The sequence below is a fragment of the Girardinichthys multiradiatus genome, chromosome 3 (genome assembly GCF_021462225.1).
Source record: "Girardinichthys multiradiatus isolate DD_20200921_A chromosome 3, DD_fGirMul_XY1, whole genome shotgun sequence".
NCBI classification, from domain to species: domain Eukaryota; kingdom Metazoa; phylum Chordata; class Actinopteri; order Cyprinodontiformes; family Goodeidae; genus Girardinichthys; species Girardinichthys multiradiatus.
The window spans coordinates 27,865,223-27,926,170 of NC_061796.1; the positions used below are offsets into that span (position 1 = coordinate 27,865,223).

Genomic DNA, 60,948 nt, shown 5'->3' on the forward strand with positions numbered 1-60,948 from the left:
GCAGTCAGATGATACCATTATGACCTGTCTTTCCCACCATGAAATAACTCATGTGATTTATTTTATTTTAATAAACTGCTAAGTACAGTTAATGTTAAACATACATGCAGATGGACACATTTGAAGAATGAGATCATTATTAAAGCAATTCCTCAAATATTACAGTAGATGTAGTGTTTAAAAGCACACATGGGCTAAATACAGCTCGCAGGGAAGAAGAGGTCCTGTGATCATCTCTATCCAGAGCTCACTGCCCTTGAGGAAAAAATAAATAAAATAAAAGTGAAAATAAAAGGCATTGTTGTATCAGTGAAGTTAAATATGTTGTAAATAAAAATTCTTAAATATCTGTTTTAAAGCATTTTGGCTTAGAAGTTTAATTTGCCATTTTCTTAAGGAGCAGAACCCTATTCCAAACTACACACTTGAGAAATATTCAATTATTTGAACATGGGTTTACATCTGCATATTCAGTCAGCTCACAAACATCAATTCAATTCAATTCAATTTTATTTCTACAGCACCATTTCACAACACATGTCGTCTCAAGGCACTTCACAAAGGGTTTGGAATGGTGCGGGGTTGTTGGGGAGGATAGATTAAACTACTGAGTGTTAGAGTTTGGCCATTTTAGAATAGGCTATGTGAAGGGGTACTAAGTAAAATAATAAACTGATAACGTTTGTCCATCTACAGCCCACTGGTGGCCATTGTTATACTAAAAACCACAAGGATTAGGGGTAGCTCTCTCTGTCAGACTGATTATAACCATTGGAAAAGAAAAGGGACAAAATACATCTTAATCTAAGCAGGTCCAACAAGGCTGAAAAAAACATTTAAATACATCATTACATCTCAGCAGTACGTCAGTTTGTTACTGCTTCTCTCCTACCTTGACAAAGTTGGCGAGCTCTGATTTGAGCAGTTTTTGAAACTCATTCCTGCTCAGCGTGTCAAAGGAACCATTTCTACCAGTGGTTATGGGCATAAAGTCAAACAGATGGATCTGTATTTTGGGAAATTATTTGAAAAAAGAAGGGAAATGCTCTCAGTGGTAATAAAAAAACATTTTGAAAACTAACAAAAGATACTCTGCAGAGTATTTTTTGTTAAGTTAGGTTAAAGATGAATGTTTGTATCTATAAAACAGAAACGTACCTCCCCAGGTGTGTGTTTGAGTTTAGGTGTGTTGCAACAAAGCTACTCCGTATTTTTAAATCCAAACTCTCCTTGTAAAGTTAAGTCATTGCCTTATAACCTTTTTTCCATCGATAATTCATTTCCCGTACTGTACAACTAAAATGTGGAACTACTCTTCGTTTCTTGGAGTTCTTAATTATGTGTTGTGTTATGAACCCTCAGAAACATGATGTTTTGCACACAGTCCACAGTTTGACCAAGAGTTCTGCTGAAAGTTTTCATTGTGACAGATTATGTTCCTGAGATTGTTAAACCATGTCCAAATGCAAGGTTTATGATGCTGAAGCTGTTATGATGAATTGTTCATTTAGATACATGCTTGTACAAGTTAAATAATGCTTTTTGACATAATGATTTTATTCTGCTAGTTGTGAACTCAGCAGCCTTTTGAAACGATTCTTACCTAATTCATCATCAACCTTTAAATAGAGATTATAAACTTTGAATCTGCACTTGTCTGTTTATTTTAGAATGATGCAATTGTTCTAAAAAAAGATCCTCCAGCCATGAGGATATCATCTAGTGTTTTGAATCTGTATCTTCCTGAAAGCTTCAACAATAAGATTTGACAACATAGTGGAATTTATTTCAGCCTATATTGTGTAACATCCCTCCAACTCACACAAGGGCCGTGTTTGTGGCCTCAAAGACCCTATTAGTGTGATTATTCTGATTCTGATTATTATAAGCATGTTATAAGCCCACGTTCAGCACTGAAAACTCTTTTGGGTGAGAAGTAAATTTCTTCAAGGAACAAGAGAAGAAGTCCAGGACTTTGAGCCCTGGATAACTGAGAATCTACACCAACTTATGGCCTAGAGGAATGCTTTCAGAATAATTATTTACACCTATATGTGAAATATTTATTCTATGATGGAACTGACATTTTGCAATACAGACTAACTTGTTTTTTGATAAAGTTGCAGTATTATTCATTATTAAATTAGGGTTAAAATTATTAAATTATGGGTTAAATAAACAAAAATGTGTGCAAATAAATAGCAAAGTTTTTAAAGAAATTTTGCTCAGGTAAACAAGTTTTTTTTTATATCCACAAAACTGAGCAGAATGCAACAAAAGAAACCAAAGTGGTTTTTCACTCCTGAACATATAATTTGTGCCACAGAAACTGTTGAGAAGGAGACTCTTGGGTTTCGCCTGAGAAAAGAGGATGTGCACAAATGGCATATTAGAGAAGTACTTAGTCCTAACAAGCACATTGGTTTTATCATCCACATATCCTTAAACACTGCTTTCAAGTCTCAGGGGCATGGCTGCTACACAAACATGTAGATCTATATCACTTTTTACCTAAAATAGCAGTGTACATCCCTACTTGCATTCCCAGAACGGCTGTAGAGGAAGAGGAGAGCGGCAGCTAACAAAACTAAATGGTTCATCAACATATTTCCACTGGGAAAAGATAAGAGCTGCTTTGTAGTTAAAATTTTCCAGCTGGACCTGAATCTGACTTTAGAGAATTCTTTGAAAATTTTAACTGCATAACTTTGCAGGGCTGCACGGTGGCACAGTTGGTAGCACTGTTGCCTTGCAGCAAGAAGGTCCTGGGTTCAATTCCCGGCCTGGGGTCTTTCTGCATGGAGTTTGCATGTTCTCCCCGTGCATGCGTGGGTTCTCACCGGGTACTCCAGCTTCCTCCCACAGTCCAAAGACATGCCTGTTAGGTTAATTGGTAACTCTAAATTGCCCTTAGGTGCATGAATGAGTGTGTGCATGGTTGTGTGTTGCCCTGCGATGGACTGGCGACCTGTCCAGGGTGTACCCTGCCTCTCGCCCATAGACTGCTGGAGACAGGCACCAGCTCCCCCGTGACCCACTATGGAATAAGCGGTAGAAACTGACTGACTGACTTTGCAAAGATATTCATGTTCTTTAAATTTTTCCCCCTCAAGTTTCTGTGAAGGCGTCAGAAGCTTTTTAGAGAACTTTGGAAAACAAACAGCATAGTGAATACAAAGGAAAACATCAGGCAGGTCAGGGAGAAAGCTGTGAAGACATTTGAACCAGGAAAAGGGTATAAAACAATATCCCAAGCTTTAACCATCCCACAGAGTTCTGTTCAATCTATCATCTGAAAATCGAAAGAGCACTGCACAACTGCAAACCTACCAGCTATTGGTCATGGACTCCATAGATCCAGCCTTTATGGAAGAGTGTAAAGAACACCTAATGTTTTAAGAGATACACAGGAAGACCTGTTGTTACTTTTTGACCAACATGCAAAATCGAACACTGTACATCAATATGAACACACCATCCCTCACTTTGAAACATGACGGTAGCGGCATTATGCTGTGTGGATGTTCTTTTTTTCAAGAGGGAAAAGGAAATTGGTGAGAATTGATAGGAAGATGGGTGGAGCTAAATACATGCAATCCTGGAAGAAAACCTTTTGGAGATGGCAAAAGATTGAGACTGAACTTGGGCTACTTTGCAAAAAAATGGGTAAACAAATCTGTTTATGCACAAATGTTTGTGCAAAGAGAAACATACCATTGCTCTAAAAGGGTGTTCTATATTAACTCAAGCTCAAGAACAGCATACAAATGCACTCTGCTCAAGTTTGTAAGGAAAAAAAAAAGAAAATCATATATCATTTTCCTTTTACTTTACAGTTACACGTGACTTTGTGTTGCTCCTGCACATACATTACCTCTAAAACACATGGTTGTAATATAAACAAAATGGGGAAAAAGTACAAGGGGGGTGCATACTTTTGCAAAGCACTAAAAAGTCCTAATGGGACATGGGTGGGCTCATTCACACACAATGGGAAATCAATAGTTAACCTGACACGTGCTGCTGATATGAGTGGAAACCAGAGTAACTGGAGCAGAACACAAAAAGTCCACAGCTGATGTTAGAAAATCTGTGATGCAACACTGTCCACTATCCCACTATTGGTGTGATTAGAAACAACTAATATCTTCATGAATTATGGTGAAACCTCAACATTTACCAGAGGAAACATTTCACATAATCCCGACAGTACAATAATCAACAGGCCAAACATTTCCTCTAACTGAATAACATGCAGTCTGGTTTCTTCTTCCTTCTTTCACAATATTTTTTAAATCCCTGCAACCATCCACCAGAGTATTTTCTCACGCGTCTTAACACACCTAAGTTGAAAAACCCAGCTGGCTAGCGGGAACCCTCACTAAATATTTCCTCCAGCAGACCTGTAAAATCATCTGATGACTTTTAAACCTACATTTCTGTGGAGAAACGCCTCAATTCTGAAACACAGAAATGTCCCTTCTCTAAACTGCTCACTTCAGGTCTGTTCGGATTAAAGCCTCACCTTGGCCAATGTTAACGAGTCCTCCATTATCAGAACACAACAAGGGTGTACTTGGCAGGCCAGCAAGGATGCAGTCTTCTGTGTATAGCAAATACGCTGAGTCAGGAATTGTTGAACGGTCACAGAGGCGAGAAGGAAAGGTCACACAATTGATGAATTTAAATGAATGATTTATTTTGGGAAAATTCAAACCTTATGCTATGGGGGTCACATGGGAAGTCAATGACATCAGCAGGTTACTCTTACAGACCAAAACTAAAGAGCAAAGTTCTGAAAAGTAACAATGAGCATTTTCATTTACTGGGACCAAAAGGTTCAAACACAAATTCAGATGACTGTATTTGTTGTTCTTTGGAGAAAGGGTTTTAAATAGAATTAAAATAAAAGATAATCAAGCTATTTCACCAAAAAAAAAAAAGACTATACCTGCTTATTTGTTTTTGATGTTAAAGCAAAAACAAACATCCTAAGTCAAATGTTTGACAAAAGAACCACAATCAGCCAGCATGTAAACATACAAATGATTTTAATTAAATTAACCTATTCAACGGAAAGATATAAAACAAGCATACTTGCTGAACATGCCAGCATCTTATGTGCCCCACATTTATTTCTATACAATGCCTGCCGTTTTAAACACAATTAAATACTTCTTTACTTAAACAAAACATGCTGGATGCAATATTTACAAATGATAAGAAAGGTCAATGCCAAATTCTCACACAACACATAAATTATCCATCAAATTTCTTTAATGACCCACATTAAACCCAGATTTAATAGAAATGGTTTATTAAGCCATTAAACATAAGTAAGATCCAGTGATAAATAAATATAACAACCTGTTTGCCCAGTGAGTGAACATTTAGTAAACATTAACAGTGACGTATGAACATGAAGTGTTTAAATAAAATAAAATGTATTCAATTCTAGAAACGAAGTTCAAAACATCCAAACCGTACCGAAAGGTATAAACTCACAATAACTAAATATTTTAACACCAGTGGATGTTTCCATAGGCTCTAGTAGCTCAACACAAAAATCAGAACCCAACTTTTGATGTTAAAAGCTTTATACTGCAAGAAGAAAGCCATTTCTGAAAGTAAGCCTTAAGAGGTTCAATGTGCAGATTACAGGAAGCCATGGAGAAGAACATAGCAAACATGTTGAAGAAGGTGCTCTGGTGAGATGAGACCAAAACGTAACCTTTTGACCTACATATGTGTGGTGGAAGGCCATGAACACACAGTGGTGGCGGGATCATGTTGTGGGGATGGCTTCTTCAGCAGGGAGAGAGAAGCTGGTCGGAGATGATGGGGAGAAGAATGTTTATTTAGCAGAAGACTTGAGACTTAGATGGAGTCTCACCTTCCAGCAGGACGACCCTTCAATCATACAGTCAGAGCTGCAAGGAAGGATTTCGATCAAAGCATACTCATGGCTCAGACAAACTGCACATTTAAATTTAACTGAGAATCTGTTTTGAAAATTGATGTTAACAGATGTTCCCCATCCAATCTGACTGAGCTGGAGGTATTTTGCAAAGCTGAATGGGCAAAAATCTTGTTCTCCAGATGTTAAAATCATTAACACTTAGCAGCTTTCCCATCAGCCTGTTCAATACGGTGAAGGTATGAGGGAGAATAAAGTTTAGCAACATGGATTAACAGGTAGTAGTGAAACAAAAAGGGATGACTGCCTCATGGACACATTGAAGCAACTGTGGTCAAAAAGTCCTCCAGCCTATCAAATCATAATCAGCCATGTTCCTGTCTGTTCTCCTTCCTCCATTCTCCTTTAATCCTCTTCTTCTCCTTCTCCCCACCTCCTGGCAGTGAAAACCTTTTCAGGACTTCTTTTTCAAACCCTTCCATTTCATCCTCCAGGTCGCTATCTTCCTCTCCACCATCCTCCACCATATCTTCCAAAATATCTGCCAGATTATCAACAAAGTCCTGGAAGCTCCTTTGGTCGTGCAGAAACATGCCATCCTTGAAGGACTCCAAGGCGAGTTTTCTGAGCTCCACTGTTTTGGTTCCATCCACCCCGGCCTCCTCCGCCTTGGTTAGATACATCTGCAGTACGGATTCGAACTCTGATAATGGGACAGGGATGAGCCCCTCCGCCTGGGCGCAGGTTTCCACCGTGTTACACTGCTGTGGGGGTCTGGGGTCGTGTTGGAGGCGTTCCTTTTGTTGGAGCCAGTACTCCGGTTGACCCACGGAGGGTTTGCGGTGGGTGTGGTCGTGTTTTTGGTCTCCATACAGGTGCTCCTCCTGGTGGCCATGGCTACCTCGAGATTTGTGTTTGTTTGTTTTTTTCAGGGAGTATGACTGTTCTTTTTCACCATCTACATTGTGCTTTTTCTCTTTCAGTTTCATCTCTTTGATTTTAAACTGCTCTGAGGTCTCGTCCTTCCTCCTCAATTCCTTTTCTTGTTTTCCATTTTTGCTCTTCCTCTCATACTCATTCCACAGCTTCCTCTCATCCTTCCCTGTCCTCTCTTTACCCTGACTTTTGCTATTGTCCCACTGCTTCCTCTCACCCTTTCCCTTCCTTTCCTTACCATGATCCTTGCCAATTTTATCCTTCCGCTCAGGATCTTTATCTCCTTTCTCTCTCCAATCTTTTCTCTCCTTGGCTTCATGTTTCCCTTTTTTCCACCCCATCTCTCCCTTCCATTCCTCCCTTCCCTTTTGCTTCTGATCTTGATGCTTCCCTCCTCGCCATTCCTCTTTCTCCATCTTACCTGACCATTCTTTACCTTCATGTACTTTCTCAAAGATTCCCTTTTTCCAATTGCTCTCTTCCTTAAACTCTTTCCTACCGTCCTTATCCTTCCAGGGCCTTCCATCATCTCCTCTTCCACCTTTATCTTTCTTCAACTCTTTCTCCTTCCACTGTTTCTTCTCATCACTTTGCCTCTTTTGCTTTCCTGGCTTGTCTTTGTCCTTCTCAAGCTTCCCATGCTCATGTTTTTCCTTCTTCCATTCCATTTTATCTCCTTTTTTAAGGTCCATTTCATTTCCTTCCTTCCTAAGTGACTTATCTCTCTCCTTCATTTCATATGTATCCCTTTTTAGATCTTTCTTCTGCCTCTGGTCTTCCCAAGTCTTCCTGGGCTGATTTTCTGTGGGTCCAGCTGCATCCTGCCTGCCATTTATTGTTTGTCCACTAGGTGGGGATGTAGAGGGTTTCACGCTTGCTTGGTCTGCATGACTGGCTGCTGAAAGACAACAGTTAATAAAGTTGACAAAGTCTGCAATAAAAAAAAAAGTAGCTAAAGTCGCTCTGCTTTCCCTTCCTGTTTTAGTAACTAATTCCCTTCACCTCCTCAATCTGTGCCTTTGTACCTGGGGAGAGTTTTAGGTTTGTCACAGTGGATCTCAGCGTTTCCAGCTCTTTCTGTAGGGTTGGGAAAGACTCCAACTCTTTCTTCATCCTGTCGTTCTCCTTCTGAAGGACAGGGAGAGATGCAATCTCTGTCTTCAACCTACTGTTTTCCTTCTCCACCTCCTCCCAGAGCAGCTGCTCCCTCACTCCCTCCTCTGCCTGCTCCTTGGCTACTTTTAGCTCCTCTTTCTGTGCCTGGTTGGAGGAGGGAAAAAAGAGAGGTAAAGAAGCTCCCATGAGCATGTTACGCACTTGCTGACACATATACGCAAAGACACACATTTGTTTACACATGTGTATATCACAAATGCACTAAGGAGAAATGAAGTAGTAGACAGAATGGAGTCACACCTGAAGCTGAGCTTGTAGTGCAGAAATCTGTTGGTTCCCTTCAAATAACTTATTCAGGAGTTCAGAGCTGTTGGGATCTAAGCGTGGAGGCACTTCGGGATTAAGCCACTCCTGTCAACACATTGCACACGGAGGAAAAACAGTTTGAATTGAAAAGGACTTTGCATATCTACCTACACCAGACTGGCTAGAGATAAAAACAAACTAACAATTTCTAAGGAAAGAGCAGCCGTTTGTGGTGAACAGCTGTGATGCACTGCTGCCCACGCTGGTGTAACAAGCCCAGCACAGTAAATTGGGCATTTAAAAATGTCATTGTGCTAGAACTGCTAATACTGAATATTTTTGCAATCAAACACTTTTCAAATAGTCATTAGTATTGCTTTGCAAATGTAGTTGGGTCTTTTATATTCTGTCATGTTATAACCACAAAGGTTATTGTGCTTTACTGGGATATAAGTGACAAACCAATACAAAGTAGTGCATAATTGTGAAGTGGAGGGAAAAGCAAACATAGGTTTAAATAAAAAAAAATAAAATGAAAAATAAATTTGTTTTCCATCCCACTGACTCAATACTGTGTGGAACCACCTCTCTCTGTAGTTACAGCTGTATGTCTTTAAGTACAGGATTTGCACATCTACAGATAAGCTTTGCTATTTTTTCACAAAATAGCTCAGTTAGATGGAGAGCCTGTGATCAAGTTTTGCTAAAGAGTTTTTATCCAGAATATTTTTGTTCGGTTGGACGGATGCTCACAGTAGTAGATGTCCACAACCAATTCTGATGAGAGTAGAAAGGAGACTTGTGGAAATATTGGGAAAGAAAACATGGTGAGACAAAGGTGGTTTAATCCCAGCTACTCAGGCATGGGTTGAGGCCTGACATTCTTAGTTTAATATGCTTAATCAAAAGTACAGTGGTTTCATGGCGCTAATAAAAAACTAAAAAAACTAAATGTATAACAAGGTTAAATTGCTTTTTGTTTAAAACAGCTTTGCCAACCAGTCCATGGCTTGCCATCTGTAGTTTTAAAACAGCATCACTGTTTTTTTCAAAATTGGAAATATTTACAAAAAAGCCAAATTGGTCTTTCCTGCAAATATAAGAAAAAACAGAGGGGCCTTCTTTCAGCTAGCTGACCAGCAGTCCACAGCAACCGGTGTGGGAGGGGCAGAGCTGCATGAGTCTATGCTCCATACAGCCAGAGAAATCGCCAGTGACGCGGTGACTTTCTCTGGCTCTTAATTAAAAAGGACTTCAGTACGTCAAGAACGGTTATCAGCCCACACCCGATCGCTATGCTTCTAGTGATTGGCCAAATTTGTCTCACGATTACAAGTTTCCCCAACCTGTTGCAGCCATGTTTCATTGCATAAAACAATGATCTGTCAGGGAGTGAGATGTCACCATAGAAGATAAACTAACTTTAATCTCCGATGTTGGGCTGGCTGAGTGAAACAGCGTGTCTTTTCATGATCCAAAGCTTTTCGTCTGTATTTTTCTGATTATATTTAGTTTACAGTCAAGTTTTAAAGGCAGCCAAACATGTCCTCATGAGTGAAGGGGACATCGTTCTTTTCAAATCTAAGATGCCAAAGAGAGGCACGGAGCGACTGGACTGTTCTGATGTATGAAATGCTCCCTGCTTTAACAGTTTTTAAATGATCTAATCCAGTTTGAGCATGATGATTCAGGGTCCTACTCATTACCCTTCCTGCAAAGATCATGACTGAATGCGGTTTCCATCAGAAACACATCCATCTTGTGTTTGTAAAAAGTTGTTTCTGACAGATAAGCCAACTGTTTTTTTTTTTTGTAGAACAGTGTTTTATTTAGTCTGGGGAAACATGGTGACCAGTACACAATCGCATTGATTAAAGAAGGCATTAAATCAAATAATCTGCTCTGAGAAATTTTCGTAACATCGGCAATCGAGTTACTTCAGCCCCACACATGAAAAATGTCATGTTTATTGGATAAACTTGATGCCAATAAAACAGAAGAGAAGGAGAGCATCAGACTGACCTGTTTTTCTGGTGCTTCTGTATCCTTCGGTTCCCTTGTATGCTCACTCTCTGCAAGTCATTATGGACAGAGTAAAGTCAGTGTGGACGACTGTCCTTTCAAATCAGTGTCATGTGTTTAGCTTATAAGCCAAAACTGCACAAATAATAAACACGCCACCCAAACAAAGAAAATGTCCATTCTGCAACTTAAAAGACAAAGGGCATTCGTACACCAATGAAACATCAATTTTTCTACAAAGCAAAAAGAAGGCAATTTCCAAACCTCAAGATGAAAATGTACAAATCTTGCTGTTGAGTTTGCAAGGTTATGACACCAATTTGTTACCCCAAACTGTAAAAGTTTTTTTTATTTTTTTATTCTTTCACTGATGGCAATAAGCATGATGCTCAGACCACTGCATGCTTCAAAATTCAGTCTGGTTAAATTATTTGTGGTTTTAATATTCATGTCAGGACAAAAATGTCCCTCTTCCAACACAAAGCAAAAGGACACGGGACTTTAAAAAGCATTCCATGCAAAGTCCTTTAAGTCTGCGTGCTGTGGCCAAGAAAAGCTGAATTATTTTTCATACATGCACACACAATAGGACTAAAACAACCTACCCCCATCGAAGTCCATGAAGACACCTGCAGGCATAATACACCTCAATCTCTGAGCCACCTTTAGTCTCGTTTGTTATTACATCCAACATCTCAACATGTTTAAAGTCTAAAATAACATCACAGGTTCAGAGGTGGTGCTCACCAGAGAAAAAGATGGTGCCGAGACCCAACAGAATGAGAGCAGCCACGATGCACTTGTTGAGAGAGAACACACCGTCGTTCTCTCGCTGTGGCACCTGAAATTCTTCTTCTTCTTCTTCCTCTTCCTCTTCCCTTCTTCCAATCTGCTCCAGAAGAGACTTTTTCCTCCTCTCCTCTGGCTCGGCCTTCTCCTCTTTCTTCTCTGACCTTTCTTCACCGACTCCTGAACACACAGCAGAGATCCTTAAGAAAGCTGCATTTAGATATTAAATAAACCTTCTACACTTTACTGCCAATAAGTAAACACTTTGATGTTGAAACTCAACTATGACATACATATGTGATATAAATGTTATAGACCAGACATATTGTTAGCTACACCTTGATAGGAATGGGTAGTTCCTGCTTTTGTCTTTAGTCCTGCGGTAATTTTTTGTGGCAACGGTTCAACAAGATTTTGAAAACGCACCTCAGAATATGTTTGGTCAGATTTGACATGATGGCATCACACTGTTGCTACAGATTTGTCAGCTGAATGTTGATGATGTGAAGCTCCTGTGGAAGTCTCCCACAGCACATATCACAGACTTGTAAATGGTTGGCACTGAATATCTGTATAGGTGTCTCATAATGTTCATCTAACCTCGTTTCTGTTAAAAACAAAATGACATCAAGATTATCCTCAGTAATGAAGATCTACTGTTTAATAGAGCCAGTTTAAGTGATTTAATGGCTGGTAATATTTCTGTGGCAAGTTGCCCTTGGCAAGGACTGGATTTTAAGTTCATTTCTTATCTTGTTAGATTTCTTTTTTCCTCTTATGTATTAGCACAGAGATATTGTAGCATTCTCCTATTGGGGGCCCAAGCTTTTCCTGGATATAATCACTGCGGGTAATCTTATTGCCTGGACATTGTACTTCTCAGTTTGTTTCTTGAACGTCCTGAACACAAACAGGCTTGTCAACCTTGATATGTGAAAAAGACCAGTTATGTATTGGAGGTGGGGGACTTGGCGACTTTTGCTAGAAGCTGGACGATTTGGGTGTGAAGTAAGCTGTGTTCCGATCTTGACAAGGTTTTTCTATGTCAGTGGAACCCAGGAGAGGGCAGTCTGCGCTCGACATAGGGGAGAGGTGGGTGGGGTCCGCTTGTCCTGTTGGAGTCTGGGGTTATTCCACTTGTTGTAGTGATGAATAGGCCATTTTTTCTTCATGGTTGATCCTCGTCTCAGCCGGCTGCAGTTGTCCTTCAGAACGCTGTTCTATGAGTTGCTTTGTTCTCTGGTCTCCTGTTTCGGGACGAGGCAACTGGTGTCTGATTCATGGAATAAAAAAATGGTGGAAGTGAAGTGTTGTACTCCATATTTAAGATAAAATCCATCTTTCTAGAAAGGATGTCTTCTTTCTGTGAAAATATTATTGTCGATAAAGTTCACAGATTTTGCAGCCCATGATTTCTTAAGCCATTTCTTGTGTGTCGGCAGTCTACTGAATCTCTCATGACCATGGCGGACTGTCAATAAAAGGTCCACTGAAAAATATCTTGATATTGAGACCTTGAACTTTGTTCAGCAAAATAATAAAATCCTCTTTCAAGATTTCTGATTTTTGCTTTACAACATCAAGTGCTCCTGTGTGAATGATGAGGTTTCTCACTGTCGGATGGTCATCCATAATCATCAGTATTTTCACTGAGTTATCAGACACCATATGATTGACAAAACTAAATACTTTGGAGTTTCTCTTGCTGCAAAAGTGATTAATTTTATTCACAGCTCCGTCACCCATTATTACGGTTTGTGGCCTGGTGGCTGGCCCTTTTTGAAGCCGTTTAATCTGCTCTACTACCTCTTGCTGGAGTGTGAAGCTGAGCCTTCCTTCGGGGAGTCAGAGTCTTGCAGATGTGGTGAAAACCTGTGTTTTCACTTTCTTTGCTCCCATCAATGGTTGTGAGAACAGTCCACTGCTGTTTTTCTCTTGGCGCTGAGGTTGAAGAGACGTTTCTCAGTATTGGCAGCCAAGTCATTTTATCTGAAGGAACGGATTTATCCTTTGGCTTTGCGCCAAGAGAGTTTCAGCGAGGACTGTTAGTTGGTTTATTCACATTTACATCAGCATTCTGTTTCTTGGTGGTGCTAGTTAGATGTCAGTCTTATCACTGTTTAAAAATCATTAATAGGGATGTTTCATTTGCATACCAAGCATTTACCTCCATGTTCATTTCAAGCCGAAGAATTTTCACTGCCATCACTACTATTTTCTGGAGAAGTTTGTTCCAGTCATCTGTAGAAAAGGGAGGCATCTTGTACCTATCAGCTCGTGTTGCCATGAAAAATGCAGCTGCTCCTAATGTCGTCTGGTCCTTCCCTCAAAAAAAAAAAAAATTCTAAATCCTTAAAAGAGATCCTCTTAAACATCCTTGTGTCACTGGTTTTTCAGTAGTTTTTGACAGAGAGATAAGAGGTTAAAAGTAAAAGAACATTACACCACCAGCATGAACCAGCATTAATGTTGCAGGTGAAATCAAGATCCATTAGACCAGGGACAAAGAGTGGGATCCTCTGGTCATGACGTTTCTGACCATTAGATGCCGTCTAAACCCCAGATGATTGTTTGAATGGGATGGTAGGATACAGAAGGATTGTTTTCCCAGGACAGATATGTTTAAAAGCAGTCATTGTCCACTGTCAGGTATGGTGGAGGATCTGTGATGCTATGGGTCTGTTTTTCTTTCAAAGGCTCCTAGAACCTTGTTAGTAGTTCATGGCATTTTGAACCCCTTAAAAAACTGGTAGTTTGTGTGGTGCTTTTAATTCGTGTTGGATGTCAGAGCTAGAAATGAATCACCTGAGTTGGAAGCATTCTAGTTGCAGGTTTAAAAAACTACACAGAGTTGCTAACTGCTGTGGTGGCTAATAGCTATTAGCAATACAAGACAATAATGATGTATTTTTCTTAACTTTATTGGTTAAAATACGAATGGACCATTTTCAGACATATTTTCTATATGTCCTACTTGTTTAAAGAGATACGTACCTTCTCAACTGGTAATAAACAGTTTATATTGGCCACCTTCTCTACATTTTATATGCATGCTGCCGTGTTGGATGACAATCATGGGACACCGCCCCGAGTTTCGACTTCCCAGTCAGAATTCCGACTGACACGAGTATTCTTGTCGCGAATCCGACTTCCAAGTACAAAGACAACACACCATCTGATCTTTCAGCAGGATAATAATCCAAAATATGTGGCCCGGACAACACAGAAAACATTTTAATGAAAAAAATAAATCGAATGTCTGTTTTATGGCAGAAGAGTAAGAGTTTTCCTACAAGGGGGGGTTAACAAAATAACTTGGGATGCCAATAATTGTGCTGGTGCTTTGGCTAAAAACTATTTTTTTTTAACATTGATTTTTTTCCTAAACTGAATAAATGTACTGAAATTAAAGGTTGGATCTGTTTAAAGAGATTGGGACTTTTTCAGATAATCCTACTGCAATAAAAGATGAATTTACTTTCAGGCTTTTTACACATTTACGAAGGATGTCAATAAATGTGGCCGGCACTGTATGTATTAATAAATCAACGACCTGACCGAGATGTTGCAGTTGTTCACACCTCCATCAGTTATCTGTGGAGACTCACCTGACTCCTCCACCTCTAGATGAGGCTCGTCCCTATTTTGCAAATAAAGCGTTTCTTCTTGTGGAAGCTCCTCTTCTGCCTGTGAAAACTCTGCACCTCCTAGAGTCTCTGTGCTGAGCAGTGAGACTGGGGGCCCATCAGAGGAAGGCGTCAGGAGGGTGTAGGAGTCGGAGGATGAATCCGGGTCAAGGCAAGACTTTGACAGTCCCTCAGTTCTGCTTTTGACATTACCATGGTCCAAGGTGCCAGAGACATCCGCAGATAGAGGAACAGACGGGCGCTGATCGGAGTTTGAGTCAGCATTTTGATCTGCTGTTTTTTCTTCAGATACCTAAAAGGAGTGAATGAGTTTTGGCAAAGGTTCAAAACTCTTGAGTTTGTGTACAGAGAAAAACAAAGAAAGATTCTCGAGTAAAAATAAATGATCCTTGAAATAAGAATATGAATAGCAAAAAGAAGAAGATGATAATTGACTCATCATAAATGCATGAAAATAAAGCTAGACGAGAAATCCCAAAAAGTAATGCTGGCCAATATAGTGTCATGAGTTTTGCCGTCTTACTAGGCAATTGTCCTCAGGGAGTATTTCTTCTGCAGACTCGGGACTATTCGCAGGCTGATTTTTCTCTCCAGGTCCTGGTTCATCAAGAAAACACAGGAAAGGAAGCATTTAAAACAGCAGTTCAAAAATGTTTAACCACCACTTCTTGTAAGGGAACCATTCAGACTTTTGTAAAACTTTGGCACTACAAGCACCTGTGACCTTCATGGCAGTGGCTATGGCTTTCATTTTATTTTTCATCAAAAAAAAAAAACTAACAGAGGAAATTGATGTTCAAGTAAAATAAAGTTTGAAAACAGCTGCTCATCATCATAGTTAAAGAGAGGGAAATTTATTTAAACAAAGAAAAGACTGAGCCAATAAAATAAAATACAGCTCTCAAACAGTTTGCACAACGTTTTATTAGCAAAAACCTGAGTGGTCTTCCTCTGTATCGCCTCATTAGTCTCATATTATTATCAGGAACAAGGTTTTAACTGTGGCAGGTCTCAACAGCGCTGAGATCTGGATTGGGCTATAGTAATCGTTTTTAAAGAAGTCTTTATCAATAGTTCTCCAGAGCTCTTTTTTTTATAAATTCTTTTTTTAAATTACAAGAAAGCCTGATTTCTTGGAAGTAAAGAAAGTGTTATACAAGCTTTCAGAAGTGACAGCTTTTCTTTTGCATTTAAGTTCATCTCAGTTAAAAAGGCAGACTGCTGCATTAAAAGGAAACAATGCTGTATCCAACACCTTATCTTGGGTTTGTCAAATGTAAATCTTACATCTGTTCATACAAACAGAAAAAAAACACACACACACACACACACAAATTTAACAACATATACAGTCAACTGATAAAATAACAACAACTTTAATAGAACTGTTTAAAAGAAAAATAAATGAACAATAACAAAAGATGCTACTTGACATTTTCAGCAAAGTGGAGTAAACTCAAAACTGCTGCCAACATTAACCTTAAAAGCTCATCATATCTTGGACAGATGAGTTTCGAGTTGAAATGTGTGAACAAGAACAAAGAACATGCTTCACAGGAAACAAATATATGATCCAGGGAAAAAAAACTCCCATGAGCTGTGAAGCATATAGCTGAAACTGTCATGGTTTGAGGATGCTTTGCTTCAGCAGAACCGGACCAGCTCATCATAGAATCCACTATGAATTCACATGTTTAATAATATTGAAACCGAGGTAGAACTGGACTCTGCAACATGACGGTGAACCAGTACCTACCAGTAAATTCACCTGCTGAGAATGAAGAGAAAACACAAAGTCCTGGGCGGATTAAAAACCCAGATCTTAATGTCATTAAGATGCTGCAAGGTGACTAAAACAGGCTGAAAATGCAAGAAAACCCTCAAACATCTCACAGCTAGAGGTTCAGGGTGGGCAAACTTTCCTGAGACCGATGTCAGAAACTGGTTGGTGGAAGCTAGAAGCATAAAAGACAAAGGTAGAAACAAAAGCTTTTATGGGGTAGGGTGTCCAAACTTCCTTAGGTAGAAACATGCCTTTTTTGGCTCTCTAATGACAGAAATAAGAGCAAATCTTTAATCCAGGTTAATCAGATTCTCTAACAGCAAATGTGAGCTGAAGCAAGCTGAGTGTGGAAAAATAGAGTGGTGTTAGTGTGCAACTCTGCCTGCTTTTTCATTTTTTCCTATTTTATCCAAAGATATTTTGGGTTTTCTTAATTTGTTCATCACAAAAACCTGGCATTTCACCAGCATGTTGTACACCTCTGAAATGTATTAGTAATGTTTTCATGTGGCACAAAAAAAAAAAAAAAATCACATAAATTAAATAAATGTAACCAGACCTGCAGCAGATGCATGGCTTTCTTCATGCTGCTCTGTTCCCTCTGCAAAGGGCCTCAGGGTTTCAGCAACCGTCTCCTAGGATGACCAGAAAGTCAGTTGGAAGACAGAGACATCTCCGTTTCAGAAAAAAATCTTTAATATATGCAATACAGAAACAGTTTCATCGACTGATCATTCTGAATGTCCCTCTTTTTACAACTTCACATCAAAAATAAAAAATAATTTTTATAAAATCTGTGACACAAACCTAATTCATATTCAGGTGACCTGAAAGGGAAATTAACTGGGACAAAGCTTTCTTTATTGGAGGACATGTTTAAATCGGGTCATTGCATGACTACTTAACATTTGAACAAAGTGATCATACCTCAGATGTGAGGATGGTCCAACTGTTGTTGGCAGCACCACCCCCAGACATGGCCCCCCCAAAGGCTTTGCCCGACTCCTGCAACACAAAACCAGCATCGAAAACAAGTCTCGTGATTAGTAATAGTTCCACGCAATGAGAGTGAGGACGGCCCTATGCTCTTCTGTTTCTCTATACCGTCTGTGTCAGGAGTTCAACCTTTCTCTACCCACTAGTAGGTACAAGAAGCTACCCCCCTCTCTTTACTGACAAACCCATGAGAAGATGAACACAGGTTTCCTACATGTCATAAATGTCATATTTTCTGGAAATAAAAATGGTTGTTTTTTTTCTATACTTAATTTTCTTCTTTCATCCTTATTTGGATCTGGAAATTGTCTAAATCAAATTTTCAAGACTCCACAGAGGCCCTAACATAAAGAATAGCGCTTCTGGTTTTACTGAAGACCCTTTCATTACAGCATGATGGTAACGCGATTGCATTCCTCTGGTTAGGAGGTATATGGCAGCTGTGACAATTTCTCCATTTTACTTTTACAGCAGTGATGAAGAAAAATAACCTAGAACTGAATGTTTGGCCAGTCCGGGCACAAATGTGTGGCCTTGGAAAACGAGACAGTATGAAGGCTGAGAGAGTTCATCTCCACAGAGGCAGCATTTCCATATCCGAGGCTGATAATGTAGAGGTCTATCTCCTCTGATTCTTTTGATAAATATGAATCACATTCATTAAAATAAGAGGTCATTTCTTTCTAAATTAAGTCCCATGCTACAGCGGAGTCAGCGGGGGTGTTTTCGTACCACTGGATCGTTACAGCTGCTGTGAAAATGATTGCACCTTCCTGTTTGACCTCTTCCCTCACTCTGTACTCCAGTTTGAAGATGAAGAGCAACTCTGTTCTCTTTGCAACAGAACATGTTCATTTTATTTTATGACAAAACAGGTGCTGTGGTGAACTGTACGAGGCTGTTTTCAGCTCGAAAGGCCACCAAGTTATTTTCATCCAAGCAAGTCACTGTAGTTAATCACACAAACATCTGATTCAGTCTCTAAACGCTACGTTGCTAAGGGACTTACTGATGTACAACTTTCATTTCACAGCTTGGTTAGTAGATATAAAACAACAATTAGATTTTATCTGAACATCAATGACTAAGTATTTCCACCTCCACAATGTCTAGAAAAAGGCAGCGAACGTGTGTTTCGCTAACAGTCCCTTTCCAAAAACTAATAATAACCTGCTTGATATTTTATTTGTTATAGCTGGGGATGTATTTTGGTTTAGATAAAATCTGCATTTAGAGATGCATCTTTAATAAAATCATCATCACACCAAGATTAGATGAGTAAATCAATCAAAAAATGCAAGTCATTACATAGACTCATTACACATGGTGTGATATGTGTTTAAGTGTTTATTTTTTTGATTTAATGAAAAACAAAATTCAGTTTCTCAGAAACTCCAATTTTACATAAGACAAATTTAACAAAAAGACAAGAAGTATGGATGCACGATATTAGGAAAACAAGTAATACGCAATAATATTGGTAAACGTTGTAATGACAGCATGGGATAAATAAATAAATACTTAACTAAACAATGTTAATGTCTGTTTGCTTTGGGTTCTTTATAAAAAAAATAGAGCCAAAACAGTGAGCAGTGTATCCAGCTACTGGAAAAAAAATTATGTTTCTGTCACAAAAACAAGGTTTTATTTTTTAAAAGTTGCATATGACTCCATGGCCCCCAAAATAATTTTCTAATGCACCGGTGATTACTGCATAAAATGGATTACAAAAAACATCAATATTTTCCAGGAATTTCTTTGGGATATTGAAATTACGTACAGTTATACTGGTGTAATAATACATCTGGGATACATTGTGCACAGAGCCCTTCATTCAGGCATATTAATGGAATGTTCAGTGGAAGGAAGAAGTAGGACAAAAAATGTAAAAGCAATATGGACAACTGCAGCCTTGAGAGGGCTGTGAAGAACGCTTATTCAAGAGGTTGGGGGAGACTCACCAAGCGTGGACTGTAGCTGGACTCGGTGTTTCCAGGAGCTACGACACACAAGCATATTCAGGACTAGGGCTGCAACTAACGATCAATCTGTTGCCTAGTTTCGATTAATAATCGGATAGCAAAAAGGTGCTTCATAGGAGATGTTTTTTAAACAATTTGAAGCAGGTGAAGCTAAAACTATGCCGCTTGAGTGCTGGATAGAGCACATTTACAAAAAGGTTTTTCATCTTAAATGCATAAATATTAATCAATAATCAATCAATTCGATTGTTTCAAACATATTCAGTAACGTTCCAGTGTTAAACTGATCCTTAACCAGAATGTCAGAGGCATTTTACCTGAGCTTATGGTCCAAGGTCCTTCTTTCATTTGAAATGTATTATTTCATTTTGAAATCAAAGCCACAGATACAGAACAAGTGGAAAGGCACTGAACCCAAATTCCTTGAGGTCCAATGTGAAGTTTGCACAGTCAGTGAGGTCATCGGCTGATGTTGGTCCGCTGTGTTTTATCAAGTCTAAAATCAGCACAGCCATTTCCCCAGGAAATGTTAGAGCAGCTCAGGCTTCCCTCCGCTGACGAGCCTTATGGAGAAGCTGACTTTTATTTTCTAGCAGGAGTTGACCCGCCTAAAGTAAAAACACCTGCTTTAATGACTGTGCTTGACTGGCCAGAAAAAGGGCTTTACGAAAACCATAGAATACATGTGGTAGACAGAGAATCTATGAGGTATTGTTAAGAGGAAGATGAGAGATACCAGACCTAAAACAATGAAGATGAACTGAAGTCCGCTATCAAAGGGCTTCTATTACAACTCAGCAGAACCAAAGGCTGATCGCCTCCATGCTACGCCACATTGACGACTGTACAGTACGACTGTATGCAAGCGATAAAAGCAATTATTAAAAGACAGTTTATCACACATAAAGAGAGCAGAAAGACTGTTTAAAGATGCCGTGTGCGATTTTTACTTAGCTTCTTATAGTCTAAAGGAGATTTCTCTTAAAACATGTGACTGTTCCAGAGCTTCCAACGATAAGGTTAAAAGAGTGCAGAGAAAATATATTCAGAAACATTTGCTGAAGAGCTACAAAATAAAAATGATCAACAAATAGGACAATCCCTGTGTGTCCTTTAAGACATTTACATCTGTTTACACATGCAGACGATTTGGATTGTAGCCTGTGCCATTCAGCCGCACCCATTCTACCAACATAGGGTCTACTGTAAAGTGTTACAAACATTTAGTGAAAATGGTCCGTGTGTGTGTGTGTGTGTGTGTGTGTGTGTGTGTGTGTGTGTGTGTGTGTGTGTGTGTGTGTAAAGGGTGTCCTGTAGCTTTGGGAGCATTCAGTTCTTCATTAGTAGTTTGTGAGCACAGGAGTCCTTGTGGGCACCCTGGCTTTTGACTAGAAGACAAATGTTTTGGCACGGACTCGAGTAACTAAGGCCTGTGACGCCCTGAAGATAAAGGCAAAAGAAGTCTTTCATTTCAAAATTATTGGTCTGTTCAATGGATGTCTACAGGGTGGCACATTTTAACTGTCTACTGTATTTCTGAGAACAAAAAAATAATTGGATTTCAACAGAAATATGCAACTTTTAGACCAGGTTCTCCAAAAGTAAAAGAATGATAATTGCACTTTTATACTGTCATTTTTTTTTAAACACACGTCATCAGACTATGATCTATAAATGCAAAGACATCTCACTTATGCCCACAATGTAAGGATAATGACACACTTCACTCCCTAAATTCAATTTTCTCCCAGCGCCACAATCTAGGTCTCCTAATCCAGTTCCTCCCGAGAGAAGTCTGCAGGATCTAGCCTCGGGCCCCACAAGGAGCATTGTGGAGCATATAGTGGAATGGTTTAAATAGATGGTGGCTAATTTTAGCTGCTGTGAGATTGACTAGAGACAGAAAGGACGGGGGAGCATAGAGAAGATGTCCACAGGGAATGCAACAGAGGCAGCAGTGTGGTCTAAGGATAGTTTTAAAAGGATTACCTGACACGCACCATAAAGCTTTATGTTTTCAGAAAAAAATGCATTCTTATTCTACAGTTTTAAGAGTTTAAACCTAAATGTATTTGCTTTGCAAAAGCAGAGCCTTCCCTTTGCTCATTTGCAGATACTCCACACTCTGATGTCCCTTTACTTCCTGAAATAAACATAACTCTTTGTTTTTCCTTGGATGCAGTGTATGCAAACGTGCACAGATGACAACAAATGTATTTTCTCCTTTGACGAACATGCAAAGGAGCACACCCACTGTCCCAGCACTAGATCTTATCCGGCTTCTCCTAGGAGGAAAAAAAAAAAAAGACCAAAAAAGGTCAAGGGATTAAACTGCACAACATGATGTCTTTAAGGGTTTAAGCAACTTGTGCACAGAGGCTCAGATGCAAAGCAGCCATGATGTGCGTTTATTATACGCAGATATAACAGCCCGGGTGAGAGGATGAGACAGGAACTGAAGATGGCTCAAGCTTCAAAACCGAGAATATTTTCAACTTATTGGATGAGAACCAAAACTAAAAGCATCGTTGCTACTTTAACGCTGTGACATTAAATAATTACAAACAAGTTTTCCCTTCGCAGCGAGCGACCAGGAAAACGTGAAACGGAGGCGGTGCCGTATGAAAACGAGAAACTACGACAGCTATTTGAAGGTTCAAATAAACAAAAAACGAATAAGCATTCAAATTCAGATTTCTCCTACCGTGATGGCTGACTTTACTCCAGACTCCGGAGAATGTGACAGCTACAGACGGCTGTTCAGTCTCTTGCCATCCAACTTCGGAACTTACAATGTGCGGTCTAAACTTAAAAAACTACATGGTACTTGACCAATCACCGTCTCGGGTCGCTCTGATCCCGCCCCTTTATCAAATGGCGTAACCAATGAAAGCTCAGCTTCAGTTTTCCTCGAAAAACACGTTTATAGATTGATTGACAAGTTAGTGTAGACGCCGTGCAACTGTCACATTTTGTGACGTCACTACCACAAACTTTAAAGTATGTTATTGGGGCTTTACGTAATATGCAAAGAAAAAACGACCCTATAAAGGTGAAGTGGTAGGAAAATGACACATGCTTTTGAAAATGTTTTAGACAAAAAAAATCTAAAATGTGTGCCATGCATTTATAGGTGAAACAGCGTTTAGGGAGACAGTTGACGGGTTAGGTTATAAAACCATAGAGCACTGGCGATCATCAAACATTGGAATGAGTATGACAAGTTAAAACCTGTCAAGAGATATCCTTTCACCTACACTGATAGGCCAGGCAAGAAGAGCATTAATTAAAGAGGCCCATAACAACTCAGGAGGAGGTGCAGAGATTCACAGCTCGGGTTGCACATCTGTAGACATGGAGTAAGCCATTTGGTAGTAGACAGCCATAAGGTTTTCAGTTTCCAGTCTGCCACAAGCCATGTAGGGCCTTTAGTCAGTCAAGGTCATATCAGATTTTTTGCGCTACATACAAAACACTGTGTGTGTTGGAAAACTAGCGCTGGACATCAACTTGAACACACTATGCCAGCTTTGAAACATGGTGGTGGCAGCATCATGCACTGGGCTTTTCCTCAGCAGGGACAGGGAAGCTGGTCAGAGTTGAAGGATGGCAAAACTCTTAAGACTTTGTGGGAGTGTCTCCATGCAGCAGAACAACAGCTCAAAATATAAAAGCAGAGCTGATCAAATAATAGGCTAATTGGTTTGTGGTGCTCAACATAAAGTTTCTTAATCATTCAACTACATTTAAGATTATATGAATAAAGTTGCTTAATCATTCTACAACATTTAAAATGACCGTATATGAACTTTACTTCACAGTATGACAATGTTTGTGACACTCAAACCTGAACTAAGTTGTTGCATGTGAACCGTTGGTTTGTAGTCTGTACAACACATTTTAACTATCAAGTAAATAAAAAGAAATAAGATGTGAAGGTGGAAATATTTAGTTTTATTGCCATATCAAGTAAAAATCATGACAGCACAATTCAAGGAATCCCAGATCTTCAGAGAATTGAACCCAGTCAAGCAGCATGTTGAAGCGTGGTTGCTCAAACCTCAAAATGGGGAATCTATGGACGCCAAAACAAAAGGACTCAAATTATTGCCATAAAAACTGTTTTGATTAGTCATCTAAATATATATATATAAAACGAATTAAGTTTAGTAAGAGTACAATTGCAAAACAGAAAATTACTTACCAAAGATTTTCCAAGAATGTATCTCATACATTCCAAACAAATGCAGACTGGATCTACATTATACAGAGCAACTGATAAATATGTAAAATAAATATTTATACCTTTTTCAGTCCTTCAGTCCAGGATCTCCTTGATACACCAGCAGCAGAGGAGGAAATAAAGGCACTCCTTTATCGACTGGATGAAGCCGTAGGACACATTTCCTCCCAGGAGGTTCTTGCCCCGTCCCAGACCCATAGTCATGTCCCGCAGGTGCTGCCCCAATGCTGACGAGGGCATGGCCTGGGGAAGAGGACGCTGGGGGTGCATGGCTTGGGAAGCAGTGTCAGTGCAGAGCCAAAGATAAACGCTGTTGGAGTATACGTACAATGGTGCATAACCGGTCAGGTCGGCCCAATAGTATCCTCTACTTATAACCTTATGTCCAAACTGCAGCTGCCTCCATTCACATCCAGGATTTTCTCTTCCACTCCTCTGCTTTCAACCATCTGCTGAGGCTTTGTTTACTTTGCAGTGCAACACTCGTCCGTGTTCAATCCCTTCACAAAAACAGTGTGGGAGACCTACTGTCACAGCTTCCTCTGCTAACAAATGGGAGAGTTCCAGTAACCTCACCAACATTGCACCGTTTGTTTAGGACAATGTATGCTGGACCTTCAGACCTTTCTAGCAGTGTGCTGTAGTGCACATGAAGGCCTCAGATTTGACACCATCTACAATAACGGCTTTTCTTCAGGTTTGTTCAAAACGTCCCTATCGGACCATAGGTCTCAACCAAACTAACCTGTTTTCTGCAGGTGTCCTGAAGATTTCCAAAATATGAGAATAATATATTTCCAATGTCGTAAATGTATATGAAGGGTTTTATATACCTAAAATCCAGAAAGCTTTCTAATCCATAATTAGTTTTCACTTTAAATAGCCTTGAACCTTTTTATTCAGTGGAATGATCACGATTTAAAAATCATAAATCAGTTGTGAGACATGTCTACAGTAATACCTCGACACTTTCTGTATCTCAGTCAAAAAGTCTTTTAGAAGAAATATTGGTTGTCTAACATGATGACGATTCTGCCTTATTCCAAGTCCACCTCTAATTGGGTAATCAGTCCCTGGTGCTGACTTTGACCTTAGACCCCATGAAGAAGGTGACAGAGATCTGGATTGTTTTTTATGTTCATGTTAGGATTGAAATGCTACATTTGTCTAATTTTGGGTCTCATTCCAGTAAGTTTTTGCTTTTCCTCCACACTTTGGAGGTACTTTGTTATGCTTTTTAATGTCTTTTCCTTTGTGTCCAACTCAGTTCCACAAGTGATCCAAATTAAGAAAATCCAAACATGCAAAAGTCCAGTGTTTCAGAGTGAGCTGCAGCTGTTGGAGCAGAAAAGCCAACTAGGCCTCCAGCCCAGAAAGACAAAAGTGGATGAACCACCTGAGCTGAAATGCAAGCTGGTTCCACAAGAGTAAAGAGCCCCATGTGGCCACAGTATGGCATCCTTTCCATTTCAATCTGTACATAAAGTTGATTCCAACTCTCAAATGGTCAGTTCCCTATTCATATAACTTCCCTCTCCTAGCAACTGGAGAGTAGAGTTAGTGTAGCATCTTTGTTTTTGTGTTTCTGTTTTTATTTAATTAATAATTTGGGAATAAACAGTTAGACTATATATTAAATTTTTGATTGCATCGATTACTAGCTCACATTGATTCTCCCTCAGTCTAATTATCTTTGAAGTAAATATTAATGCTAAAAGACACAAAGAAACCTCTTTATGTTTTTTTATGTGAAAAAAAAAAGCTAAATGAGACCATGAGCAATAAGCCTGATTAATACAGTTGAAGATAGCCTACATAACAGAGTACTTTGTTGTTTTTCGATTTCATGTAAAGGACTTAAGGACAATAAGTTAACTAAATCTGGTAAAAGCAGACTAAAACTCACAAAGATAAATGATGTATATATATTTATATATGCAATCTAGATTTTCAGTTACAGGTGTAAACAGACATGTTTCCCTAACAAGAAAAACAGAACAAAAAAAAAAAAAAAAGTAAAAGTACAATATCTATGCACACTATTCATAATGAACCTTTGGCTTAAAATCATAAACAGCATCAACAATATCACCGCTGCCAACAACAAAACACATCTTTTTGAAATGGATTTTCATGCAACAAAGGCAGCTGTGATGAACAATAACACAGCACCAGTTCACTAATGATACAGAGGGTCAATTGAGTCTATTCCAGCACAACATGCACACACAGAGTAATAACAGAGCTCCCCTCTGGTTTTCCTATTTCTGACCCATCTGAACAGTTGCCACTCTGGCATGTGTGCATGTTTGATCACATGTGACAGAAAGGTCCCTTCTCACATTTCAACATTTTTGGTTTCAACCTCTCTGACATTGTAAAATGAACACCCTAATGCTTTACAGTCTGCATTACTCAACAAATAAGTCATTAAATACAGAATAGAAACAATAATCAAGCCGATCACTCTAGAAGTAATGTTATTTACATGTGATCAAGAAATATACCCTCCCTCCCTCACCCCCCAATGTTGACATCAAGTATCTGTGACTAGAAGCTGAATGCAGGAATGTGCAATAGAGGAGATTACCATCACTGGAGCCGTGTGTCGTCATCTTGTTGCTTTTGCAGTTTTTGTTAAACGGAGAGATTCTCCTGCAGTTGACTACATCTGAATTAAGTACATAAGGTGACTGCATCGAAATAACATGACTGCATTGAGGAAACAAGGCACAATTGAAAAGATATAAAACACGTCATGAACTGAGGGGAGAAGAAAAGGACGGCGTCCAATACCCCCTTTTTGTATCCTTGTAGGTTTGAAAATAGCTCACTGAAGATCGATGGCAACGCTTTAAAAAACATGATCTGTAGTAATGTAGAGCCACTTTGTTTCATACAAGGTTTTTGTTTTCTTTTAAGATGATTCCCTCATATTACCCTAAACAATGACAGAACTCTGCATTATTTTTGCAAGCAGAATGTTCTTGCTAAAAGACTGCTGAGCATTTCGTATCTTTGCTTTTACTCTGCAGGTATTACCCATAGATTGTCAATGCAAACACATACTAAAGTGTTATTGAATAGCAACCTCTTTGCTTCTTAAAATGCACTATTTTTTCCTGCGGCTGACATCAGTGTACTTTAAAAATCTCCTCTTTGATGCCGGATTCAGGCACAATCACCTCTATTTTATTTCTCCACTAGAAAACAAGCCCATTTTAAAATAATTATGACACAACTAGGCATGGGCCGGCTACCAGTATCCAGGTGTACGAAGGTTTTAAATTGTTAGAAATTTCTGCTACTTCGTTCCTACAGATTCAAGTCCTTTTAATGAGATGCCAGAGAAAATGCTAGAGTGACTGGAGTTTCCTGCCCCTCCCCTACCTGTTACTGTACATTACAGTTCAAATGGTTAGAAAATGCTGTTTCTAGGATTTATAGTACCTATGTGCCCTAAAGAAAAGTGTCAGAGTGACCATATTTTCTTCCAGCTGTTAGGAGCATAGAGTAACAAAACAATGGCCCTCCCCAAAATGTTGCTGCTCACTGCCGGCCAGATTACTGAAAAACAAAATGCTGATTAGCTTTTCTCAGGCTGGCAGTTTGGACATATTTCCAATGCTCATCAATTTATGCCAAGGTTCTAAATGTTACGGTTTTAAAGCTGATGAAAATTTCCATTATGCAGTTCCTTCAGTTTAAATTTCTTTCAGATGTGTGGAGCACAGAGTAGCAAAATGCTGCTTCATTTCTCACCTGTTGCTGCCTGCTACCAGTCAGCTGGCTGATTTAAAGATGCTACACTTCTCTCCAGACTGTAAGACAAATTCCCTCTTATTATGGTCATTTTTAAGCTACTAGCACAACGTTTTGGAAAGCATCCGACTTTGCAAGCAGTCTGACAAATAAACTAGCTTGTCATACGCGTGTTATAGTCTATAAAGAGCTGAACTACAAAATGGTATTTTCTATGTCTAAAAAAAGCTTTAAAAAGATAATTCTAGATTCAGCAGGTGATACTTTTCCTTATTTTAGTAATAAAATAAATGTTTTCCCATCATTTTAACTGTAACAACTATAGTATATACTTTTAGCAGCAGTAGAAATAACTCTTGGTTTTCTGTTCCAAATAAATGAAATTACATCATGTCATTTATTTGTTTAACTATTTTTACTTTAGATTCCTATGCCATGAGAATCTAATACCAGCCCATGCCTAGACACAACTGCTAATAATAGTCATGGCTTCCTTTTTTTTTTTTGCTAATAGCAACCAGGTTTATGGTCTTTGGCATGACATGAGTGTGTGTGGCTTGTAAAGGTGTGTATATACATATGCATGTGTGTGCTAAGGACTGGAGAGATACAGTTATTTGGATCTTCCTCTACTCCAAATGTCCAGTAAGTAATGTGACTCATGATAACAGAAGAAAATACACAAAAGACAAACCAGAATAAACGATGTGATAGCCTTTAGCACAGCTTTTGCATACAGGCTATCCTCCAAGGTCCAAAGTCCTCAAACAGGAGGGACTGAAGGTGGAGCGTTGCTCCTGATAAGATAGGATGCAGGCTCGTGTATGCATATTTACCCGCCAGAATCTTCTTCGATTTCCTTCTCCAGTGAGATCTGAAGGGTGAGTTTGTAAGCGGCGAAGCCTGCATGAACCAAATATACGCCTTTTTGACTAAAATTCTCCAGCAATGCTCCGAAGAGGAACTGTTTCCCCTCCTAAATAAAGACTCCACAGATCTCAGTCCAGGACTGTTCATGTTCCTCCACAGTTCAACAATTTTAGAACACAATTCCACGTATTCATAAGCAGTTGTTTTTTCCCCTCCTAACTACATGAAAGAAGAAAGAATTGCATGTTTTTTGCCCTGTTGTGATGATGGTAAAGGGCTCCTCCCTGCTTCACAGTAGTCTGAGAAAATGCAGCGGTGCCTCTCTGCATGACATGGACGAGTCCGACGGTTCATATGGTTTAGTAGACACTGCAGTTCACAGTTTGGCAGAAAATTCCGCAACAGCAATAAGAAGGTGATTTTTTGCATTTTGCTGAGAAACCAGTGATATATTTCTATTTGTTTTGGCTTGTCTGTTGCCATATGACGTTCCATGGGAGTGCTGTGTGTAATGTAGTGAGAATTAAAGCCTAGGATTTTGGGAGTGTGTCAAGAAGATTTGCAGAAGGAGCGAGAGTATTTTTGGTGGAGTATTTCATTGGTGTGTGTAGCTTCAGGCCCTGCGCTCCACTGGCTGCTGCAGGAACACTTCGCTCCCAGCTGACACAATGGGAAGTCTGTTGTCCATATGGTAGCTGATCAGGTGGCTGACGCTTCCAAACCGGTGGTCTTTTGTGCGCACCTAAGGGGGAAAAACATCTTGGGTTACCAGTTACCCGTAACCATTAAAAATGTAATGCTCCTTATTCCTGCTCTCCCGACTTACCACTCCCTCTGGGTCAACAAGAAGCAGGTGCTTGGGCTGACTCCCCTGCTGTCCTGTAAGGACGTACTGTCCGGGAGTGGTCCCAGACTCTCGCACCAGGAAGTCTCCATCTCGGGTCAACAGTCTCTCTGCTTCTCTGCGACTCAGACTACCGTGGAACCAGATTTCGTTCTGCAGCTGTTGCACCAGTGGGAGCGGTACCACCACTGACGTTGGGCCACCGTGTCCAGAGACTCCCAAGGCATCATCGAGAGGTTCTGAAAAATAATAAATATAAACACATTTGTAACCTTGGACAAGTCCACTAAGATCCTTCTGGGGTAAAAGGTCTTCTGCACAGTGGTCACCCATCTATTAGACATTGATTTTTTGGAATAAGGACGTGATCCAAGATAGAGACACAGGATCCAGAAAAATAGGTCTCAGGCACTTTAGACTGGATTTATAGGTATATGACTGACGAATGGACAGACGGATAAACTGATGGATGGATGGACGGACGGACGGACAGACTGATGGATGGACGGACAGACTGATGGATTTATTTATAGACAGGTACACTCTTTAGAGATGTGGATAGGAATAAAGTCTGGAAATGCGATTCATATTCTTTCCATACTTGTCCACATTCTGAAAATCATGAAAATACTTAAATCAAATACATACAAGTCATTAACAATATCATACTTTTTCCAGATTTTTCAAACTGTGTCATAATTCTGCACACAACACACATGGATTTTTAGCCTTTAATGGGGAAAAACCTTGTGAAGCCAGCCAATAATGTTCCACAAAATGCACATTTATTCCCATATCTTCCCTCTGAAGAAGCTTCAGTGTTTAGTATGCATTATGCCAGAACGACAGCTTATTTCCACTGTTAATGTACAACCTTTATTTTCTGCACACAGTAAAACTGCACATAATAATTACCAGTTATTTTCCTATTTTGATTACAACCCACACACCCCTTTTACAATAATTCATATCAGTGTTTACCCATTTCGCAGCAAGCTGCTCCATTGTGGTACCGCTGTGTTACACACGAACGTGCATTTGAGCACAAATTACCAAGTTAATAAATGACTTTTGAACAAACCAAACAAGCCAAACACTTACTCATGTCAAAAACGTCTCTGTGAGCATTTCCATTAGCTGATACAGGAGGTCGGGGTTTCTCCACATTCACGTATGATGGGTCGTCAAACAGTTCCCGAGCTCCTTCTTTGGCACCTACTAAAATGAAAAAGACAGGAGTTCAGTGACCTCAGCATTTTTTTATTGTCTATAAGCTGTGCAAAAACATCTGCTATTGTGTTTTGTTACTCCTTTACTTTATAGTAAAGGAGTAACAAGACAACAATACAGTGTTTTTCTATAGATATGGCTAAAAAAGACCCACAGCAAATAACAGTAATATCTTCGGCTGGAACATGGTTTAAACAAAGCAGTCTTTTCCTCTCTGATTTCCAAAGCCTAACAGACACATAGAGGCAAAAACAGAGCTCACCTGGTAGAGGAGGCACAGGCTGTTGGTGAATGTCGCCCTGACCTGGCTGCCCGTAGGGCTGCAAACACACAAAATTATAAAACCAAATACTGTAGGTATTCTCGAACTGCGAAAAGATTACAAAGGTCAAAAATGATATGTAGCACATCCATTCCTTCTGGATTACAACATTTGCTACAGCTTCCAAGGCTGCAACTTGTACTCAAATACAAGTCATTAAACAGCATAGTGTAACCAGGCCAGTCATGAATTCAGGAAATAAAAATGACTGACACTGTTTCAAAACACCAAATCATTTCTATAAGCAGATTTTCTTCCACCTCGCTAATCCATTCATTCTCACCAGCGTTGCTCCTGGACGGGTCCTCATGTCAATCAGTCCACCAGGGGGAGGCTGCTTATCAGGAAAGTTATTATAGTAAGGAACATCAGCAGGAGGAGGTGGAGGAGCAGCCTCATCATCTTCTTCCTCCCATGCAGAGCCGTCAAAGGGAGCCATTCTGACAGAGACGGGGTGTTTAAAAAGGTTGACATACAAACAAACAACCACAGTGGGTGAGGAATTAGAAACTATGCTGCAGCTTTTTCAGCTTATTTGTTAACCAAACCTGTCATGAGGTGTGACCAGTTTGGGGGGGTTCTTCAGGTACTGTTTGAAGCGCAGCTCAAAAGCCTGGCCAATGGTGCTGATGACTTCCTGGGCCAAACCCTCCGAGCATTCCAGGATGTGACATGCTGCAGTCGAGGAGGAACAAAGAACAGATAAGAAGGCTGCAGCAAGTTGTCCTTGAATTAACTCCAGCACTCAGACAGACAACACAACTGAAACAGAGGCAGGGCAGGAACGAATGAAGGCAAGATGATCAAGTGCATCACTAAATATTATTATTAATAGTAATAATAATAATTTATTTATAAAGTTCTTTTTCAACAGTAGAGTTGAAAATGAGACCCCGTTGAGAATTAGTCATCCAGAAGGTTGGTTTTATTCAGCAGATCATTCTTTAAACATTATTTTATTAAAATAATATTTTATCTGATCTTGCATTGTGAATGGTTGTCTAAACGTTTGCTGATTATTGTCTAAGTTGGTTCCAAGACTAACTTAACTTCACTTCCAGATTCTTCAAGATAATCCTTGGTTCTCAAACATAAATAACATTGTATGGTAATGTTGCATCATTCTTTTGGTCATGATTTTCAATCATCTTTAATCAACTTGTTTATATTAGTCTTCGTTATTCTTTCATTCTGCTTGGTAGTTTAGTTGGATTATTTTAGCATAGTAAAGAGTTTGTTGATTGAAATATGTTTGACTTTGAGTTGACTTATTTTTGTTAATAAATTCTTGTATTTTAAGAAATTGTGTGAATTCATTCCATGTGTGTGCAGAGTTTATGCTGTTCAATAATGTCAGAGCTCGTCTCACACCTTTCTATTTTGTCCTAATACCATCACCTTACTGGGCTGGTATTCACAGGACAACCCTTAACAGACCGAAATATTATTTGATAAAATATTAATATTAAATATTAAATAATATTCTCAGATTCATAATCATAACACAAGTAATAGAGAAATTCTCTGAGAAAAAGGTAAGAAGCGCAACAAAAGAACCGGTGTTCAGCTAACAATGATCTAAATCATTTTTAATACTGTGCTGGAAAGGTCAAACAGGTTTTGAATGTTGTTCAGTAAGATTTTGTAGTCAACAATATCTGAAGCATGACATAGCTCCTTAAATCATAACAGTTTTTCTTAATTGTTAAAACCCTAAACCCTGCTGCCTGAACCGAATCCTCCATGCCCTGAATCCATTTATTTAATCTTATTTTTTATATTTATCTTTTATATTATTTTTTACCTGGTTAGACACAACTAGCAAACAGATTTTCACCCGCTAAAAAACATTTTGCATCGTGAGATGCACTTGGGTTGCATAATGGTGTCCCAGCTTAAACACAGGAGCCCTGGTTTTTGAAGCTTCACTATGGATAGAAACTATGCTGTACAGTAGATACTGTATACACTGTTGTGGCTGTAAATGTAAAGTTTTTAGTTGTACTACAAGTGCTACAAGTTTTCAGTTTTGAAAAAGTACTTTCCTTTGCGCACAAAGATTATTTCCAAAGATTTATGATCTGCCCGCTGTGTTTTCCTTGGTTCTATGTTGTGTGTAATGACTGTTCAGTGGTGTTTTCCAGGCTGATTGACTAGGGCTTTGATCTGACAACACGGTTTGATTCTGAGCACCGTTTGAACTGTTTCAAGGCAACAGTTTGGTTTTGCGGGAAGAGTCAGAGGTTATGTAAATGCAGTTTGAAAATTTGGTTTTGTGTTTGCATTTTAGAGCAATGGATGGATGGATGGTTTCAGGAAATGTGTCTTGGTTATGGAGAAAAACTGTAAACAATTTCAGGGCAACTGTTTGAGTGCTGATATGGTAGAAGTCCATGTTGCTGAAGATTTCCATAGATTAAAAGACTACATGGAAAAGATTGTAGTTTCTAGGACCAACGGATCAGCTTTGCTATGGATGGTTAGTTTTTGCTTGGAACACAAAGCCACATATTTAACCTAAGCAAACATACTAAGCATTAAAGTACATCTGTTCAGACGTTGCATAGTATGCTTATTTAACAGATACTGCATTCTATCTTCCTGTGCTGTGAACATTGTGTATTTAATGTTTTAGGCGTGGTAAGCGGTGTTTTAAACACAAACTGGAATGAAACAGATAAGCTTTTTCATGTGCCTAATAGGAGTTGGTCCTGTAACCCCACTCTGTCCGTTATGTCCTTGGGCAAGACATTTCACCCACCTTGCCTGCTGAGAGTGGTCAGAGGGCCCGGTGGAGCCAATTGTATGGCAGCCTCGCTTCTGTCAGTCTGTCAGCAGAAGCTACAATGTAGTCTACCACTGTCAGTCTGTCAATGTGTGTATGAATGGGTGAATGACTGATTGTAGTGTTAAGTGCTATACAGGTGCAGGCCATTTACCATTACCATTTTACATTTCACCCTGTTGTACAACTCAACACAGAAATTAGGGTGATTCATGTAAAATTCCACACAAAGGAGTCAAAGCTCTGGTTTCTGACAGAGCCAGCTGCTGTTTTCACTCACCTCTCTGGTTGACTGGATCTTTGGCCACATATGCTACGTACTCAGCTGTATCCTGTGGGAACGAGACAGGGGAAACACAGTTAGAGGAGGAGGGGAAAGGGAAAAATCAATAGCAGGAAAAAGTCAAGGGCAGGTTTAAGATCGAAAGGCTCAGATAAAGACAACCAGAGAGATAAAGCAGCAGCTGTAGCCTCTAAGTTGTAACACGGGTTAAAAACGTGAGCTGAAATCGGAGAAGACAGGAAGTGATGTGGTCAGAGCCTGTGAGCTAATAGGGCAACAATGAGGGAAGTGGAATTCTTAGGAATAGACAATGACTTAAGCTAGGAAGGAAGCACATGCGGGCTGAAGAGAAATGGAAAAAGACCAGAGTGAGATCTGAGCTGAAAGAAACAGAGGAGAGAGGGCCGGATGACTCACTGGGTCTCCTCCAGAAGCGAAGGAGATGGACTGCATGTGATGATTGGCGATAATCTGTGGAGAAAAACAGGGGAAGACGGGGAAGAAAGAAAAGAAAAGGAGAACACATGGGTGAGATGAAGTATGCGGGGAGTGAAATGAAAGCGTCTGGATGGAAGAGACAAACATGGAATCATTACTGAGAAAAGTGCTTTTTCCTCCACTGAACACCACCATCTGCAGACATGTATCTAAGATGGATTGGAGCACCTTCTTCAACAGTCTGGGACAACCACCCATGCTGAATCAATAATAGCAATAAACATTTGTTAGTGCTGCAAAGCCTGTATCTGTGAATGGATGCACGTACAGAACATGCTCCATAGTGATATGTACTGATATTAATGCCACTACATGACTGAATACCATCTCCCAGCAGATTGACCACTTTGTACCTATTAACTCATTAGAGGCCTTGCAGGAGCATCACATCCTGCCCAGTGGAAAGAACAAAGACAGGAGGTATTTGCCAAGTGAAAACGTGGACTAACTAACTTATCTGCTTTGAGGTCCAGAAAGGCACAACATTGATGATCAAAACAGCAGTAAATGGAGCTGTAACCCCTGGGTACCCTTCTTTATATTTGGTTCATACATGTATAATAATGCCAGGGGGCGGGGGAATCAACGATCTTTCAAAATTAATCTTCATAAATATTTAAGTAACACCAGTTTGGGATTGATTGTTCTCTATATATTCTATGGACTTTGCTCTAGGACCAGAGTTTAACTTGTGGTTCTTGGAGTGTCTACAGCAAACTCCTCTGCTGTGGAACCAGCTCCCAGTTTTTATCTATGAGGCAGAGACCCTGTCTTCTTTTCACCCCAGGCTTAAAACCATCTTTTATAATAAAGCTTATGGTTCTAAGGGCTTTGGTTATTTTGAGGTATCCCTATAGTTATGTTGCCAAAGGCCTATGCTCCTGAAGGGCATTTTGATGTGCATTTAATTATTTCCTTGTTCCATTTTCTAATGCTACCATCCATTTATGTATTAATGCAATGTATTGCAATCATTGCTGCCATTAACTGTGGTGTGTTTTTGTGCTATTTTCCACAGAGAGTACTTCTGGCCCAGTAGTTCGGCTGCATCTCTTTCCTGGACTAAGTCATTGATGGAGCTTCTTGATGTCATTAGCTTTGTCTGATCTTTGTTCATCATTCCCATAAGAAAGCACACCTGTATTAATGCCTCTGTATTTATAAATCTTTTTCACCTTTAGCTTGAGAAATTACTCCTGGGTCAATGCTTCCATGTTTAGCTATGCCTCAGTCTTAAACCACCTTCTATGAGAAAGTACTACTGGTTTACCGGTCTCTTTCCAGGACAGAGTCATTGATGGAGTCTCTCTATAATCAATATTATATAATATAACAATATTCACTCACAGATAGCTTACACGTGATTTTCTATTATGCAATCTGACTATGTTATCAGCCTGAATTAAAATTTATTTAATTGCACTGAAGTGACTTTGGGTTAAAGTGGATTCTGAATATCTTGATATGAACTAGACTTGTTGTCTTGTAAAGTGCCCAGAGGTGACATTCATTGTGAATTAAGCACTTCATATGTAAACTGAACTAAAAACTCAATGGAACAGTAATAACTGTATCTTGTTGGTTTTTCTTTAGTGATACAAACACCTCTGCAAAATAAGCCACTTCCCATATCTGTCCTGCTGCTCCTGTTTAACAACGCATCACTCTTGTGGCATGCCCTGAATGAGACTAGGAGATGAAACCAGCTGAAGAAACACAGAAAGATGCCAAAAATGACACTGTGGGCACAAGCTTTCAGAACATTTTACATGGACCTCATTACTGAACTCATCTGTGTTTTTAGGGATCAACCTACCTACAGATTTCTTGAAAAACAAAACACAGTCTCCAGTAAGCCTATTCAGCCTAACCTGTTTGCAGTCAGAGGCCAGTAGATTGAGGCTGCTGGTGGAGATGGTGAGGCTGATTGTCATGCCTGCGAACTGCAGGTTACTTTTCCCCAGTATGGATGTCAGACAACGAGCAGCAGGCTGCAAAAGAGAGGGATACATGATTGGGAGTTGTAAGCAAAACACTAAGCACAAACAGGAAATGTGTAGTATTTATTTGACTATTACACAACTTCTATATGGTATATGTCCACAGGACGCTTCGTTAGTGAAGACCAGTCTTTGGGTGCATGTGTGGAAATGGACGCATGTGTGGGAGTGACAGAACAGCTGCAATTGTTCCAAGTAATCTGCTCTCCGTGGCCAACTGTGACCAACAAGGCAGTCTCGGCCAAGACACCTCATCAGTAGTACTGTGTCGGACCAATATTCTTGTTCTAATGGCTTTCATTCATAACTATCCCCAAGTGTCTGGAACAGATGCTAAGAAAAGCACCATCAGGACAGAATGAGCATGCCTAGCCACTAACCTCAGTCCTGTGAAATCACAGAGACTAGACCGGTATAATCTATTCCAGTACAAGTACTACGACTGTATTTTGTCTGGGGTACTTCCCTGCCAGACATTCCTTGGGTCAAACCCTGCAATGGCAGCAGGCAGCTGGATTTAGCCACCTGTTTTATGGATGTTCTCAGTTTCAAAACTGTGCACAGACACATCAAATCTTTAAACTGCAGCCTGGTGGCTGTGTCTGCTAATCTGAAGTACTTTAATAACGACAATGGCTTCACATAAGTGTCCCTCGTGGCAGGAGACAATGAGGGGAGAGACCAAAGGGTGACTGGTAATTATCTGTGAGTGTACGGTCAACTCAAATAAAAATCTATGCATTTCTCTCTTCTACCACCATTCAATAGGATTCAGATTTTTAATTTAAAAGTACAGACTGTTTGGACAAAGTGGGTCCCTTAGCGCCTTCATTGCAATACCAACACATGAAGCTCTCCACATGTTGTCACTTTACAACCACAATGGTGGGCTTTATGTGACAGACCAAAACAAAGCAGTGAATAATTGTGAATTGGAGGGTAAATGATACATAGGTCACAACTTTTTTCTTCTCGATTGTGTTTTAATGCATTTCTTTTCAGACCTCCTTTAGAGTACATCTCTACATCCAGAATGTCTGTGTTCATAAGCCACTCCATTATAGTTCTCGTTGTATTGTTAGAGTCATTGTCCTCCTGGAAGGTGCGATCCGTCCCAGTCTCAAGTCTTTTGCAGCCTCTAACAGGTTTTCTTCCAGGATTGTCTTGTATTTACAGGTCCTTCTCAAAATATTAGCATATTGTGATAAAGTTCATTATTTTCCATAATATCATGATGAAACTTTAACATTCATATATTTTAGATTCATTGCATACTAACTGAAATATTTCAGGTCTTTTATTGTCTTAATACGGATGATTTTGGCATACAGCTCATGAAAACCCAAAATTCATATCTCACAAAATTAGCATATCATTAAAAGGGTCTCTAAACGAGCTATGAACCTAATCATCTGAATCAATGAGTTAACTCTAAACACCTGCAAAAGATTCCTGAGACCTTTAAAACTCCCAGCCTGGTTCATCACTCAAAACCCCAATCATGGGTAAGACTGCCGACCTGACTGCTGTCCAGAAGGCCACTATTGACACCCTCAAGCAAGAGGGTAAGACACAGAAAGAAATTTCAGAACGAATAGGCTGTTCCCAGAGTGCTGTATCAAGGCACCTCAGTGGGAAGTCTGTGGGAAGGATAAAGTGGGGCGGAAAACGCTGCACAACGAGAAGAGGTGACCGGACCCTGAGGAAGATTGTGGAGAAGGGCCGATTCCAGACCTTGGGGGACCTGCGGAAGCAGTGGACTGAGTCTGGAGTAGAAACATCCAGAGCCACCGTGCACAGGCGTGTGCAGGAAATGGGCTACAGGTGCCGCATTCCCCAGGTCAAGCCACTTTTGAACCAGAAACAGTGGCAGAAGCGCCTGACCTGGGCTACAGAGAAGCAGCACTGGACTGTTGCTCAGTGGTCCAAAGTACTTTTTTCGAATGAAAGCAAATTCTGCATGTCATTCGGAAATCAAGGTGCCAGAGTCTGGAGGAAGACTGGGGAGAAGGAAATGCCAAAATGCCAGAGGTCCAGTGCCAAGTACCCACAGTCAGTGATGGTCTGGGGTGCCGTGTCAGCTGCTGGTCCACTGTGTTTTATCAAGGGCAGGGTCAATGTAGCTAGCTATCAGGAGATTTTGGAGCACTTCATGCTTCCATCTGCTGAAAAGCTTTATGGAGATGAAGATTTCATTTTTCAGCACGATCTGGCACCTGCTCACAGTGCCAAAACCACTGGTAAATGGTTTACTGACCATGGTATCACTGTGCTCAATTGGCCTGCCAACTCTCCTGACCTGAACCCCATAGAGAATCTGTGGGATATTGTGAAGAGAAGTTGAGAGACTCAAGACCCAACACTCTGGATGAGCTAAAGGCCGCTATCGAAGCATCCTGGGCCTCCATAAGACCTCAGCAGTGCCACAGGCTGATTGCCTCCATGCCACGCCGCATTGAAGCAGTCATTTCTGCAAAAGGATTCCCGACCAAGTATTGAGTGCATAACTGTACATGATTATTTGAAGGTTGACGTTTTTTGTATTAAAAACACTTTTCTTTTATTGGTCGGATGAAATATGCTAATTTTGTGAGATAGGAATTTTGGGTTTTCATGAGCTGTATGCCAAAATCATCCGTATTAAGACAATAAAAGACCTGAAATATTTCAGTTAGTGTGCAATGAATCTAAAATATATGAATGTTAAATTTTCATCATTACATTATGGAAAATAATGAACTTTATCACAATATGCTAATATTTTGAGAAGGACCTGTAGCTCCATCCATCTTTCCATGAACAATGGCCAGCTTCCCTGTTTCTGCTGAAAAGCACCCCAGAGTTGCCATGGGCCTCTTGGCAGCTTCTCTGATTAATGAACCTAGCTGGGGCTGTCAGTCAAGGTGGATGGCTATGACTTGGTAGGATTACAGTTGTGTCATGCTCTCTTCACTTTCAGATCATGGATTGAATGTTTCTCTCCTTCTCTGTGAGATCTTCAAAGCCTGGGATAATGTTTAATACCAAATTATGCTTCTCCGCAATTTTATGTCTGAGCTCATGATGCTGTTTGTTCACTAATGTTCTCTAACAAACCTCCGAGATCTATGCAGACCAACTAAATTTGCAGTGAGATCAAAATACACAGGTAGACTCCATTTACTAATTAGGTGACTTCTGAAGGAAACTGGTCGCACCAAAATTAATTTAGGGGTATCAGAGTAAAGATGGGGTAGATACAAATTTTTGTTTGATAAAATACAATCTAAAAGCCATGTATTCTTTACCTTCTACTTCACAATTTTGTGTTGGTGTGCTGCACGAATCCAAATAAAATGCTTTGGAACTTATGGCTGAAACATGACAAAATCTAAAAAGTACTGTTCATACCTTTGGGGAGAGAAAAATACTGTAAAAACTTCAGTTTGGGTTTTTGCTTAGTGTAAGATGTGGACTGATTTGAGGTTGAACCTCAGGGTTATGGCTTTGGTTTTGCAATCCATAATTTAATGTAACTTGGTGTAGTCTGTCTGTGTGTTAGAGACAAAAGGGAAACATGGCCGAACAGCCATGGGTGGAGAGTCAAGCTAAACTGAGATTTCATCCAGAAAACCCTTCCTCCTGCTGTCCACCTATGCTGTATAAATAAATAATGTTCTGTGTAAGGGTGGGGTCCAGTGTGAGCTGTATGTACCTTTCTCCTGCGTGCTCCTTTGGCTCCAGGTACTGCCTCACAAACCACAGCTATAGCCTCCCTGATAGGGTAAACATAAAAAAAGACAAAAGAAAAAACATACAAGTCATGCAAGTCACTTTCTCTTTCCTGGATTAATGTTTAGGAAGATTAAAGAAAGATCTTGCAGCTGGTAGGAGAATTCATCTTTGCAACTGTCCTCTTTACCACAGTGACAAATATCACTCCGGAAACCACAAGGAAACCAACAGTATTCCAGAGTGTTCTAATTTAGAGCTTCGGGGAAGAGCAGTGGTGTACACACACAAACACACACAAACACACACACACACACACACACGCAAAGAGAGAAACACTAACAGAGAAGAAAAACAAGTAAGCAAAACAGAGCGGAAGCAGGACAGAAAGAGAAGCAACAGAAAAAGGCATGAGGTGAGCAGAGCGTGTGAGCGTACAAACCCAATGTGTCTTTAAGCCTAACCGCTGCCACTTTCCTGTATTTTCGCCCACTCACCCTGCAATATGTTGAAACAAGAGAAATGGAAAGCCAGCTGAAGCACTTGAGCCGTGTGCATTCTCACCTGGTGACCTGGGTTCTGGTGTTGAAGTCAAGAGCTCTCATTGACTGTAGCACCTCCACACAACCCATGTACTGTTAGGGAAACAGGAAGGCAGCAGGTTATCTGGAGACATTTCCTTTGCTGCTTTAACATGTGGTCATGACACACATAGGAATAACGGAAGAGAAACGCGAACATGTAGAGAGGTTTACAGTTGTGCTCATAAGTTTATTTAACCTGGGAAAATTTCTAATTATTTGGACAATCTTTCAAAAAATATGATACAAACCTCCTTCTTCACTTACTGTTAGTTGCTGAGCAAAGCTACAGTATTTAGAATGAAACAATTGTGTTTTCCAGACTTTTTCCAGACTCAGCTTTTCAGAACTCAAGTCATTTTGTGGTTCTGTTAAAATATAATTCACTTAAGTACACTGCAAATTTAGGACATATATGTCTGGTGCAGACAAGCTTTAATTATTGAAAGTACAAAATCCAGAAACTGAAAGGGAAAAAAGAGGGAGGGATGCAAGAAAGGATGAAAGAATAGATTGTAAAGGAGGAAGGACGCAAGTAAGGTAGGGTCTACAGATAGAAGTAAGAAAGACAGGATGGAAGGAAAGACGGAACGACGAGATAAGAAACGAATTAAAAAACAACTGGAGGAAAAAAGAGAAAGGATACAAGCAAGAAATGATTGATAGAAATGAGAAAGGACACAAGGAAGGAAGAACACAATATCAAGGAAAAAAGAAGGAAGGATATAAGAAAGAAAGGAAAGAAAGAAAGAGGGAATAACAAAGAACAAAGGAAGAATGGACAATGCAGGAAGGATGGGGACCAGATAGTAAACAAGGTAAGAAGGAAGGAAGGAAACAAGAAAGGTAGAAAGGAAGGAGTAACCTAGGGTAGGTGGAAAGGGAAGATTACCACAAGCTAATCTGACAGGAAGGACAATACGTTTGTAGGAAGAAAGGAAGGAATGAAGGACGTACACAAGTAAGTAAAAAGGATGGACAATAAGACACAATAATTAAGAAGGAAGGGAGGAAGGAAAAAGAAAGGAACGAAGGAAAGATGGAAAAATATAAGGGAGGGAAGATAGAACATTTCCGCAACAGAACAGCAAATAAAATTTGGAAATATAAATAGTTTTCAATAAACATTATTTTCTTTTCTCTCATTTATTCAGACCTGGAAAATTATGTAATAAAATGCCGTACCTTTTTGGATCAGTGTTAGATCACTGCAAATCGTGAGAAAATAAACTACCCAACCCTGATGACAAATTTAATCAACTTGGAAGTTTTGGCCTGATAACATACCTTCAAGCTGATGTGCAAAGTTTAAATGGCTCTTAAAAGTAACAATCCTCACCTGTGATTTGTATGCATGTGATTAGTGTGCATTTAAAAATGTTTGTTTCTGGGCTTCTGAAAAACCCCTTAATGTTCCATCCAAGTTTTTGTGTTATTCATGTTCTCTAAAAAACAGTTTAAAAACAAATTCTGCCATGGTATATAAACTTATGAGAAAAACTATACTGTGGTGCAATGAGATTTTGTGGGCTGAGATCTCAAAACATATAAAAAACACACTTTCTTTTCAAAGTGAAGTGAGCTCATGCTAATTAATAAAAGCAAAGTCTCCACCAAGTTACAAATGATTTGTAAGCACTGGGAGAATAAAGCTACAATGACAAAATTTAGCATCTTCCACCTTATCAGTGCTAAACTAAAGGAATATTTTACCATTTAATTATTATTACTGCTTAATTATTATGATCATATCTAGTTCAAAACCTAAAGCATTTAGACTGATCGAACCTGACCTTTAGGGTTGGGCATTGTGTCTTAAGAATCTATTGGAACCGGGATTAACATTCCAGTTCTCCTGGAATCGTTCAAATTTTATATCGATTCCTAGTTTCAATACCTAGTCCGCCGATCGGAAGAAGCTGTTGAACACCAACGAAGGAGAATATGCAGGAATTGTGCGCGCAACCATGAAAAGTATGCAGCGGCGATCAAAAGTACGGATTAGCTTTGATAAAAGAAGAGACCAGTCGGCTCAGTGCAACAACTGCAACAAGATTATTTCATGCAAAGGACCAACATGATTAAACACCTCTGGATTCATGATGTAGAAGTAGCAAGCTATACCCTGTTTTTGACGGGCGGTGCCAGCCTTTCTCCGCTGCCTCTTCCTTTGGCACCGACACTTAACCTAACACTGTACTGCAGTCAGAATCAGGTAAGTAAAACAACTTGTACCAACATTGAGGCAGCTAACAAGTAATACTCTACCTAAAACGATGGGTCATCTCAAATGCAAATACCCAGCTACTGTTAGTCAGCTAGCTAATGTTAGCCAGGCAGTTGACTAGGCTCTGCGATGTGCTACTGTGTTCACAACAGCATCCAAGAAAAGGATGTCGGTACAACTAATCGAAGAGTGCCACAGAAAGGTTACATATATTGGGAAAGCTTTTCACAATATATGCTGTAACCTTTCTGTGTCTCTAAAAAGGTTACAACTCTAGTTAGCTAGGTCAAAAAAAATTTATATGGTTTAAATGAGCATGTCTCAAAAGAATCTCAATCGAGAATCGCTTGGAACCGGAATCGGAATGAGAAATCGGAATCGCTCAAATTTAAATGATGCCCAACCCTATTGACCTTGGATAATTCTGCACTAAACAGAGTGATTATTGAAACTTATATTCTAATTGATAAGGATGAAGAAAAACAATAGAGTTCTTCGAAAAAGCTTTAGTTCTATGAAACCTTTATTTAAAAAAAAAAACAAAAAAAAAAACAACAATAACTAGCGTATTTTAGTTTTCTTAAAATAGTGCTAAAATCTCGGCCTGCTCTCCTGCTTCTAGCATTGTGTTTCAGCTGATGAGGTAGATGAGTGGTTACACTCCTCCTGTATTGAAAGTAAGTGGTAGTGCAAGAGTGCTAGCTTACCCGTACAGTATAGGAAACTCCAGTGGTGCTGACCACATTGTCTGAATGCAGCCAGCCACGGGGGGGCTTGTTGACAAAGGAGCCATGTCGCGTCCATTCATCTCCTCCCAGCTGACCTCCTTCCACCCGTGCCCTCCTGGAGGCCCCTGCAAGCCGGTTCATGTCCTGCAGAGGAGGTCGAGGAGGGGGACAGGGAGCAGTTAGGAGGGCAACATGTTGATGAAGAGGAGGTGAGGAGCTGGAGTTGCTCCTGGCATCTCCAGAGGACTCAACAGGAGCCTGAGCCGGCTGTGACCTGCTCACGGTCCTGGGTCCAGGGAGAAGGGTAGAGGAGACACCCAGACGAATGGATCTCATACTGGGGAAAAAGGAACAGAGGGTGGTGGGGCTGTTCTCAGCCTGTCGGGGAGAGGTGGGGGGCAAAATGGGAGTGAGAGACGAGGAGGAGAGAGAAGAAGGTAAACCAGGGGAGGGTGTTAGGGGGGTGGCAGGGCTGGAAGGCGGGAACGATGATGGGTTGGAGTTTGTTTCATCAGTTGAGCTCAACGACTCACTCCGAATGTGGGTGTACTTTGTTTTCTGCACAAGCTCCATAATTATGCAGGGTGAGATTTGAAGTCCACACTGGCTGTAGCGATTTAAATTCTTTTGTCTCAAAATTCAAAGTTTCCCTTTGAAAGGACATACAACCATCTGTCCTTCTTGCTCACTGCAAGAGCTCTGTATCCATCTGTCTGGTTGTCTGTCCTCCAGCCGTTACCAAGCAGCCAAAAACAAACTGCGTTAAAATTGACACTATCCACAATGAGCACAAGATGGGAGATGGTGCATTGGAGAAGCGGAGCCTTCACAATGAAGTTGGAATACAGATGAAAATAGTTTATTAGTGCACCAGTACAGCTCATGTTGCCCTCAGTTCTTTTGTATAGTTTTTGTTTGTTCAGTTCCCCTGAATAGATGAAGACGAGTTCTGTTCCTCCTGGAGTTCGGACACAATGTAAAATATATCCGTGAGTATCTCGTCCCAGCTTAATCACCTCTGAGTGAGGGCTTGTTATTCAGCTGTCGCCAGCACCATGAAGAATCAACACAAGTGATTGTCTCTCCAAGCACCCCCTTCGTGTTTGTCTTAAAGAACAAAGGCGTGCACACTTGTTAATGATGTGTCTACATACGTGGGCCAGTATAAACCTTTGTGTTAGTGTTGGCATGCGCAAGCGTGAAGCAGTTCCCTTTGCCAACTCTACCTTACTTTATATAAGCCTATACAAGTCCTATTGGCGTCTAACATTGGGTTTATTAAGAGACGCTGCACACAACAACTAAATAGCAGCAACACACCACCTACATCGGTTGCTAATATAGCAAATACCTGCAGCGCTGCTAAAGACGACAGAGAGGAGGCTTATTGAAGTACGAGTGCTACCAAACTGTTGTTACAATCTCCTGAACACCTACTTTTCAAGCTTAACGCAAAAATGGCACTGGCTCCCTTTTTCACTCCCTCTCTCTCTTCCTCCAAATGCTTTCATGTCCTCTCTGAATGGCCTTTGCTCTATCCGTCCCTGTTTCCCCTTCTTCTTCTTCTCTCCTCTTCCAGATCACTTCTGGTGAAGCCTCCTTCCCTCTCTCAGAGCCCTTTCCTCCCTTCTCTCTGTCTCCTTTCTTATCCTGGAAGTCCTCTCTCTTCCTCCACACAATGTAGTCTGCCAACCTCTGTCTCTCCAACGCCTCCGCCCTCTCCTGTGCCACCACTTCCTCTCTCCTCTTCCAGATGATCTCTCGTTCTCCCTCTCCCCCTCCCTCGACTGCTCGCCCGTTCTCCAGACTGCCTAGTTTAACAGTCCCTTTTTTTAGTATTTTATAGTTGATCCGTGCCTTTTTGTCTCTTTAACGTAAGGATTGTGGATGGCTAGAGGCTAGACATGGTGGTTTTAGAAAAACTGACAGAAAAAAAGTTTGTAATTAAGACTAGGCTGGCAGAGTTTAGCCAGTTCCTGACTGAGGTTACTGATATGGCTAAAACAACAGAGCCAGCCTTGGTTCAAGTGTGTTCCCTAAAACTGGCCACCTAAGTTTGGATGCATTTTTTTTGTTTTCTGAAGCACCATTTGACAGCGGTACATTTAGTCTGAGACGCTGCCTGTGTCTGGTACACTGACACACACTGCAGAAGCACGGCGGTGATGTAACGCTGTAGAATGTAGGTCAGCGGTTGATGGCGACTACCGGCGGACTCATTGTGATGACAATGAAACCTGACAGGTCAGGTTTGGACTTCCTCACTTTGGTTCCCTGAATGGAGGTGCATTGGTGTTTAAAATGAAACCAATGTACTCCGCACCTACTTGCCTTAGCACATCACAGTTCAAATAGCAAGCCCAGATTACCTGAGAGAAGAGTGTTGATGCAGTGGCTTTTAATATGAGCAAACCCAGGATTATATTCATTCCTTATCTAAGGCAAAGCTTCCAGTACACAGACAGCTTTAAACATTTCATGTTCTGCATAGTGCAACCTAAAAATACAAACAGTCTGTTTGCATTAACAGTCTCCTTAAACCCAAAACCTCTCCAATGAAGCTGTCTGCAACAGTCAGGAGGTGGCAATGCTACACCTACAGTCCCACTGGCACTATTCACACAAGCAATGCACTGACCTTTAAGCTAGCTTATTTATCCAGACAACTTGCACCAAAGTTCTACATTTGGCACCAAAGTTTCAGTTATACCAAACAAGCGGCTGATTTCACCCCTTTCTTCCACACTAACATTTAAATTATTTCCTAGGCCTGAAGTAACAGTGCTCAAGATTGTAGTGGGCGCTGGATGCATGACAGAGGAACAGTCGCCTACACAAGTCTAGCACCACAGAGGGATTGTCTAGCAACTCTAGCTAGCCATCCATCTGGTGTTGGCCAAAAAGCACCATGGAGGATCCAGTCATACTAATGCAATGCACTGCTAGCTGGGAAGGCTGGGATGATCGCCAGAAAGCTGTAAAGAATTGTGACTGGAAAAAATACCCAGGGAAATATTAAACAGATCAACTAAGAGTTGAGAAAAAAGATTAGCACTTGAAAAAGGCAACAGATCCAGTTAGATGGATGTACAAGCAATACCGAGGAAACTCCAGGTATTCCTAAACAAAGGCGCCTTGGCCCTGGGATATTTTTAGTGCACTGAACACAGTGTAGGTCAGGTGACAACAAAGATGACGACCCTTGACATGGACAGAAATCCTGAGTCACTAACACACCAGGAACCACAGTTAACGATGGGTGATTAGAGGCCTAGAGGCCAATCAGCTGTACCCACTGATATGTACAAGAGAAATGAGAATGATGATTATATTTATCCAGTTGTGCCTGATAACAGCACATCAAGTTTGACTGATGAAGTTGATGACCTTTAAGAGTGGGTAAAAGGGTACAGGTGACCTGAAACAACCCTGAATCACAGACTAGAGAATCAAAGATCCAATGTAACAAAGAAACAACACACAACTATGAACTCATCTGTCCTATTTGGTGTTATCTATGAAAAGCATACAAATACCAAATGAAACAGCACCAGTTTTAAAAAGACAAGGACAAAGAGAAAAGATTTTTACATGATGTTCTGTCTGCAGCTGCAGCCCGTTGCAATGGCAACAGACAGTAAGAGAGATGCCTGCGGAGGATTTATGCCAAGAAGTCCCGACAACAGCAGAAATCTTCAGAGAGATAACTGCTTTTGCAAGCAATTAGCTGTTGCACCAAAGCCTCCACATTAGAGCTGTATTTTTTAATCCAATGGCAGGAAAAAAAGAGAACTACAGACTCTTAGAAAGATCAATACAGTTCAGGAAATGATCAAAGTTTGACCGACATCTCGCCAGCCATAAAACCCGATCAATGTTGACATCTCCACTGGCTGAATGCACCGACTCGCTGAAGCGTTTAAAACTGAGAATATTTCAAGAACAGTAACAAAATTCCGATTAACAGTATAAAGAGCAAAAACACTCCGCTTGCCTTTGAAGACAACTGTTAAGAAAAGTTGCATAAAAACAACCTGAATATTGTCTACAGCAGTTAACAAAGACGATTGTATAACATCCTGCTGAGTAGATCTTATTCTCATAGAAAAATCTGTAAATTAATTAAGACTGCTCTGTATAAATTAAGACTAACAAATCTGCCTTTTTTTAAAAGAAATGGCAAAATATTAGTAGTTCATTTTTTGGTTTATAAAGCATGCACAGCCATTCATCTAAAGCCGAGTTCCATTTTCATCTGAAAGCCACATTAATGTTTAAACATCCCCGGACTGTCCGAACATCCGTCCTCTCCTTCTGTCTGGCTTTCCTTTCCTCCACTTCCCGACATAGAAATAAAAACGTGCTTCTCCTCTGATCCACTCTTCCGCTTGATCAATTCATAAAGTCACTGCCTCTCCATCTATTCTCTCCTCCTCCGCTCACAGTCTCCTCTTCTTCTTCTCCCCTCCTCCGTCTCTCTTCCTGTCTTTCAGCAGATGGTGAAATGGCAATTTAGCCAGGATGGACAATGGCACTCCTTCATTGTGCTCTTCTGTTTCTCATGCCCACTTCTCTTCCACCTCTGTCTGTTGGAGGGACGAGCACGCTGCCTGTCCTTCCCTTCTCTCCTCCCGGTCTGGGCGGGTAATGCTGCCTCCCATTTTCTCGCTTACCCTCTGTCTCCTCTCCCTCCAACACACATGCGTGCACCACTGTATTTGCCCTCCCCACCTTCTTTTCTCCCATGCTACCTCCTTCCTGCTTCCTCCCCCAATCTCCTCTCTGCAGCCAGATTCATTTAGCAGAGTACATGTGCATGCATATTGAGATGCTGTGCTCCTGCACATTAATGCACACACTCCAGGGAGAGATGGGGATGTGAAAGCCGGAAGGAATAGAGGAGGGGGTAGATATGCGTGTGTTAGACTGGAGTTCATCATGTTGGTTTTTAAAACTCCTACCTTATTCATGTTTGGTAACCTGGGAAACAGTTAAAGAGTGAAAGAAAGAGGACCCCCCCCTCTGTTCACACGGTAGATAGTGTGACACAAGGTCACTCTACTTAACCTTGATGAACGTAGAGAAAAGCAAAAAAAGATTAGTATCTACAGTGGGTGTGAACAAGACTAAGATAAATCATTTCTGAACTTTATCTACCTTAATGGGACCTAAAATCTTTTCCACTCAATTCAGAGACAAACTGAATTATTTTAGGTGAAGGATAAAAATAAAAACTTAAAATGATGTAGTTGTGTTAGTGTACACTTCCTCTTATAATCGGGGATGTCCATAGAGATGGTCCATAGAGAGCTTCAAAGCACCAGACAGATCTCCTTGAGTGAAAGTATCAGTCAGGAGAAAGGCACAAAATTATTTCTAAGGCATTGGATTTACAATTGAACACAGTAAAGACAGTCATAATGAAGGGGAAAAAATACGTAATCTACAAGAAGTGGCCATCCCTCCAGAACAGATAAAAAGGAAACTGGAACATTAATGGAGCCGCAGCAATCACTTGCAACTAATGGCAGCAGCAATCTTTTTATTCTTTAAATGTTTGGGCTATGGTGCAAGGTGACAAACAGAAAGCATTGTCTCTCTAAGAAAAACATCTAAGCATGGTTAAATTTAGCAAAAACACATTTTAAGTCTCATAAAAGCATGTGGGAAAACATGCAATGGTCTAAAAAAATAAAAAAGGTTGAACCTTATGGTTATTATTCCAAAACAACTACTGTATGTTTGGCACAAAAACAGCCACGAGCTGTCACTAAAAGAACACCATGCTCACAGTGAAGCATGGTGTTGGCAGTATCATTATTATAAGGGATTCTGTGCAGGTGCTGCACGGCTAAAGGACATCAAACTTGCATCTGATGTAAAACTTTGTCTCCAAACGTTAGTCTCCATGATGCTTGCACAATACAACTGAAAACTGATCCGTTGGAAGCTTATGTTTGGTGCCGTTTTTCTTCCCCTGAAACTGGGGCCTTAGTTTGAATAGAAGGAATTCTGAACAGTCTAAGCACCAGTCAATGGTAGCACAAAACCTTCAAACGTCTGTGGAAAACTGAAGAGGAACTTCACCAATCAACACGATGATGACCCATCGAAAACACTTTTGCAAAAGCCCTGCCAGAGCACAGACCTAAATCGGTGTGGTTTATCTGGAGATGAACTCACAATCTGCAAAAAATGGTTCAAACCAGTAAAAAAAAGAGGGCAAATATTGTTCAGGTGAGAATGTGTATTCTGATTGACTCTTTTGTAAAACAGTAAAGAGGTGCTCCAACAAGTTTATGGGTGTGCACACTAAAGCAGCCACGTTATTTTAGTGTTTCATTCGTTTTTTTTCTTCTGGAAAAGATTTGTTTACCATTAAGTTGTACAGGTTACAGATCATTAATGGTAAAAAAGTTCTTAAATGATTCATCTTGGTCTTATTTTTCGCTTCTTAAAAATCTGGCATGTTAATTTTTTTTAAATCCACTGCACATAACCCCCTCTACATGACTACAGCTCTCTAGGGGAAAGTACAGGAAGTCAAGAGATCCCAGTGATTGGCCTCAATATTTAAGCATTTCTGATAAGATGTCCGTCCTGTAGAAGAGCAGAAAGTAGCCACAGAGACAGAGTGGATAGCAAAAAAAAAAAAAAGAAAAAGACTTCCTGCAAAGCAACGCCTTAATAAAGCACAAAAATCAAGCAACTACAAGCATTCAGCAAGACATTCATCACCATACACAGATACGATTGGTGGAGATGAGTGCTGAAAACCACTCCCTGCACTGTTAGCCTGCATCCTCCCCACAACCAGTGAAACACATGCAACACAGTGGCTGACAACAGAACCCTCTTCAGTTCCTCAGAAAGGTAGCATACTTGGGTAAAAAATACATTCGGATGTGGTTTTGACAGTTTGGAAACTCAGCTGTTTCTAATGAAGAGTAAAGAGTCATGGCAAATAATGCTAGATACACAGCTACTTGACTCTTACGTTTGTGTTTTAGGACTCAGGACATCAAGAGTAAAAACAGAACCTGTTTATTTGCTGACAGGTTGGTAAAACAGTTTCCTTCTATGGAAAAATACAGGCAGACCTCGAGCCCAGCTGCAGTTTGGCACAAGTCACGAAAGGGACAGCAAACACATGGAACAATGTGGTCTGGTCTACTGTGAACAATGCGTAACTTTCTGGCCTGCATGTGTAGTGGAAAACTAACAAAGCACATTACCCTGAACACACCATTCCCATAGTGAAAAACAGGGTGGTGGCAGCATTATCCTGTGGGTTATGCTTTTCTCCAGGGAGGGGAAGGCAGGTTAGAGTTGATGGGAAGATGGATGGGGCTACATACAGGGGCAATCCTGGAGGACAACTGGTTAGGATCTGCAACACACTAGAGACTGGGGTGGAGTAAAGCCAGAGCTATAACAGAATGGTTTAGGTCAAACCATATTTAAAGGTTAGAATGACCCAAGACAAAGTACAGACCTAAATCTAATTGAGAAGGCCTGAAAACTTATGTTCACAGATGCTCTCCAACTAATCGGACTCAGCTTGAACTATTTCGCAAAAACAAATGAGCAAAGGACCAGAAAGGAATGGCAGCTGCAATCTCAGCAAAGGGTGGCCTACAAAGTACTGACCCAGGGGGGCTGAATACAAATGCACGTCACACTTTTCAGGTTTTTATTTGTAAGATTTTGAATAACCGCCATTGTGTCATTTTCCACATGAGATGTGTGAAAATGATATGCAGGTATGTATTCACCTGTTGTATAGAGATTCATTTGATCTGCTGTAAAATAAAATTTGCGTAGGAGCATACTTGTTAAAAGGGAACAAATTCATATTTGAATTGTCCTGATTCCAGATTAATTTACTCCTAACTTATGTCGAAGATGCTCTGTGTGTCTTTTAGCCCTTCTGTTAAATGTTTGCTGCATTGATGGGTTGTGTTTCTTTTCCTCCAACTCACCAGTAAAATATTGCTGGAAAACAACCTCCATCTTTATGAAGGTAGGATTTATTGCTTGGCTGTTATAGACTGCATCTGTTTGACGTAGCTGAGACTAATAAACTGGCCTGCGAGTACAGTTTGAGCAAACCCACAATTAATTTTTATAAGCTGGGCTCCATGAGTTCATGCTGGCCGTTGTTTTAAGTTACAGGCAAAATATAAAGGACAACTCATTATGAATTAGTCTTTTAGACTGTACAACTGGGAAGTTGGTAAATATGTAGTTAAAAGGCTGTGCTATAAATATACATTCCAACTTTATCAATATTTGTTTTTTTTAAATTTTATAATCTTTTAAATTTTATCCCGTTTTATGCTAAAATGTCATCATCATATTTTAGAGCCAGAAAACCAAAAAATCTTGAAAACAATAAACTTCTCTCATTCGGCCTTTCTATTGGTTTTTAAAGCAGATATGTCACTTTAAAATCACTTATTTGACACTAAGAGACTTTTGAGTAATGCCACCTGAAACCGGAAGGTTCTACCATATATGGATGATGGATGTAGTCTATAACGGCACTGGTAATTTTACCAAATACAAAGTAAATGTATGTAAACCTTCCAGTTTACAGAAAGTCCCAAACAATTCCCTTAAAATTGTCATTAGTTTTGTTTTCTGTTAATTTTGTAGATCATAACAGACCTAAAACTGGAAGAGTTTAGTCTAATATAAAGTCCAATTGTTAAAAAGAAAAATAATGTGTTCTCATACTTAGTATGTAAATACTTACAGCTGCCCTTTAAGTAACGTTTTATCAGATAGAAATTAATCATCTAATGTGATAAAGAAACAACCAAATATCTTGCTAATGTAGAGCTGAACTAAACGGTTAATTTTGTCAATTCTCACACTACCCTCATCATCTAATCAGCCACTGTGGTGCATTATGTTTATGGATGGCTGGCTGTACCATTTGAATATCTTACCACATATTCCATCGGCCAACACAGGCTGCCTGTGAGTCTGAAACACTAAAAACACATCACCACATAAAGGCAAACACATAAAACACAGAGAGCCTGCTGCAACGTGCTACGATGATGCCTTTGTAGCTGCCCGACTCCCAGAATGCTTTGCTCCCGGGATCAGCTGTGGAGAGGATCACGAGACTGCCCTGATGCCACCTGCGCAGGCACAGACAGAGCAATAACTAAGTGGGAGAAAGTAATGAAAGTCAAGACAACTTAGGAGAAACTGATAGCAGAAGGAGAATAATCCACTGAGCATGTTGAAACACACCTTGTGGAATGAAAGGAATTACCTGCAAAGAAGCCAGGAGTGAAACACTTCTGTTCCAGCTTGCCTGGTGCAAGATAGCAAATGTGACTGAAGGACTCTGTGAAACATGCATTTAGTCGGTATTTACTGAATCAAACAATCAGTGACAAACTGAACATAGTGGTGTGGACTTAAAGGCACACGCTGCAGGCTGCATCTGTCTGACTAGATACTGAATACATGAGTGCAAGTTTATGGTTGTGTGTGCAATGTAATTTTGCTGCCTCAACCCTGTTGATACACCAGGGCAAAAAATAAATCTAGATGATTCAGTCTAGACAGTTACTTTGGCCCTTCTCCTGGACTTTTGCTATCTGAAGCACAGTTAACCATCAGCACACATCCTGAAGACAAAAAACTCCCAGAGACGAGGAAGAACAGAGAAAATTGGCGCAGCTGAGAAAAGACATGCCTGCATGCAAAAGAACCTGCAAAAAGCCAATTACATTAGCAAAATTCAGGCTGAGACATTAGATTAGCCAGACATTCAGCAGGACATCTTACTGCTGGTCTCACAGCTCACTACATACACAGCAAACATGTGAGCTGGCTATTTTTGGTTGAGCCAACCCTCCCCCTCCCACCATCACCCCACAAGCCACAATCCCTCATCTCTATCTCCTTCCATCATTCCCTTCCTGCTACCTTCAACCTCATTCCATTTACTCTAAAACTTCCCAGTTGCAACAGCTTGTTTTTATTTTTGGTTTAACCACTCAATTTGAATTGACAAAACTAGATATTTAGCGCTTATATATACAATCAAGAGGGAGCCAAAGCTTAGGATACTCTTCATCATTTTGCCTTCATTAAACACACTTTGTTTAAACACCTCTATATATAAAACATAACATTTACCAACTTTAAACCATTTTTTTTTATTTAATCTCAATTTAAGAGCAAAAGCAAAACTAAAAATACATTGGGTTTTGTTAAGCAGAATCTGCTTAGAACAGTCAACCAAGACTAAAATAAGGTTACATTTTTGGAAAAATGGCAATGCGGCTACACTTACTTCCAGTTTCCATCATCTTGCACATCAATATTTGATCAGACCTGTAACTCACAGAGTGCACTCAACCATAAGCATGTAGCACTGAACCATACACCACAGGAGGAAACACAGCTGAGGTTCAGGCCCATTGTGTAAGGCAAAGGCGGACAACCACATGCTATGAGCTCAAAAACAAACTCCTACGTCAACACACACACACACACACACACACACACACACACACACACACACACACACACACACACACACAAGAAGACCCTAACAACACTGGTAGACATAAAAAGACACAAGAACTTATCTTCACAGAGTCAGTCTCTAACACAGAGCTGAAAGTCCTGTCAGGAAATAGCGACAAAGGTTTCTACTATTAACAGACTAATTTGTGCTTAACAATATGCTCATCGTCACTGCTTACAAGAAAGTTTGATTATTTGTGGGACAGCAGTATGTTGCAGAGTGCGTAGATGTTTGCTCAAACCTCTGTTAGTGAAGTAATAACAACAACCAAATGTCATTCTTTCCTGTCAATCAGCACTGAAGTTCTTTCTTGTGACTGATAGGGTCCAAGCAGAACTGGAAAGATCCCACTTTAATCAAATGGATTTTAGACCGTGGCAGTGTTGTGACAGTGTGACCATGACGTTCCTCTCTGACTGACAGATCCCGTCTCGGACTGTCCTTCTGTCTGTGTCACGTTTGCCCTTCTATGTTTATGTGTGTGTGTTATTTGTTGGGCTCCTGTCATACGTCTGAATCAGACATTTTTGCGGGGGATCTGTGGCTGATTGCACCTTTTTTTCACCTGCATTTCATCAGCGATGATAACTTCCACCATTTAATACCATGTCACAGGCTGCTGGCCTGAGCCTTGTGGCTGACCCTGATAAGAGCTCCGAACCCACTGGTTCCAGTCACCTCAATCATCTTGCATTGCCTTCAGTCTGTTGCCATAATAGTGTGTCTACCCTTCATTCGTTCACTGTGAACTTCTACCCTGCCACGGTGACCCTGTTTCAACGCATCTGAGGTGTGTTTACTCTGGCTGGACTCCACAGATAATAATTATAAGAAATAGAGGAGCATAGCTCAAATTTTTTCTGTCTGATTGTGTACAGATTTGTTGTGCACTGACTGACTCTACGGCTTATCTCTCTGACAATTTAGTATTGCCTGGAGCAGCGTAGCTCGACTCTGACACTACAAGGACCTTTTCATAGAAGGTTTTCCCCTCACCAGAATGGGGAAGGTTGCTTTTGAAATGTGACTCTTGTACTCGTAGTCTTCCGCTTATCCGGGACCGGGTCGCGGGGACAGCACACTCAGCAGAGACGCCCCTCTCCCAGACACCTCCTCCAGCTCCTCCAGGGGGAGCCCAAGGCGTTCCCAGGCCAGCCGAGATACATAGTCCCTCCAGCGTGTCCTGGGCCGTCCCCTGGGCCTCCTCCCGGTGGGACGTGCCTGGAACACCTCCCGAGGAAGGCGTCCAGGAGGCATCCGGTTTAGATGCCCGAGCCACCTCAACTGGTTCCTCTCGATGTGGAGGAGCAGCGGCTCTACTCCGAGCTCCTCCGGGATGGCTGAGCTCCTCATCCTATTTTTTTTTTTTTTTTTGGAAATGTGAAATTGTTATAAAATGATTGTGAGTTAATAAAAAGGGCAACACAGACAATTATCAGGACAGTCCAAAAGCAAGGGTTTGTGTCGTAACAGAGTTTTATTGTTCTCCTTGCGAAACAAATCTAAAATTATGCATTGCAAGCATGTGTGTGTGAAAAACTGAAACTTGAAAGCAATACAAGGATTTCTTAAACAGAACAATGCAAAAACTCGTTGTGCACACATACTTGGCTCAGAATGAAGTAATGAGAATGCTGCAAAGTTAATGACTCAATGCAATCAGCAAGGCTTCCTTAGAAAACCATTTACCAACTGGCTTAAAAATCCGTATCTGGCTGCTTTGTGTATCACTTGCAGTAAACGGGAATGTATGCATGTGAATTAAAACCCGTTTAAATCATTGGACTGATATGAAGATGCATTCTATGTGTGAATTGATATTTAAAAAAATTACACCAAATTGCAAAAGCATGGCTACAGCAGGAAAAGGGGAAAAAGTACTTTTGTCTTGAGGTGTCCTTTAAAGAGAAAACGTCAGAGAGCTCTCTAATCTAATACAACTTAAAATGTCTTTGCAACATGCAAGGCTATCCATGCAACATGTAAAGGTTGTCTTTCAACCTAGGTTCCAAGCGATCAAATAACCAATATGATTCACAAAAGTTATTCTTTTCAAATTATGTGTCAATATTTAGCTTTGCAAGTACATTCTCGTTTGGCTCTTTAGGCACATGAAGTGCAATTTGTTTCCAAATGCAATGAGGAATCATGTTAAGTAATTGTGATTTCATCATAACCTGAACCACTATCAGGCTCTGTAAATGACTCTAAATCCATAACTCTACCTATCTCATTGGTTACATAAATCAAATCAGTCATAGCATATCAATAAATGTATTCTTATCTGAAGATGAATTCTCACCTTTCTACCCAGTTTTTAAAAACAACACTCTAAAAATTAAGATTTCTGTTTTTTTATTATATATTACTATGTTTATTGGGAAGAAAATCAACAGAAAATCTACCAGTTTACAAAAAACTATCACATCTAATAGGAATAATTTTCTACTTGTTGCTATAGAAAGTAAAACATAAATAATAAAACTAATAACATGACAAAGTTAAAATGAACAGTAGCTCTTTCTTCTAAAACCCTAAAACTTCTCAGGCTTTAACAGGAAGATTAATTTTTATTGTTATAACATTTTAAGTCCAAATCACCCATCCCTACTTTGTGCTGCCTGTGAAGAAGTCACAAGTCTGAAGTCAGCTTTTAACATCCATGAGTTGTACAAATAAATAACACCAATTATTCACAAAAATATATGGGACCAGCAAATACCCAGCACAAATATGTCATAATTAACCGTTACATTTAAAAGAAATAACTATTATTATAATTATTTATCAACTGATCAATCTTTTCCAGCTGCATTTCTTTACTTTCTTAGCCTTAATGCAGTTATTTAAGGACCCGGGTTATACATTTTTTACTGTTTTAACTGTTGATAAAGTCTGCTGTGGGGATGTTACTTAGACAGATGAAGACATTCTGAACCTAATCTTTTAGCAGACCTGGACATTTTACTACCCAAGTCTGTATCTTAACAAGTCTTAAGAGTGGCCTGCTGTGATCACTAGAAAATCTGAATTTAAACACTCATAAAATGTCCTTTCCACAGGCAAATCTGAATGCGCTCCTTTTGTTTTGGAAAAAAAAACATCCTATTTCTTTTCTACAACATGTTTATAAAATGTGTTTACAGACTGTTGTTAAATGAGTTTTTCACATTGACTTTCACAAGGACTGCACAATATATCATCATTGCAGTGTCGGTGTGTGCATGAATATTTATTGCAAATGAGTGTTTTGAATACAATATCTGTTGGTTCCCATTTCCAGTTGTCATGAATGCACACTTTGCATGCCAGATGACAGTGCCAACAATGGTGGAGGTCACATAGACTGATGGAGGCAATATTTTTACAAGAAAATATCCAAATATCTAGCAACATTGATGCACTTACTGAAGTGAAAGGTAAAAGCATTTAGGCTAACTAGTAATGTGAGATATGGGGACTATACAGATTTACTATTCTTACACCGTGACCTTAAAATTCACAGATTCATTGAAATTCCAAGTGATGTGAAGACATCTCAATTGGATTTGAGTTCAGACTTTGACTAGGCCATTGCAAAACCTTAACTTAGTTCTATGACCCATTCAGGGGTGGACTTGCAGATTTGCTTTAGATCATTGTCGTGGTGCAGCAGAATTCTTAGTTGATGGCAAGTCATCCAGATCCTGAAGCAGCCCCAAACCATCAGACTACCACCAAGATGTTTGACTGTCAGCATGATGTTCTTCTTCTGTTAGTTTTACACCCGACTGTACGGAGTGTAGACCCTCCAGAAAGTACTAATTTTGCCTGTCATTCTACATTTTCCCAAAAGTCTTTTGGATCACTCAGACTTTGAGTTCTTTTTGGTCAGCTATAATTTTTGGCTTGGATCCCTCATATGGAGGCCATTTTTGCCCAGCCTCTTCCTCATTGTTGAATCATGAAAACTGACCCAAACAGAGGAAAACGGTTCTTTGTTTTTGTTTATAATGGCTCTCGCTATTGTTTATGGAAGTTCCTTAAAAATGGCTTTGTAACCCTTTCCAGAGTGATAGAGTTCAGTGACTTTGTTTCTCTTCTATACTTGAAGTTCACATCAGGGCATTATGTGTTTCTTTTTAAGATCTTTTAGTCCACTTCGTGTTGTCAGGCAGGTACTACTTAAGGTATTTCTTGAGTCTATAATTCTGATAGTAGTAAAGACTCATCTTTCCATAAATAACATGGTTAATTGAAGTAAATGTAAGATTTAACTAGGTGACAATTACAAAGATTGAGATTGGGTTAATTGGCATTTTTTCTCCTGATAATAATGAAATGACCATTAATAATCATCATTTATAAACAGCTTTTTGTATTTACTCATGCTCTCTTTGTCTGATATTAAAATGTGTAAATGATAAGAGACAATCAGGTGTGACCAAAAAAAACCAAAAACACAAAACAGATTTTCCTTAAATAATACGACTTAAAAAAGTGTCTTTGGGAATAATTAACATTTTGAAAAAATAAGTTTGATCAGATTATGTTTTTGTATATGGTTTACATGTTACTCAAAGTTTCACAGATTGCTGTTCCCATCTTGAATTAACATTATTAGACTAAAGATCTAGCGAAATACAACAAGCATTATTTTATTGTCCAGTTGCAGTGACTACTGTTAACAGCAGCCGATTAAGGATCCGTTTTTGGAGACACTGAGATCAGCCAATGAAACAGACCTGCTCTCAACAACAATCACAGACACTCCTGAAGCCCTTTGGAGTAAAATGAGCTGGCCACCACCTGGACAGTGAAACGTTCATTCAACGTGAGAACATGCCACTCTTCTAGAAGCACTGAGAACCAGTATTCACTCAGCGCACATTACAGACTCGACAAACTGACTCACAGCGTCCGAACCGTGACCCAAAAACGGAGTGCGGTCAGTTAACTTTTAACGAGAAACTTACCAGCTCTCTTCCTCCTCTTCCCGCAGCGGCTCCTCCTGCGTCACAGTCTGCTGTTGCTGCACAAACTTTCAGCTTAAAGTCATGTAAACAAAGCGAAGCGTCGTGGAGTTTTTAAGTCGACACGCTCTGTCTACTTTAAACTAACTCCGGAAAAGATGACTCTAAACTTCCTTCTTCTTTTTCTGCTTCTTCTTCTTCTTCTTCTTTCCCCTGCCTTTCCTTTACTTTCTCCTCCCCCCTCCCCTCCACGGTCACGACAGAAGCCACTTCCGCGTGTGTGTGTGTGTGTGTGTGTGTGTGTGTGTGTGCAAATTGCGTAAAATATAAATGCCTGACTGCAAACCAAAAGTTTTTGTTTCACTTGAAATTAAAGATAGATACAAACAGCCGGATAAATCCCCTTTCTTTTGTTTTCTTTTAATTTCAGGAACTAAAACAAGTTACAAGTTTAATATAACATCAACACATCTGCTGAGGAAGCTCTTTACAGTTCCTTATAATATATTATTAGCAGAGGTGGTTCTAGTATAAATACATTGACCAGGCTCACATTAATTTTTCATGATAACATTCCATATTTGTCCAGACTCATATTTGTAGATTTTTTTCCTTGCAATTTTATAACATTCTGGACATTTCAGAACTAAATATTAACCTTGAACCAGCTTGAACCAGTCAGGTAAAATGATCTGGAGGTTCCACAAATAATGAAACATCAAAGAACATTAATGGCATGCAGACTAAATTAGATCAGTTCTATTTCAAAGTCTTGTCAAAGAAGGAATGAGGTATATCCAGGTACTCCAGCCTCCACCTACAACCACAAATATGACTGTTGGGTTACTTTTTACTTTAAAATGCTCTAAGATATGAGTGTGTCTGCATGGTTGTTTGTGCTGTCTTCGTGTTGCCTTGTGATAAATTGGTGACGTGTCTAGGGGGGAATAAAGGGATTAAAAACTGAATTTATGGTTTTCATCAACTGTAAGTTATAATCATGAAACTGAAATTTGCTCTGCGTGCAAAGAATATCCATATAATAATATAATTTTCACTTTTTGAATTTAATTACTTAAATAAATCTCCTTTGATTGCACTCTATTGGGATCCACCTGTATGTGTGGAACAATCTGATATATTCAGAGTATAAAATAATTTTTTAGTGGGTTGTCTATGTTGTCTCTCTTCTCTAAATTTAACCCCTGCTTCAATTTTAATCTTATGTCAGCGCATATTTTTTTAAATATCTTTTATTTTTGTTCATTTTTATATTATTCTTCACAAAACCAAAATCCAATAACACAAGTATTAGAAAGGTATATGTCATAGTGTGATTACTATTCTTCAACCAATTAATAATCATTACTGATACTTGTGTACAAAACAAAAACAACAAAAGAAGAAAGAGGGGAAGAGGGCACTGTATGGTTGAACAGTTTTTAGCACTATTGTCTCGTAATGAAAAGGTCATGTGTTCAAATGTCCATCTTAGGTCTTTCTGCATGGAGTTGGCATGTTTCTGTGCATGTGTGGGTCTCTCCTCTCACAGGCAAAAAACATGCATTTTAGGTTAACCGCTCACTGTAACTGCCCTGAGGTATGAATATGTGTGTGTTTCCATGATTGTTTGCCCATGTCATTGTTTGTCATCTGATGGATTCACAAGAATAGTTTCTTTTAAAGCCCAAATATCTTCGGAAATATTGACAACAACATAACTCTTAGTTTGTAATATTTTTAGTTGGCTTTTTCAATGCTGTAACTGTTGCTAACTGAACTGCTGTCATTCTAGGCCTGGGAACAACAAGGTCTAAACAAAAAAACAAAACTAAAATAAGACTAGAGTCTTAATTGTAG

At 39.9% G+C, this 60,948-nt stretch overlaps 3 protein-coding genes across 7 annotated transcripts; all 3 read right to left on the reverse strand.

The window, feature by feature from the left end:
• Positions 1-4,678: 4,678 nt before the first annotated feature.
• pbxip1b (pre-B-cell leukemia homeobox interacting protein 1b) lies at positions 4,679-22,340 on the reverse strand. 3 transcript variants are annotated; one of them, XM_047361497.1, is made up of 11 exons: positions 22,199-22,340; positions 17,444-17,521; positions 17,076-17,151; positions 15,257-15,330; positions 14,695-15,025; positions 11,045-11,266; positions 10,903-10,926; positions 10,298-10,347; positions 8,270-8,380; positions 7,879-8,113; positions 4,679-7,748 (listed from the first exon to the last, which is right to left on the reverse strand). In XM_047361497.1, exons 2-11 carry the CDS (start codon positions 17,492-17,494, stop codon positions 6,283-6,285), a joined length of 2,640 nt encoding a protein of 879 aa, XP_047217453.1. In that variant the 5' UTR covers positions 17,495-17,521; positions 22,199-22,340; the 3' UTR covers positions 4,679-6,282. The 3 variants fall into 3 exon arrangements, with proteins under 3 accessions (XP_047217453.1, XP_047217452.1, XP_047217455.1); XM_047361496.1 differs by having other exon boundaries at positions 4,679-7,751; XM_047361499.1 differs by lacking the exon at positions 10,903-10,926 and having other exon boundaries at positions 4,679-7,751.
• Positions 22,341-23,427: 1,087 nt separating this feature from the next.
• Positions 23,428-24,248, reverse strand: LOC124866256 (lens epithelial protein). Its single transcript, XM_047361953.1, has 2 exons — positions 23,800-24,248; positions 23,428-23,569 (listed from the first exon to the last, which is right to left on the reverse strand). The coding sequence occupies exon 1, from the start codon at positions 24,005-24,007 to the stop codon at positions 23,813-23,815; it is 195 nt and encodes a 64-aa protein (XP_047217909.1). The 5' UTR covers positions 24,008-24,248; the 3' UTR covers positions 23,428-23,569; positions 23,800-23,812.
• Positions 24,249-25,648: 1,400 nt separating this feature from the next.
• Positions 25,649-59,321, reverse strand: shc1 (SHC (Src homology 2 domain containing) transforming protein 1). 3 transcript variants are annotated; one of them, XM_047360824.1, is made up of 13 exons: positions 59,092-59,321; positions 43,558-43,722; positions 40,607-40,677; positions 40,026-40,086; positions 36,203-36,322; positions 34,251-34,397; positions 33,831-33,882; positions 31,314-31,440; positions 31,049-31,205; positions 30,706-30,763; positions 30,315-30,431; positions 29,196-29,452; positions 25,649-29,111 (listed from the first exon to the last, which is right to left on the reverse strand). In XM_047360824.1, exons 2-13 carry the CDS (start codon positions 43,717-43,719, stop codon positions 28,983-28,985), a joined length of 1,458 nt encoding a protein of 485 aa, XP_047216780.1. In that variant the 5' UTR covers positions 43,720-43,722; positions 59,092-59,321; the 3' UTR covers positions 25,649-28,982. The 3 variants fall into 3 exon arrangements, with proteins under 3 accessions (XP_047216780.1, XP_047216781.1, XP_047216779.1); XM_047360825.1 differs by lacking the exon at positions 34,251-34,397 and having other exon boundaries at positions 59,092-59,319; XM_047360823.1 differs by lacking the exon at positions 59,092-59,321 and having other exon boundaries at positions 34,251-34,304; positions 43,558-48,334.
• Between the last annotated feature and the right edge of the window lie 1,627 nt (positions 59,322-60,948).

What these genes read in the sequence shown, in the direction of transcription:
- pbxip1b (XM_047361496.1), bottom strand. Translation starts at nt 17,494, where the DNA reads ATGTCTGGGGGTGGTGCTGCCAACAACAGTTGGACCATCCTCACATCT. An exon ending in CACTACAAGCTCAGCTTCAG is followed by an intron (nt 8,114 to 8,269) that starts GTGTGACTCCAT and finishes TCCTCCAACCAG; the next exon opens with GCACAGAAAGAGGAGCTAAA. An exon ending in AAACCTAAAACTCTCCCCAG is followed by an intron (nt 7,752 to 7,878) that starts GTACAAAGGCAC and finishes GTTGTCTTTCAG; the next exon opens with CAGCCAGTCATGCAGACCAA.
- LOC124866256 (XM_047361953.1), bottom strand. Translation starts at nt 24,007, where the DNA reads ATGCACCCCCAGCGTCCTCTTCCCCAGGCCATGCCCTCGTCAGCATTG.
- shc1 (XM_047360823.1), bottom strand. Translation starts at nt 44,151, where the DNA reads ATGGAGCTTGTGCAGAAAACAAAGTACACCCACATTCGGAGTGAGTCG. An exon ending in GAGTTTCCTATACTGTACGG is followed by an intron (nt 40,678 to 43,557) that starts GTAAGCTAGCAC and finishes TTTCCCTAACAG; the next exon opens with TACATGGGTTGTGTGGAGGT. An exon ending in GCCTGTGCCTCCTCTACCAG is followed by an intron (nt 30,432 to 30,705) that starts GTGAGCTCTGTT and finishes TTTTCATTTTAG; the next exon opens with TAGGTGCCAAAGAAGGAGCT.